General features: G+C 46.2%; 1 protein-coding gene across 1 annotated transcript; it reads left to right on the top strand.

Moving 5' to 3' along the window:
- Positions 1–40,480: 40,480 nt before the first annotated feature.
- On the top strand, positions 40,481–70,150 carry LOC109897433 (kunitz-type U19-barytoxin-Tl1a). Its single transcript, XM_020491924.2, has 6 exons — positions 40,481–40,648; positions 50,554–50,760; positions 66,063–66,239; positions 66,472–66,516; positions 68,680–68,758; positions 69,073–70,150. Exons 1-6 carry the CDS (start codon positions 40,579–40,581, stop codon positions 69,155–69,157), a joined length of 663 nt encoding a protein of 220 aa, XP_020347513.2. The 5' UTR covers positions 40,481–40,578; the 3' UTR covers positions 69,158–70,150.
- Positions 70,151–72,089: the final 1,939 nt, after the last annotated feature.

Raw genomic sequence — 72,089 nt, 5'->3', positions numbered from 1 at the left:
GGGGACTACAGAGGGAACAGGGAGCTGGGAGAGGGGACTACAGAGGGAACAGGCAGCTGGGAGAGGGGACTACAGAGGGAACAGGCAGCTGGGAGAGGGGACTACAGAGGGAACAGGCAGCTGGGAGAGGGGACTACAGAGGGAGCAGGCAGCTGGGAGAGGGGACTACAGAGGGAACAGGGAGCTGGGAGAGGGGACTACAGAGGGAACAGGGAGCTGGGAGAGGACTACAGAGGGAACAGGGAGCTGGGAGAGGGGACTACAGAGGGACATGAGGAGCAGGGAGAGGGGACTACAGAGGGAACAGGGAGCTGGGAGAGGGGACTACAGAGGGAACAGGGAGCTGGGAGAGGGGACTACAGAGGGAACAGGCAGCTGGGAGAGGGGACTACAGAGGGAACAGGCAGCTGGAGAGGGGACTACAGAGGGAACAGGCAGCTGGGAGAGGGGACTACAGAGGGAACAGGGAGCTGGGAGAGGGGACTACAGAGGGAACAGGGAGCTGGGAGAGGGGACTACAGAGGGAACAGGGAGCTGGGAGAGGGGACTACAGAGGGAACAGGGAGCAGGCAGCTGGGAGAGGGGACTACAGAGGGAACAGGGAGCTGGGAGAGGGGACTACAGAGGGAACAGGCAGCTGGGAGAGGGGACTACAGAGGGAACAGGGAGCTGGGAGAGGGGACTACAGAGGGACATGAGGAGCTGGGAGAGGGGACTACAGAGGGAACAGGCAGCAGGGAGAGGGGACTACAGAGGGACATGAGGAGCAGGGAGAGGGGACTACAGAGGGACATGAGGAGCTGGGAGAGGGGACTACAGAGGGAACAGGCAGCTGGGAGAGGGGACTACAGAGGGAACAGGCAGCTGGGAGAGGGGACTACAGAGGGAGCAGGAAGCTGGGAGAGGGGACTACAGAGGGAACAGGGAGCTGGGAGAGGGGACTACAGAGGGAACAGGGAGCTGGGAGAGGGGACTACAGAGGGAACAGGGAGCTGGGAGAGGGGACTACAGAGGGAACAGGCAGCTGGGAGAGGGGACTACAGAGGGAACAGGCAGCTGGGAGAGGGGACTACAGAGGGAACAGGCAGCAGGGAGAGGGGACTACAGAGGGACATGAGGAGCAGGGAGAGGGGACTACAGAGGGACATGAGGAGCAGGGAGAGGGGACTACAGAGGGACATGGGGAGCAGGGAGAGGAGACTACAGAGGGAACAGGCAGCTGGGAGAGGGGACAACAGAGGGAACAGGCAGCTGGGAGAGGGGACTACAGAGGGACATGAGGAGCAGGGAGAGGGGACTACAGAGGGAACAGGCAGCTGGGAGAGGGGACTACAGAGGGAACAGGCAGCTGGGAGAGGGGACTACAGAGGGACATGAGGAGCAGGGAGAGGGGACTACAGAGGGACATGGGGAGCAGGCAGCTGGGAGAGGGGACTACAGAGGGACATGGGGAGCAGGGAGAGGGGACTACAGAGGGACATGGGGAGCAGGCAGCTGGGAGAGGGGACTACAGAGGGACATGGGGAGCAGGGAGAGGGGAGAGGGGACTACAGAGGGACATGGGGAGCAGGGAGCTGGGAGAGGGGACTACAGAGGGAACAGGGAAATGGGTGAGGGGACTACAGAGGGACATGAGGAGCAGACAGCTGGGAGAGGGGACTACAGAGGGACATGAGGAGCAGGGAGCTGGGAGAGGGGACTACGGAGGGACATGAGGTGGGAGGGTTCATCACGGTTTGACTGTAAGTGAAGATGAAATCCACCAGGCTGCATTAAAGACCCCATCGTCTGGGTTAACCACCAGGCTGCATTAAAGACCCCATCGTCTGGGTTAACCACCAGGCTGCATTAAAGACCCCATCGTCTGGGTTAACCACCAGGCTGCATTAAAGACCCCATCGTCTGGGTTAACCACCAGGCTGCATTAAAGACCCCATCGTCTGGGTTAACCACCAGGCTGCATTAAAGACCCCATCGTCTGGGTTAACCTCAACGTGTCATGCCCTAATCTGTTTCACCTGTTCCTGTTATCACCAGGTGTCGCTTATTTTCCCCAGTGTAATTATCCCTGCGTTTCCTGTCCGTCTGTGCCAGTTCGTCAACCAGCATGTTTTTCCCGTTCTCCTTTTGCTATTCTCTTTTTATAGTCTTCCCGGTTTTGACCCCTGCCTTACTCTGGACTACTTTCCCACCTGACTGACCATCCTGCCTGCCCTGACCTTGGTTCTGCCTGCCCTGACCTGGATTCTGCCTGCCCTGACCTTGGTTCTGCCTACCTGACCTTGGTTCTGCCTGTCCTGACCTTGGTTCTGCCTACCTGACCTTGGTTCTGCCTGCCCTGACCTTGGTTCTGCCTGCCCTGACCTGGATTCTGCCTGCCCTGACCTTGGTTCTGCCTGCCCTGACCTTGGTTCTGCCTGCCTGCCCTGACCTTGGTTCTGCCTGCCCTGACCTTGGTTCTGTCTGCCCTGACCTTGGTTCTGCCTGCCTGCCCTGACCTTGGTTCTGCCTGCCTGCCCTGACCTTGGTTCTGCCTGCCCTGACCTTGGTTCTGCCTGCCCTGACCTTGGTTCTGCCTGCCCTGACCTTGGTTCTGCCTGCCCTGACCTTGGTTCTGCCTGCCTGCCCTGACCTTGGTTCTGCCTGCCTGCCCTGACCTTGGTTCTGCCTGCCCTGACCTTGGTTCTGCCTGCCCTGACCTTGGTTCTGCCTGCCCTGACCTTGGTTCTGCCTGCCCTGACCTTGGTTCTGCCTGCCCTGGCCTTGGTTCTGCCTGCCCTGACCTTGGTTCTGCCTGCCCTGACCTTGGTTCTGCCTGCCCTGGCCTTGGTTCTGCCTGCCCTGACCTTGGTTCTGCCTGAACCTGACCTTGGTTCTGTCTGCCCTGACCTTGGTTCTGCCAGCCCTGACCTTGGTTCTGCCTGCCCTGACCTTGGTTCTGCCTGCCCTGACCTTGGTTCTGCCTGCCTGCCCTGACCTTGGTTCTGCCTGCCCTGACCTTGGTTCTGCCTGCCCTGACCTTGGTTCTGCCTGCCTGCCCTGACCTTGGTTCTGCCTGCCCTGACCTTGGTTCTGCCTGCCCTGACCTTGGTTCTGCCTGCCCTGGCCTTGGTTCTGCCTGCCCTGACCTTGGTTCTGCCTGCCCTGACCATGGTTCTGCCTGCCCTGACCTTGGTTCTGCCTGCCCTGACCTTGGTTCTGCCTGCCCTGACCTTGGTTCTGCCTGCCCTGACCTTGGTTCTGCCAGCCCTGACCTTGGTTCTGCCTGCCCTGACCTTGGTTCTGCCTGCCCTGACCTTGGTTCTGCCTGCCCTGACCTTGGTTCTGCCTGCCCTGACCTTGGTTCTGCCTGCCCTGACCTTTTTGAGTCTCCGGTATACGAGTTAAAGGCGACCAGCAAACTGCTTGACCTGCGTCAAAACTCCCGTCCCTTCCCTGTCTATATGACAGTGCCATTGATCTTCTCCCAGGCACTAGACCACCTCAGGGTTGGTTGTATTCTCTGTCTGAACCAGAGACCAAAGCTATGGAGGAGAACATAGAGGAGACTCTGGCCACTGGGGCCATCCGTCCGTCTGCATCTCCTGCAGGTTCAGGGTTTTGCTTTGTGGAGAAGGACAAGACCCTGCACCCGTGCATTGACTACCAGGAACTTAACGATATCACTGTCAAAAACCGTTACCCCCCTACCTCTCCTCAGCGTTTGAACCTCTCCAAGGGGCAACCATATTTTCCAAGTTGGACCTTCAAAATGCCTAGCACCTGGTTCGGATACGCAAGGGGGATGAGTGGAAGACAGCCTTCATTATGAGTACCAGGTCATGCCATTTGGACTCGCCTCCACCCCTACTGTCTTCCAGGCATCGGTCAATGATGTGCTTGCTAAACCGGTTTGTGTTCGTCTATCTGTCTATCTACATCCTGTTTTTTCCCCCGATCCGCCAGAGAACATCAATGTCAAACAGGTCCTTCAGCACCTCAGGTCCTTCAGCACCTCAGGTCCTTCAGCACCTCCTGGAGAACTAACTGTTTGTGAAAGCTGAGAAGTGTGAGTTCCACCGCTCTACTAACACCTTTCTGGGATATGTCATTGCTGAGGGCAATGTTCAGATGGATCCTGGAAAGGTGAAAGCAGTGGTGGATTGGCCTCAACTAATGTCCGTTGTGCAGTTGCAACGGTTTCTTGGTTTTGCAAACTTCTACCACCGTTTCATTCGGGATTACAGCACCCTGGCGTCCCTCCTCTCTGCACTCACCTCTCATAAGGTACCGTTGAAATGGTCTCCAACTGTCGACAAAGCCTTCATGGACCTGAAGCATCGGTTCACAACAGCACCCATCCTCATCCATCCGGATCCCTCGTGTCAATTTGTGGTGGAAGTGGATGCTTCTGATGTTGGAGTGGGGGCCATCCTGTCCCAGCGATCTGCACAAGACCAAAAGCTTCATCCATGTGCCTTTCTGTCCCATCGTCTCAATCTTGCTGAGAGGAACTACGATGTTGGCAACCGAGAACTCCTGGCAGTGAAGATGGCATTGGAGGAGTGGAGGCACTGGCTGGAAGGAGCAGAACAGCCATTCCTGGTCTGGACCGACCATAGAAACCTGGAACATCTCCGTTCAACCAAGCACCACAACTCAAGGCAGGCCCGGTGGGCCCTCCTGTTTACCAGATTCAACTTAACCATTTCCTACCGTCCTGGGTCTAAAAATGTGAAGCCTGATGCTCTCTCCCGCCTATACAGTTCCACTGCCTCTACCTCTGAAACCATTCTCCCTACCTCATGCTTTGCTGCCACTATGGATTGGGGTATTGAGAACCTGGTTCGCGAGGAGCAACGCTCCCAACCTGGACCTGAAGGGGGCCCGGCTAACCGGCTGTTTGTCTCTAACCCAGTCCAGCCCCGGGTCCTGGAATGGGCTCATTCCTCCAGGCTGACCTGTCATCCAGGGTCCCGACGTACACTAGCCTTCCTTTGACAACGTTTCTGGTGGCCCACAATGGTCCCTGATGTCTCTGCCTTCGTCACTGCATGCACTCTGTGTGCTCAAAACAAGACTCCATGACAAGCTCCTTCTGGCCTCGTGCAGTCACTACCGTTTCCTCATCGTCACCTGGTCTCATATATCTCTGGACTCCCTCCGTCTGATGGCAACACTGTCATTCTGATGGTAGTCGACCGGTTCTCCAAGACTGCCCATTTCATCCCTCTCCCCAAACTACCTTCTGCCAAGGAGACGGCCCAGCTTATGGTGCAGCATGTCTTCCGGATCCATGGACACCCGGTAGAGATGGTCTCTGATCGGGGTCCTCAGTTCTCGTCTCAGTTCTGGAAGGCATTCTGAACCCTTATTGGGTCATTGGCCAGCCTGTCATCCGGATTCCATCCCCAAACGAATGGTCAGTCGGAGTGAGCCAACCAAGACCTGGAGCCAGGGAGGCTGTCGACGTACCTGGAGAAGAGCCAGGGAGGCTGCCGACGTACCTGGAGAAGAGCCAGGGAGGCTGTCGACGTACCTGGGGAAGAGCCAGGGAGGCTGTCGACGTACCTGGAGAAGAGCCAGGGAGGCTGTCGACGTACCTGGAGAAGAGCCAGGTCGGCTGTCGACGTACCTGGAGAAGAGCCAGGTCGGCTGTCGACGTACCTGGGGAAGAGCCAGGGAGGCTGCCGACGTACCTGGAGAAGAGCCAGGGAGGCTGTCGACGTACCTGGGGAAGAGCCAGGGAGGCTGTCGACGTACCTGGGGAAGAGCCATGGAGGCTGCCGACGTACCTGGAGAAGAGCTCTATTCTCAAGACCAACTCCAGGTATCGTTGACAAGCGGACCGTCACCAGACCCCAGATCCCCGCTACGCATTGGGCAGAGGGTATGGCTTTCCTTACTCTCTACTGATCTGCACTACTTATTAAAGGACACAATGCCTCATCACAACCTGCTCTACTTGTTAAAGAACACAATGCCTCATCACAACCAGCTCTACTTGTTAAAAGACACAATGCCTCATCACAACCTGCTCTACTTATTAAAGAACACAATGCCTCATCACAACCTGCTCTACTTATTAAAGAACACAATACCTCTGCATTGATTTACTTACCAAACATGATTTACAAGTTGAGTTATGAACTTGCGGAGGTATCTAAATTATCTTAACCCTTGTTGACTTATGGGTACAAAATGACCTGCCATTATGCTTAACAGCAGAGAAAACCCCCTAAATGATATTTGTTCAACTTGAAATGTGATGACCTTTCCTAGAGTGACCCCAACATTAGAAAAAGTGAAACATCACCTTTGTTATTAATATTTCCATGAAAGCTGTACACCACCAGGGTACAAAGATTGTCTGTACACCACCAGGGTACAAAGATTGTCTGTACACCACCAGGGTACAACGATTGTCTGTACACCACCAGGGTACAACGATTGTCTGTACACCACCAGGCTACAACGATTGTCTGTACACCACCAGGGTACAACGATTGTCTGTACACCACCAGGGTACAACGATTGTCTGTACACCACCAGGGTACAAAGATTGTCTGTACACCACCAGGCTACAAAGATTGTCTGTACACCACCAGGGTACAAAGATTGTCTGTACACCACCAGGGTACAAAGATTGTCTGTACACCACCAGGCTACAACGATTGTCTGTACACCACCAGGGTACAAAGATTGTCTGTACACCACCAGGCTACAACGATTGTCTGTACACCACCAGGGTACAAAGATTGTCTGTACACCACCAGGCTACAACGATTGTCTGTACACCACCAGGGTACAAAGATTGTCTGTACACCACCAGGCTACAACGATTGTCTGTACACCACCAGGGTACAAAGATTGTCTGTACACCACCAGGCTACAACGATTGTCTGTACACCACCAGGGTACAAAGATTGTCTGTACACCACCAGGGTACAACGATTGTCTGTACACCACCAGGGTACAAAGATTGTCTGTACACCACCAGGCTACAACGATTGTCTGTACACCACCAGGGTACAAAGATTGTCTGTACACCACCAGGCTACAACGATTGTCTGTACACCACCAGGGTACAAAGATTGTCTGTACACCACCAGGCTACAACGATTGTCTGTACACCACCAGGGTACAAAGATTGTCTGTACACCACCAGGCTACAACGATTGTCTGTACACCACCAGGGTACAAAGATTGTCTGTACACCACCAGGGTACAAAGATTGTCTGTACACCACCAGGGTACAACGATTGTCTGTACACCACCAGGGTACAACGATTGTCTGTACACCACCAGGGTACAAAGATTGTCTGTACACCACCAGGGTACAAAGATTGTCTGTACACCACCAGGCTACAACGATTGTCTGTACACCACCAGGGTACAAAGATTGTCTGTACACCACCAGGCTACAAAGATTGTCTGTACACCACCAGGGTACAAAGATTGTCTGTACACCACCAGGGTACAAAGATTGTCTGTACACCACCAGGCTACAACGATTGTCTGTACACCACCAGGGTACAAAGATTGTCTGTACACCACCAGGGTACAACGATTGTCTGTACACCACCAGGATACAAAGATTGTCTGTACACCACCAGGGTACAAAGATTGTCTGTACACCACCAGGGTACAAAGATTGTCTGTACACCACCAGGCTACAACGATTGTCTGTACACCACCAGGGTACAACGATTGTCTGTACACCACCAGGCTACAAAGATTGTCTGTACACCACCAGGGTACAAAGATTGTCTGTACACCACCAGGCTACAACGATTGTCTGTACACCACCAGGGTACAAAGATTGTCTGTACACCACCAGGCTACAAAGATTGTCTGTACACCACCAGGCTACAAAGATTGTCTGTACACCACCAGGGTACAAAGATTGTCTGTACACCACCAGGCTACAACGATTGTCTGTACACCACCAGGGTACAACGATTGTCTGTACACCACCAGGGTACAACGATTGTCTGTACACCACCAGGCTACAAAGATTGTCTGTACACCACCAGGCTACAAAGATTGTCTGTACACCACCAGGCTACAACGATTGTCTGTACACCACCAGGGTACAACGATTGTCTGTACACCACCAGGCTACAAAGATTGTCTGTACACCACCAGGCTACAAAGATTGTCTGTACACCACCAGGCTACAAAGATTGTCTGTACACCACCAGGCTACAACGATTGTCTGTACACCACCAGGCTACAACGATTGTCTGTACACCACCAGGCTACAAAGATTGTCTGTACACCACCAGGCTACAAAGATTGTCTGTACACCACCAGGGTACAAAGATTGTCTGTACACCACCAGGCTACAAAGATTGTCTGTACACCACCAGGGTACAAAGATTGTCTGTACACCACCAGGCTACAACGATTGTCTGTACACCACCAGGCTACAACGATTGTCTGTACACCACCAGGCTACAACGATTGTCTGTACACCACCAGGCTACAACGATTGTCTGTACACCACCAGGCTACAAAGATTGTCTGTACACCACCAGGGTACAAAGATTGTCTGTACACCACCAGGGTACAAAGATTGTCTGTACACCACCAGGCTACAACGATTGTCTGTACACCACCAGGCTACAACGATTGTCTGTACACCACCAGGCTACAACGATTGTCTGTACACCACCAGGCTACAACGATTGTCTGTACACCACCAGGCTACAACGATTGTCTGTACACCACCAGGGTACAAAGATTGTCTGTACACCACCAGGCTACAAAGATTGTCTGTACACCACCAGGGTACAAAGATTGTCTGTACACCACCAGGCTACAAAGATTGTCTGTACACCACCAGGGTACAAAGATTGTCTGTACACCACCAGGCTACAACGATTGTCTGTACACCACCAGGCTACAACGATTGTCTGTACACCACCAGGGTACAAAGATTGTCTGTACACCACCAGGCTACAAAGATTGTCTGTACACCACCAGGGTACAAAGATTGTCTGTACACCACCAGGCTACAAAGATTGTCTGTACACCACCAGGCTACAACGATTGTCTGTACACCACCAGGCTACAACGATTGTCTGTACACCACCAGGCTACAACGATTGTCTGTACACCACCAGGCTACAAAGATTGTCTGTACACCACCAGGCTACAACGATTGTCTGTACACCACCAGGCTACAACGATTGTCTGTACACCACCAGGCTACAACGATTGTCTGTACACCACCAGGGTACAAAGATTGTCTGTACACCACCAGGCTACAAAGATTGTCTGTACACCACCAGGCTACAACGATTGTCTGTACACCACCAGGCTACAAAGATTGTCTGTACACCACCAGGCTACAACGATTGTCTGTACACCACCAGGCTACAAAGATTGTCTGTACACCACCAGGCTACAACGATTGTCTGTACACCACCAGGCTACAAAGATTGTCTGTACACCACCAGGCTACAAAGATTGTCTGTACACCACCAGGCTACAACGATTGTCTGTACACCACCAGGCTACAAAGATTGTCTGTACACCACCAGGCTACAACGATTGTCTGTACACCACCAGGCTACAAAGATTGTCTGTACACCACCAGGCTACAAAGATTGTCTGTACACCACCAGGCTAGAAAGATTGTCTGTACACCACCAGGCTACAACGATTGTCTGTACACCACCAGGCTAGAAAGATTGTCTGTACACCACCAGGCTACAAAGATTGTCTGTACACCACCAGGCTACAAAGATTGTCTGTACACCACCAGGCTACAAAGATTGTCTGTACACCACCAGGCTACAAAGATTGTCTGTACACCACCAGGCTACAAAGATTGTCTGTACACCACCAGGCTACAAAGATTGTCTGTACACCACCAGGCTACAAAGATTGTCTGTACACCACCAGGCTACAAAGATTGTCTGTACACCACCAGGCTACAAAGATTGTCTGTACACCACCAGGCTACAAAGATTGTCTGTACACCACCAGGCTACAAAGATTGTCTGTACACCACCAGGCTACAAAGATTGTCTGTACACCACCAGGCTACAACGATTGTCTGTACACCACCAGGCTACAACGATTGTCTGTACACCACCAGGCTACAAAGATTGTCTGTACACCACCAGGCTACAAAGATTGTCTGTACACCACCAGGCTACAACGATTGTCTGTACACCACCAGGCTACAACGATTGTCTGTACACCACCAGGCTACAAAGATTGTCTGTACACCACCAGGCTACAAAGATTGTCTGTACACCACCAGGGTACAACGATTGTCTGTACACCACCAGGGTACAACGATTGTCTGTACACCACCAGGCTACAACGATTGTCTGTACACCACCAGGGAACAACGATTGTCTGTACACCACCAGGGTACAAAGATTGTCTGTACACCACCAGGGTACAAAGATTGTCTGTACACCACCAGGGTACAAAGATTGTCTGTACACCACCAGGCTACAAAGATTGTCTGTACACCACCAGGGTACAAAGATTGTCTGTACACCACCAGGGTACAAAGATTGTCTGTACACCACCAGGGTACAAAGATTGTCTGTACACCACCAGGGTACAAAGATTGTCTGTACACCACCAGGGTACAACGATTGTCTGTACACCACCAGGCTACAAAGATTGTCTGTACACCACCAGGGTACAACGATTGTCTGTACACCACCAGGCTACAAAGATTGTCTGTACACCACCAGGCTACAACGATTGTCTGTACACCACCAGGGTACAAAGATTGTCTGTACACCACCAGGGTACAAAGATTGTCTGTACACCACCAGGGTACAAAGATTGTCTGTACACCACCAGGGTACAAAGATTGTCTGTACACCACCAGGGTACAAAGATTGTCTGTACACCACCAGGGTACAAAGATTGTCTGTACACCACCAGGGTACAAAGATTGTCTGTACACCACCAGGCTACAACGATTGTCTGTACACCACCAGGCTACAACGATTGTCTGTACACCACCAGGGTACAAAGATTGTCTGTACACCACCAGGCTACAAAGATTGTCTGTACACCACCAGGCTACAACGATTGTCTGTACACCACCAGGGTACAAAGATTGTCTGTACACCACCAGGGTACAAAGATTGTCTGTACACCACCAGGCTACAAAGATTGTCTGTACACCACCAGGCTACAAAGATTGTCTGTACACCACCAGGCTACAAAGATTGTCTGTACACCACCAGGCTACAAAGATTGTCTGTACACCACCAGGCTACAACGATTGTCTGTACACCACCAGGGTACAAAGATTGTCTGTACACCACCAGGGTACAAAGATTGTCTGTACACCACCAGGGTACAAAGATTGTCTGTACACCACCAGGGTACAACGATTGTCTGTACACCACCAGGGTACAAAGATTGTCTGTACACCACCAGGGTACAAAGATTGTCTGTACACCACCAGGGTACAAAGATTGTCTGTACACCACCAGGGTACAAAGATTGTCTGTACACCACCAGGGTACAAAGATTGTCTGTACACCACCAGGGTACAAAGATTGTCTGTACACCACCAGGGTACAAAGATTGTCTGTACACCACCAGGGTACAAAGATTGTCTGTACACCACCAGGGTACAACGATTGTCTGTACACCACCAGGGTACAAAGATTGTCTGTACACCACCAGGCTACAAAGATTGTCTGTACACCACCAGGGTACAAAGATTGTCTGTACACCACCAGGGTACAAAGATTGTCTGTACACCACCAGGGTACAAAGATTGTCTGTACACCACCAGGGTACAAAGATTGTCTGTACACCACCAGGGTACAAAGATTGTCTGTACACCACCAGGGTACAAAGATTGTCTGTACACCACCAGGGTACAAAGATTGTCTGTACACCACCAGGGTACAAAGATTGTCTGTACACCACCAGGCTACAACGATTGTCTGTACACCACCAGGGTACAAAGATTGTCTGTACACCACCAGGGTACAACGATTGTCTGTACACCACCAGGGTACAACGATTGTCTGTACACCACCAGGCTACAACGATTGTCTGTACACCACCAGGGTACAAAGATTGTCTGTACACCACCAGGCTACAAAGATTGTCTGTACACCACCAGGGTACAACGATTGTCTGTACACCACCAGGCTACAAAGATTGTCTGTACACCACCAGGGTACAACGATTGTCTGTACACCACCAGGGTACAACGATTGTCTGTACACCACCAGGCTACAAAGATTGTCTGTACACCACCAGGGTACAACGATTGTCTGTACACCACCAGGCTACAAAGATTGTCTGTACACCACCAGGGTACAAAGATTGTCTGTACACCACCAGGGTACAACGATTGTCTGTACACCACCAGGCTACAAAGATTGTCTGTACACCACCAGGGTACAACGATTGTCTGTACACCACCAGGGTACAACGATTGTCTGTACACCACCAGGCTACAAAGATTGTCTGTACACCACCAGGGTACAACGATTGTCTGTACACCACCAGGCTACAAAGATTGTCTGTACACCACCAGGCTACAAAGATTGTCTGTACACCACCAGGGTACAACGATTGTCTGTACACCACCAGGCTACAAAGATTGTCTGTACACCACCAGGGTACAAAGATTGTCTGTACACCACCAGGGTACAAAGATTGTCTGTACACCACCAGGGTACAAAGATTGTCTGTACACCACCAGGGTACAAAGATTGTCTGTACACCACCAGGGTACAAAGATTGTCTGTACACCACCAGGGTACAACGATTGTCTGTACACCACCAGGGTACAAAGATTGTCTGTACACCACCAGGGTACAACGATTGTCTGTACACCACCAGGCTACAAAGATTGTCTGTACACCACCAGGGTACAACGATTGTCTGTACACCACCAGGGTACAAAGATTGTCTGTACACCACCAGGGTACAAAGATTGTCTGTACACCACCAGGCTACAAAGATTGTCTGTACACCACCAGGGTACAAAGATTGTCTGTACACCACCAGGGTACAAAGATTGTCTGTACACCACCAGGCTACAAAGATTGTCTGTACACCACCAGGCTACAAAGATTGTCTGTACACCACCAGGGTACAACGATTGTCTGTACACCACCAGGGTACAAAGATTGTCTGTACACCACCAGGGTACAACGATTGTCTGTACACCACCAGGGTACAAAGATTGTCTGTACACCACCAGGCTACAACGATTGTCTGTACACCACCAGGGTACAACGATTGTCTGTACACCACCAGGCTACAACGATTGTCTGTACACCACCAGGCTACAACGATTGTCTGTACACCACCAGGGTACAACGATTGTCTGTACACCACCAGGCTACAACGATTGTCTGTACACCACCAGGGTACAACGATTGTCTGTACACCACCAGGCTACAACGATTGTCTGTACACCACCAGGGTACAACGATTGTCTGTACACCACCAGGCTACAAAGATTGTCTGTACACCACCAGGGTACAACGATTGTCTGTACACCACCAGGGTACAACGATTGTCTGTACACCACCAGGCTACAAAGATTGTCTGTACACCACCAGGGTACAACGATTGTCTGTACACCACCAGGGTACAACGATTGTCTGTACACCACCAGGCTACAACGATTGTCTGTACACCACCAGGCTACAACGATTGTCTGTACACCACCAGGCTACAACGATTGTCTGTACACCACCAGGCTACAACGATTGTCTGTACACCACCAGGGTACAACGATTGTCTGTACACCACCAGGCTACAACGATTGTCTGTACACCACCAGGGTACAAAGATTGTCTGTACACCACCAGGCTACAACGATTGTCTGTACACCACCAGGCTACAACGATTGTCTGTACACCACCAGGGTACAACGATTGTCTGTACACCACCAGGCTACAAAGATTGTCTGTACACCACCAGGGTACAACGATTGTCTGTACACCACCAGGGTACAACGATTGTCTGTACACCACCAGGCTACAAAGATTGTCTGTACACCACCAGGGTACAACGATTGTCTGTACACCACCAGGCTACAAAGATTGTCTGTACACCACCAGGGTACAAAGATTGTCTGTACACCACCAGGGTACAACGATTGTCTGTACACCACCAGGCTACAAAGATTGTCTGTACACCACCAGGGTACAACGATTGTCTGTACACCACCAGGGTACAACGATTGTCTGTACACCACCAGGCTACAAAGATTGTCTGTACACCACCAGGGTACAACGATTGTCTGTACACCACCAGGCTACAAAGATTGTCTGTACACCACCAGGCTACAAAGATTGTCTGTACACCACCAGGGTACAACGATTGTCTGTACACCACCAGGCTACAAAGATTGTCTGTACACCACCAGGGTACAAAGATTGTCTGTACACCACCAGGGTACAAAGATTGTCTGTACACCACCAGGGTACAAAGATTGTCTGTACACCACCAGGGTACAAAGATTGTCTGTACACCACCAGGGTACAAAGATTGTCTGTACACCACCAGGGTACAACGATTGTCTGTACACCACCAGGGTACAAAGATTGTCTGTACACCACCAGGGTACAACGATTGTCTGTACACCACCAGGCTACAAAGATTGTCTGTACACCACCAGGGTACAACGATTGTCTGTACACCACCAGGGTACAAAGATTGTCTGTACACCACCAGGGTACAAAGATTGTCTGTACACCACCAGGCTACAAAGATTGTCTGTACACCACCAGGGTACAAAGATTGTCTGTACACCACCAGGGTACAAAGATTGTCTGTACACCACCAGGCTACAAAGATTGTCTGTACACCACCAGGCTACAAAGATTGTCTGTACACCACCAGGGTACAACGATTGTCTGTACACCACCAGGGTACAAAGATTGTCTGTACACCACCAGGGTACAACGATTGTCTGTACACCACCAGGGTACAAAGATTGTCTGTACACCACCAGGCTACAACGATTGTCTGTACACCACCAGGGTACAACGATTGTCTGTACACCACCAGGCTACAACGATTGTCTGTACACCACCAGGCTACAACGATTGTCTGTACACCACCAGGGTACAACGATTGTCTGTACACCACCAGGCTACAACGATTGTCTGTACACCACCAGGGTACAACGATTGTCTGTACACCACCAGGCTACAACGATTGTCTGTACACCACCAGGGTACAACGATTGTCTGTACACCACCAGGCTACAAAGATTGTCTGTACACCACCAGGGTACAACGATTGTCTGTACACCACCAGGGTACAACGATTGTCTGTACACCACCAGGCTACAAAGATTGTCTGTACACCACCAGGGTACAACGATTGTCTGTACACCACCAGGGTACAACGATTGTCTGTACACCACCAGGCTACAACGATTGTCTGTACACCACCAGGCTACAACGATTGTCTGTACACCACCAGGCTACAACGATTGTCTGTACACCACCAGGCTACAACGATTGTCTGTACACCACCAGGGTACAACGATTGTCTGTACACCACCAGGCTACAACGATTGTCTGTACACCACCAGGGTACAAAGATTGTCTGTACACCACCAGGCTACAACGATTGTCTGTACACCACCAGGCTACAACGATTGTCTGTACACCACCAGGCTACAAAGATTGTCTGTACACCACCAGGCTACAACGATTGTCTGTACACCACCAGGCTACAAAGATTGTCTGTACACCACCAGGCTACAACGATTGTCTGTACACCACCAGGCTACAACGATTGTCTGTACACCACCAGGCTACAAAGATTGTCTGTACACCACCAGGGTACAACGATTGTCTGTACACCACCAGGGTACAAAGATTGTCTGTACACCACCAGGGTACAACGATTGTCTGTACACCACCAGGCTACAAAGATTGTCTGTACACCACCAGGCTACAACGATTGTCTGTACACCACCAGGGTACAAAGATTGTCTGTACACCACCAGGGTACAACGATTGTCTGTACACCACCAGGGTACAAAGATTGTCTGTACACCACCAGGGTACAACGATTGTCTGTACACCACCAGGCTACAAAGATTGTCTGTACACCACCAGGGTACAAAGATTGTCTGTACACCACCAGGCTACAAAGATTGTCTGTACACCACCAGGGTACAAAGATTGTCTGTACACCACCAGGGTACAAAGATTGTCTGTACACCACCAGGGTACAACGATTGTCTGTACACCACCAGGGTACAAAGATTGTCTGTACACCACCAGGCTACAAAGATTGTCTGTACACCACCAGGGTACAACGATTGTCTGTACACCACCAGGGTACAAAGATTGTCTGTACACCACCAGGCTACAAAGATTGTCTGTACACCACCAGGGTACAACGATTGTCTGTACACCACCAGGGTACAAAGATTGTCTGTACACCACCAGGCTACAAAGATTGTCTGTACACCACCAGGGCACAACGATTGTCTGTACACCACCAGGGTACAACGATTGTCTGTACACCACCAGGGTACAACGATTGTCTGTACACCACCAGGGTACAAAGATTGTCTGTACACCACCAGGGTACAAAGATTGTCTGTACACCACCAGGGTACAAAGATTGTCTGTGCACCACCAGGGTACAACGATTGTCTGTACACCACCAGGCTACAAAGATTGTCTGTACACCACCAGGGTACAACGATTGTCTGTACACCACCAGGCTACAAAGATTGTCTGTACACCACCAGGGTACAAAGATTGTCTGTACACCACCAGGGTACAACGATTGTCTGTACACCACCAGGCTACAAAGATTGTCTGTACACCACCAGGCTACAAAGATTGTCTGTACACCACCAGGCTACAAAGATTGTCTGTACACCACCAGGGTACAACGATTGTCTGTACACCACCAGGCTACAAAGATTGTCTGTACACCACCAGGGTACAACGATTGTCTGTACACCACCAGGCTACAAAGATTGTCTGTACACCACCAGGGTACAACGATTGTCTGTACACCACCAGGCTACAAAGATTGTCTGTACACCACCAGGGTACAAAGATTGTCTGTACACCACCAGGGTACAACGATTGTCTGTACACCACCAGGGTACAAAGATTGTCTGTACACCACCAGGGTACAACGATTGTCTGTACACCACCAGGGTACAACGATTGTCTGTACACCACCAGGCTACAAAGATTGTCTGTACACCACCAGGGTACAAAGATTGTCTGTACACCACCAGGGTACAAAGATTGTCTCTACACCACCAGGGTACAACGATTGTCTGTACACCACCAGGCTACAAAGATTGTCTGTACACCACCAGGGTACAAAGATTGTCTGTACACCACCAGGGTACAACGATTGTCTGTACACCACCAGGGTACAACGATTGTCTGTACACCACCAGGGTACAACGATTGTCTGTACACCACCAGGCTACAAAGATTGTCTGTACACCACCAGGGTACAACGATTGTCTGTACACCACCAGGGTACAAAGATTGTCTGTACACCACCAGGGTACAACGATTGTCTGTACACCACCAGGGTACAACGATTGTCTGTACACCACCAGGCTACAAAGATTGTCTGTACACCACCAGGCTACAAAGATTGTCTGTACACCACCAGGGTACAACGATTGTCTGTACACCACCAGGCTACAAAGATTGTCTGTACACCACCAGGGTACAACGATTGTCTGTACACCACCAGGCTACAAAGATTGTCTGTACACCACCAGGGTACAAAGATTGTCTGTACACCACCAGGGTACAACGATTGTCTGTACACCACCAGGGTACAAAGAGTGTCTGTACACCACCAGGGTACAACGATTGTCTGTACACCACCAGGCTACAAAGATTGTCTGTACACCACCAGGGTACAACGATTGTCTGTACACCACCAGGCTACAACGATTGTCTGTACACCACCAGGGTACAACGATTGTCTGTACACCACCAGGCTACAACGATTGTCTGTACACCACCAGGCTACAACGATTGTCTGTACACCACCAGGGTACAACGATTGTCTGTACACCACCAGGCTACAACGATTGTCTGTACACCACCAGGCTACAAAGATTGTCTGTACACCACCAGGGTACAACGATTGTCTGTACACCACCAGGCTACAACGATTGTCTGTACACCACCAGGCTACAAAGATTGTTTGTACACCACCAGGGTACAACGATTGTCTGTACACCACCAGGCTACAACGATTGTCTGTACACCACCAGGCTACAACGATTGTCTGTACACCACCAGGGTACAACGATTGTCTGTACACCACCAGGGTACAACGATTGTCTGTACACCACCAGGCTACAACGATTGTCTGTACACCACCAGGCTACAACGATTGTCTGTACACCACCAGGCTACAACGATTGTCTGTACACCACCAGGCTACAACGATTGTCTGTACACCACCAGGGTACAACGATTGTCTGTACACCACCAGGCTACAACGATTGTCTGTACACCACCAGGCTACAACGATTGTCTGTACACCACCAGGCTACAACGATTGTCTGTACACCACCAGGCTACAACGATTGTCTGTACACCACCAGGCTACAACGATTGTCTGTACACCACCAGGCTACAACGATTGTCTGTACACCACCAGGGTACAAAGATTGTCTGTACACCACCAGGGTACAACGATTGTCTGTACACCACCAGGGTACAAAGATTGTCTGTACACCACCAGGGTACAACGATTGTCTGTACACCACCAGGCTACAACGATTGTCTGTACACCACCAGGCTACAAAGATTGTCTGTACACCACCAGGGTACAACGATTGTCTGTACACCACCAGGCTACAACGATTGTCTGTACACCACCAGGCTACAACGATTGTCTGTACACCACCAGGGTACAACGATTGTCTGTACACCACCAGGCTACAACGATTGTCTGTACACCACCAGGCTACAACGATTGTCTGTACACCACCAGGCTACAACGATTGTCTGTACACCACCAGGCTACAACGATTGTCTGTACACCACCAGGGTACAACGATTGTCTGTACACCACCAGGCTACAACGATTGTCTGTACACCACCAGGCTACAACGATTGTCTGTACACCACCAGGGTACAACGATTGTCTGTACACCACCAGGCTACAACGATTGTCTGTACACCACCAGGCTACAACGATTGTCTGTACACCACCAGGCTACAAAGATTGTCTGTACACCACCAGGCTACAAAGATTGTCTGTACACCACCAGGCTACAACGATTGTCTGTACACCACCAGGCTACAACGATTGTCTGTACACCACCAGGCTACAAAGATTGTCTGTACACCACCAGGCTACAACGATTGTCTGTACACCACCAGGCTACAACGATTGTCTGTACACCACCAGGCTACAAAGATTGTCTGTACACCACCAGGCTACAAAGATTGTCTGTACACCACCAGGCTACAAAGATTGTCTGTACACCACCAGGGTACAACGATTGTCTGTACACCACCAGGGTACAACGATTGTCTGTACACCACCAGGGTACAACGATTGTCTGTACACCACCAGGCTACAAAGATTGTCTGTACACCACCAGGCTACAAAGATTGTCTGTACACCACCAGGCTACAAAGATTGTCTGTACACCACCAGGCTACAACGATTGTCTGTACACCACCAGGCTACAACGATTGTCTGTACACCACCAGGCTACAACGATTGTCTGTACACCACCAGGCTACAACGATTGTCTGTACACCACAGGCTACAACGATGTCTGTACACCACCAGGCTACAACGATTGTCTGTACACCACCAGGCTACAACGATTGTCTGTACACCACCAGGGTACATTGGCTAGATTGTCTGTACACCACCAGGGTACATTGGCTAGATTGTCTGTACACCACCAGGCTACATTGGCTAGATTGTCTGTACACCACCAGGCTACATTGGCTAGATTGTCTGTACACCACCAGGCTACATTGGCTAGATTGTCTGTACACCACCAGGGTCTTCGGGTCATTTTTGACCCAGCAGTTATAAAATCATTTACACACACACACACACACACACACACACACACACACACACACACACACACACACACACACACACACACACACACACACACACACATAAAATTCATGAAAGCATTTTATACTAATGGGGAATGCAGTCAGAGGCTATAAAGATGCTGCAGATGACAGTCCCCCGGTTCTCTCTTTGCTGAAGCCATGAGGGCACGCTTCAGTGCCCAACAGGTCATATATCTGATTTCTTCAGATGTCCAGGAGGAACAAGAGAACAATTATTTAGAAGAAGAGGAAGTATCTGAAGAAGAAGATGGGGAAGAATATAACCCAGAGCACTATGCATCATCTTCAGATGAAAAAGAAATCCCCCGAGCTGAAAGAGAGACAATTTTTTGTCAAAGAACAGCAAAATAGCATGGTGCTTGTCACCATATGACAACCAGGGCAGGATGGCAGCACAAAATGTCTTAAGTATGACCCCAGGGCCCACAAGGCATGCAGTCAACATGTCATAAGGATGACCCCAGGGCCCACAAAACATGCAGTTGCCCAGGACATCGCCTCAACATTCTACATGTCCATCACACCAGCCATCGAAAAAATCATCCTGGAGATGACAAATTTGGAGGGTTTCTGTAAATATGGAGACAACTGGAAAATAATGGATGAGATTGACCTGCGTGCCTACATAGGGCTGCTAATCTGAGCGGGTGTGTATTGGCCCCGAGGCGAGGCTACATAGGGCTGCTAATCTTAGCGGGTGTGTATAGGCCCCGAGGCGAGGCTACATAGGGCTGCTAATCTGAGCGGGTGTGTATAGGTCCCGAGGCGAGGCTACATAGGGCTGCTAATCTGAGCGGGTGTGTATAGGTCCCGAGGCGAGGCTACATAGGGCTGCTAATCTGAGCGGTGTGTATAGGTCCCGAGGCGAGGCTACATAGGGCTGCTAATCTTAGCGGGTGTGTATAGGTCCCGAGGCGAGGCTACATAGGGCTGCTAATCTTAGAGGGTGTGTATAGGTCCCGAGGCAAGGCTACATAGGGCTGCTAATCTTAGCGGGTGTGTATAGGTCCCGAGGCGAGGCTACATAGGGCTGCTAATCTTAGCGGGTGTGTATAGGTCCCGAGGCAAGGCTACATAGGGCTGCTAATCTGAGCGGTGTGTATAGGTCCCGAGGCAAGGCTACATAGGGCTGCTAATCTTAGCGGGTGTGTATAGGTCCCGAGGAGAGGCTACATAGGGCTGCTAATCTTAGCGGTGTGTATAGGTCCCGAGGCGAGGCTACATGTAGTCTCTGGGATGCAGAGAGTGGAAGGGCCATTTTTCACGATGCCACTGAATGTCTTTCACACTGTTTGTGTTTTGTAGTTGAATTCCTCATTGTATATATAGTTCAAGACTGTTATTGTTTCCCTCCAATAAAATACATTTAAAACGACTTTCTGCACATTTCTGCCACTTTCTTAGGCTATACAAACGCCATCTCTGGCTAAAAGAAAATATGTTTCCACCTATGCAGTACATTTATCAATAATAATAATAATAAACCTCTACTTTAGTAAAGAAAACAACTATTGACAGGTGTGTTGTAGTAAAAACGAGTGTTGTCCACTGATTAAATGCAGTCTTTCTGCACTGTGAAGAGGGGAAATCCAGACATTCACAACGTTTGTGATGAATGACAGGTTTTTTCTTCAAGCAAAATACATTTGGGGTTTAAAATTAATTCATTAAATTATTTAAAACTCAATTAAGCTGCTTTATTTTAGGGGTTTAGTGAAGGCGGGTCTTTTTTTTTACCCTTGGGACAAGTGGAGTATACAGAATGTTAAGACTACACAATATCCACTGCTAATCTGGAAGATGAGTTGAGTTATGAACTGCTGCGGAGGTATCTAAGTTATCTCCATGTCCACTGCTAATCTAAATTATCTCCATGTCCACTGCTAATCTAAGTTATCTCCATGTCCACTGCTAATCTAAATTATCTCCATGTCCACTGCTAATCTGAGTTATCTCCATGTCCACTGCTAATCTAAGTTATCTCCATGTCCACTGCTAATCTGAGTTATCTCCATGTCCACTGCTAATCTAAGTTATCTCCATGTCCACTGCTAATCTGAGTTATCTCCATGTCCACTGCTAATCTAAGTTATCTCCATGTCCACTGCTAATCTGGAAGATGAGTTGAGTTATGAACTGCTGCGGAGGTATCTAAATGATCTCCATGTCCACTGCTAATCTGGAAGGGTCACCTGTGACTACAGGGTGGGGGACTAACACATTCCCACATTTCAGATATAATTTATCGAAATGAATTAGCATTACATTACAACACCACCCTGTTGCAAATGTTTCTCTCAGGAAGTTAGAATAGGAAGTGTTTTTCCTGGGTGCCACTGTCTGACAGTCAGTTGATTGGTGAATAGAATTAACAGACAGACAGCAGACAGGTCTCTCATTTAAAATGAATTAAAAGAACCTCACTGCCTGCTGATCGGACATAGTTGTATAAACTTGGTTATAAAGATAGCTGCACCCTGTCGTTAATGTTTCTCTTAGGAAGTGTTTTTCCGTGTTGGTTTTACAGGGTGTGATAACAGTCAGCAAAAAAAATCTGACAGAAATACACACAGACAGACAGAAAGACAGACAGGCGGTGTCTCTGTCATTAATGAGCTGTCACTGGGTGGGGGACAAACACATTTCATACCAAATCCATCTAAATATAAATCAGGCGTAAGTAATGAATTAACAGGATGGTCCAGCTACCCACAGACCTCCATAAAACCACAATCATTTCCTCCATTCACTATAAACAGTAGACCTCAAAATACAGAACAGAAATATGAACTCATTGCCATAACAAATCTGGGTTTATTCCAGAGATATAAACTCATTGCCATAACAAATCTGGGTTTATTCCAGAAATATAAACTAATTTCCATAACAGATCTGGGTTTATTCCAGAGAATAATGACAAAGTACTGTCGTAACATGTATATGTAACAAAACAGCTGTAAGTACTGTGGTAAAATGTATATGTATGATCCTTAGAGCAGCAGATATATTAATAATGATATGTAGATCAGCAGATATATTAATAATGATATGTAGATCAGTAGATATATTAATAATGATATGTAGATCAGTAGATATATTAATAATGATATGTAGATCAGTAGATATATTAATAATGATATGTAGATCAGTAGATATATTAATAATGTAGATCAGTAGATATATTAATAATGTAGATCAGCAGATATATTAATAATGATATGTGGATCGGTAGATATATTAATAATGATATGTAGATCAGCAGATATATTAATAATGATATGTAGATCAGTAGATATATTAATAATGATATGTAGATCAGTAGATATATTAATAATGTAGATCAGCAGATATATTAATAATGATATGTAGATCAGTAGATATATTAATAATGATATGTAGATCAGTAGATATATCAATAATGATATGTAGATCAGCAGATATATTAATAATGTAGATCAGCAGATATATTAATAATGTAGATCAGCAGATATATTAATAATGTAGATCAGCAGATTAATAATGTAGCTCAGCAGATTAATAATGTAGATCAGCAGATTAATAATGTAGATCAGCAGATATATTAATAATGTAGATCAGCAGATTAATAATGTAGATCAGCAGATTAATAATGTAGATCAGCAGATTAATAATGTAGATCAGCAGATTAATAATGTAGATCAGCAGATTAATAATGTAGATCAGCAGATTAATAATGTAGTCCAGCAGATTAATAATGTAGTCCAGCAGATTAATAATGTAGATCAGCAGATTAATAATGTAGATCAGCAGATTAATAATGTAGATCAGCAGATTAATAATGTAGATCAGCAGATTAATAATGTAGATCAGCAGATTAATAATGTAGATCAGCAGATTAATAATGTAGATCAGCAGATTAATAATGTAGATCAGCAGATTAATAATGTAGATCAGCAGATTAATAATGTAGATCAGCAGATTAATAATGTAGATCAGCAGATTAATAATGTAGATCAGCAGATTAATAATGTAGATCAGCAGATATATTAATAATGTTGGTCAGCAGATTAATAATGTAGATCAGCAGATTAATAATGTAGATCAGCAGATTAATAATGTAGATCAGCAGATTAATAATGTAGATCAGCAGATATATTAATAATGTAGATCAGCAGATTAATAATGTAGATCAGCAGATTAATAATGTAGATCAGCAGATTAATAATGTAGATCAGCAGATTAATAATGTAGATCAGCAGATTAATAATGTAGATCAGCAGATATATTAATAATGTTGGTCAGCAGATTAATAATGTAGATCAGCAGATATATTAATAATGTAGATCAGCAGATATATTAATAATGTAGATCAGCAGATTAATAATGTAGATCAGCAGATTAATAATGTAGATCAGTAGGTTAATAATGTAGATCAGCAGATTAATAATGTAGATCAGCAGATTAATAATGTAGATCAGTAGGTATATCAGAGTGATCTCAATAATCCAGAAAATAAACTATACTTGAAATCTACCAGTCCTCCGTCCTTAACACAATAGAAAGGTCAAATGTTTAATTATCAAAATGTTGAAAGCGCGTGGAGGACGGAGAGAAACTAAATGGGGGAGTTTGAGACCATGTGGGGGAGAGTGATGCGGACGCTGGGGGAAGGGGAGGGGCTACCTAGTCAGTTGCACAGCTGACTAACCCAACCCTTCTGAATCAGAGAGGTGCGGGGGGGGGGGGGGGGGGGGGGGGGGGGCTAGTCCACGGCATCAGCGCTCGGGGAGCAGTTCCTGGGGCTAACTGCCTTGCTCAAGGGTGAGAACATGTGGGTCTCAGTAGACAGTGGTAACAGTGTAAACAGTGGTAACAGTGTAAACAGTGGTAACAGTGTAAACAGTGGTAACAGTGTAAACAGTGGTAACAGTGTATTTTTAGGCAGGGAGGCACCCAATAATCAACAACTCCATCAGGCTATGTCACCAGGACCACAGTCTGAGACAGGTCCATTAGGCTATGTCACCAGAACCACAGTCTGAGACAGGTCCATTAGGCTATGTCACCAGAACCACAGTCTGAGACAGGTCCATTAGGCTATGTCACCAGAACCACAGTCTGAGACAGGTCCATTAGGCTATGTCACTAGGACCACAGTCTGAGACAGGTCCATTAGGCTATGTGACCAGGACCACAGTCTGAGACAGGTCCATCCGGCTATGTCACCAGGACCACAGTCTGAGACAGGTCCATTAGGCTATGTCACCAGGACCACAGTCTGAGACAGGTCCATTAGGCTATGTCACCAGGACCACAGTCTGAGACAGGTCCATTAGGCTATGTCACCAGGACCACAGTCTGAGACAGGTCCATTAGGCTATGTCACCAGGACCACAGTCTGAGACAGGTCCATTAGGCTATGTCACCAGGACCAGAGTCTGAGACAGGTCCATTAGGCTATGTCACCAGGACCACAGTCTGAGACAGGTCCATTAGGCTATGTCACCAGGACCAGAGTCTGAGACAGGTCCATTAGGCTATGTGACCAGGACCAGAGTCTGAGACAGGTGAAGCAGACAGTCAAAACAATAATCTAGTCTAGTACACTGTAAAAAACATCACAATCATCTTGCAGCTGGTTGCCTTTCAATTGCTTCAATACTTTTGCTCCTCTAATAGAGGGACAACATACAAAAAGTACTGTAATTTATAAACAGTTCACCCGTTATGGATACAAATTGGCAACATGAAAGGCAACATGAATTTGTAATTTTACTCAACGACTTTTTCAAATTCAGCTCACTTCGAGCTAACTTTGTTGAGAGAACAAACATTTACTCATTAGCTCAATTTCGTGTCCTTCTGAAGTCTACCCAACTCACAGGATAACGCATATTAATCAATGGTTAAGGTGGCATTTTTACAGTGAAGGCAAATATGAATTTTGTATTTTGACTCGTGTTTTTATGCTTTCAGCGCACTAACCACATTTACATCCAAAGTATATATTTTAAATCACGACAGCTTGTGATGGAAACTTTCGGTACAATTTTATAAACGCCGACAGATAATGCATTTTTCTTCATAATGGTTGTCAAGGTTGTGCGCTACTGGTAAGGAGTCGGGCGCAGGAGAGCAGAGAGTTGTGATCAGGCGCACTTTATTTGGCAGAAGCACAAAAGACAGACACAACTGCGGCAAAAAAAATCCCCAGCCAATGGCAAAAGTGAATAAGCGCGAAAACACTCACAATAATGCAAATGTATGGCAATAAACATACGGGTCAAAACACGATACCCGGGGAAACAACCAGTCTGGCGCGTAACACTAAACACAATACCCGGGGACCAACCAGTCTGGCGCGTAACACTAAACACATTACAAAACAATTCCACACAAAGACATGGGGGGGGGGACAGAGTTGTGCGTGTAATAACCATCATACTGAAGTAAACTTGGAGTTGTGTTGCGTGGTCCTCCCACTACGACTCGGGAAACTATATAGTTTATTAGGCCACAGATGAAATAAGTGATGATGAACTTCACAGGATGGTGAAAGTGCCTGGTGATGAGCTTGATGCTGCTCCCCAATAACTATCAGGGGTTTTATTCTGGTGACATGATGATCGATGCTTGACTGCTGTTTGACAAATACAAATAATGTTGCTCTTATCCATAATACATCTTCATTTAGACTGACACATCTCTCATAAACTATACATTATAATGTTAATTATATCTCATAAACTATACATTATAATGTTGCTCTTATCCATAATACATCTTCATTTAGACTGACACATCTCTCATAAACTATACATTATAATGTTAATTATATCTCATAAACTATACATTATAATGTTGCTCTTATCCATAATACATCTTCATTTAGACTGACACATCTCTCATAAACTATACATTATAATGTGGATTATATCTCATAAACTATACAATATAATGTGGATAATATCTCATAAACTATACATTATAATGTTGCTCTTATCCATATTACATCTTCATTTAGACTGACACATCTCTCATAAACTATACATTATAATGTTGCTCTTATCCATATTACATCTTCATTTAGACTGACCTACCTGTACTTCATCTGGGAGCTGCTGGCTAGAGACCACATGTCAAGACCAGAGTAGGTACATTTGGCTAGAGACCACATGTCAAGACCAGAGTAGGTACATTTGGCTAGAGACCACATGTCAAGACCAGAGTAGGTACATTTGGCTAGAGACCACATGTCAAGACCAGAGTAGGTACATTTGGCTAGAGACCACATGTCAAGACCAGAGTAGGTACATTTCCTACTTAACACAACAGTTTTTGTGACAAAACTATTGATAGAGTTGAAAATGCAATTAAAATACTTTAACCTTTACATTTTTATTTGGTACATGAAAACGTGATAAAGTCAAATGTGGGTGCATTACATCATCACGCACTGATATTTATCTGCATTAAGTCCGTTTGGTGGAAAATCAGCACTGGTGGGAAAATGTGTCTATTTTATTTATGCACATTTTAGAATATTTGCATGACAATCTGTCGCCATGGAAACCTCGCTACTGAGGGCAAAGTTTGTTGTAACATCACCATGTTCTCTCTACATTCCCATGCTATCTCTACCACCACCATGTTATCTCTACATTCCCATGCTATCTCTACATTCCCATGCTATCTCTACCACCACCATGTTATCTCTACATTCCCATGTTATCTCTACATCCCCATGTTATCTCTACATCCCCATGTTATCTCTACATCCCCATATTATCTCTACATCACCATGTTATCTCTACATTCCCATGCTATCTCTACCACCACCATGTTATCTCTACATTCCCATGCTATCTCTACCACCACCATGTTATCTCTACATTCCCATGCTATCTCTACCACCACCATGTTATCTCTACATCCCCATGTTATCTCTACATCCCCATGTTATCTCTACATCCCCATATTATCTCTACATCACCATGTTATCTCTACATTCCCATGCTATCTCTACATCCCCATGTTATCTCTACACCACCATATTATCTCTACATTCCCATGTTATCTCTACATTCCCATGTTATCTCTACATCCCCATGTTATCTCTACATCACCATGTTATCTCTACATTCCCATGCTATCTCTACATCCCCATGTTATCTCTACACCACCATATTATCTCTACATTCCCATGTTATCTCTACATTCCCATGTTATCTCTACATTCCCATGTTATCTCTACATTCCCATGTTATCTCTACATCACCATGTTATCTCTACATTCCCATATTATCTCTACATTCCCATGTTATCTTCAGACCTCTCTACATCACACAGTTATTAGCCATAAATAAATAATCCACTTACCAGTGTATGCCCATTTAGCACCTGAAACAGAAACAGAAAAATTTACATAATTATAATATTTATTTCTTCATCGTTATATGATGAGATATTCGTCTGATCTGATGTAACTTCCAAAATAATGGAAACACTTGAGTAAATGACGGTTCTGGCGGCTCTGTTATGGTGTAGGGTGCATTTTCCTGACATGGTTTAGGTCTACTCAACCCCTTAGAGGGCAAGGTAAACAGCCATTCTGAGGGATCAACTCCTATGGTGAATCATTTATATCCTGATGGGAGAGGCATCTTCCAGGATGACAAGGCCCCCATCCACAGCACGTGACTGGTCACTGAATGCTTTGATGAGCATGAGAACTATGTAAACCAACCCAATTGAACGCTTATGGGAGATTCTGGAGCGGCACCTGGGAAAGCATTTTCCACCAACATCAACAAAACACCAAATTATGGATTTTCTTGTGGAAAAATGGAGTCGCAATCCTCCAATAGAGACAGCATCAAGGTCATGGGTTCAATTCCCACAGGGATCACAGATTACTACAAAAAATGTATGAATCCCACTAAACAATACTGAAGACTGAAGGATACGTAAGAATACTGAAGGCTATTAAAGGATGTTGAAAGCTACTGAAAAATACTGAAGGCTACTGAAGGCTGCTGAAGGCTACTGAAGGCTGCTGAAGGATGCTGAAGGCTACTGAAGGCTACTGAAGGATGCTGAAGGCTACTGAAGGCTACTGACGACTACTGAAGGATGCTGACGGATACTGGAGGCTGCTGAAGGATGCTGAAGGATGCTGAAGGCTACTGAATGATGCTGAAGGCTACTGAAGGATGCTGAAGGCTACTGAAGGAGGCTGAAGGCTGCTGAAGGCTACTGAAGGCTGCTGAAGGCTACTGAAGGCTGCTGAAGCAGGCTGAAGGATACTGAAGGATGCTGAAGTCTACTGAAGGAGGCTGAAGGCTACTGAAGGAGGCTGAAGGCTGCTGAAGGCTACTGAAGGATGCTGAAGGCTACTGACGGCTGCTGCAGGCTACTGAAGGCTACTGAAGGCTGCTGAAGCAGGCTGAAGGATACTGAAGGATGCTGAATTATGCTGAAGGCTATTGAAGGCTACTGGAGGCTACTGAATGCTACTGGAGGCTACTGAATGCTACTGGAGGCTACTGAAGGATGCTGATGGCTACTGGAGGCTACTGAAGGATGCTGAAGGATGCTGAAGGCTACTGAATGATGCTGAAGGCTACTGAAGGATGCTGAAGGCTACTGAAGGAGGCTGAAGGCTGCTGAAGGCTACTGAAGGCTGCTGAAGGCTACTGAAGGATGCTGAAGGATACTGAAGGATGCTGAAGACTACTGAAGGCTACTGGAGGCTACTGAATGCTACTGGAGGCTACTGAAGGATGCTGACGGCTACTGGAGGCTACTGAAGGATGCTGAAGGATGCTGAAGGCTACTGAATGATGCTGAAGGCTACTGAAGGATGCTGAAGGCTACTGAATGCTACTGGAGGCTACTGAAGGATGCTGAAGGATGCTGAAGGCTCCTGAAGGATGCTGAAGGCTACTGAAGGATGCTGAAGGATACTGAAGGATGCTGGAGGATACTGAAGGATGCTGAAGGATGCTGAAGGCTACTGAAGGCTACTGAAGGATGCTGAAGGATGCTGAAGGCTACTGAAGGAGGCTGAATGATGCTGAAGGTTACTGAAGGAGGTTGAAGGCTACTGAAGGATGCTGAAGACTATTGAATGCTACTGGAGGCTACTGAAGGATGCTGAAGGATGCTGAAGGATACTGAAGGATGCTGAAGGATACTGAAGGATGCTGAAGGCTACTGAAGGAGGCTGAAGGCTACTGAAGGCTGCTGAAGGCTACTGAAGGAGGCTGAAGGCTACTGAAGGAGGCTGAAGGCTACTGAAGGCTGCTGAAGGCTACTGAATGATGCTGAAGGCTACTGAAGGCTACTGAAGCAGGCTGAAGGCTACCGGAGGATGCTGAAGGTTACTGAATGCTACTGGAGGATGCTAAATGATGCTGAATGATGCTGAAGGCTACTGAAGGCTACTGGAGGCTACTGTGGTTTGGATAAAAGTGTCTGCCTGCTGAATTATTCCAAGACAAAGTTCTTTCCATTGGATAAAACCTGTTTTTTCCCATTGGCTAAAACGTACTGCCCCTATCTTCCCATTGGCTAAAACCTATTGCTCTGGTCTTCCCACTGGCTAAAACCTACTGCTCTGGTCTTCCCATTGGCTAAAACCTGCTGCTCTGGTCTTCCCATTGGCTAAAACCTGCTGCTCTGGTCTTCCCATTGGCTAAAACCTGCTGCTCTGGTCTTCCCATTGGCTAAAACCTGCTGCTCTGGTCTTCCCATTGGCTAAAACCTGCTGCTCTGGTCTTCCCATTGGCTAAAACCTGCTGCTCTGGTCTTCCCATTGGCTAAGACCTACTGCTCTGGTCTTCCCATTGGCTAAAACCTGCTGCTCTGGTCTTCCCATTGGCTTAAACCTCCTGCTCTGGTCTTCCCATTGGCTAAAACCTGCTGCTCTGGGCCGTACCGGTCAGTTTCAGTACCAAGCAGACCAACTGACTCAAACACTAGCCTATTATCATCTGAAATGACGGACCCAAACAGAGTAACTACTGTATCATCAGCTGAACAGGATTCAACATGCTCAAAGATTAAATGATAGGAATTACACCTGCCTTCAGGCACCTCAGCTCACCTACATCTCTCACCATCTGTTTCCATCAGTACTGTGCCATGCGAATAAGGGAGTGAAAGACAATGCCACATAACTGCTATTGATTATTCATAGTTTATCAATATCTCAATTTAAGATAAATACTTTCTGATTATAACCACTCAAACCGAAGTTCATAGTGTTTTTTAGATGAAGGTACAATCTGACATCATGAAACATTGATATATTTCTTGTGATCCTATAGGTTAACAGAGTCAATCAGGTGCATCTTTCCTATTTGTTTTACACATGAATGCATTTGATAACAACAACAATACTAATACAATACTACGGCCGTAGCCGTGTTACACTGCATATGAGCTGCATAAAAGTTCCTCATCAGAGTTGGACCAATTTAATCAAGTCTACAACATCCTAAAAACGTTAAAGTTCAGGTTTATCATCTTTTTATTTTTACCATGCAGTCCGGACAACAGAGTCCCCACAGCAATCAGAAGAGACGAGAGGTTATTCTTACCATGCAGTCCGGACAACAGAGTCCCCACAGCAATCAGAAGAGACGAGAGGTTATTCTTACCATGCAGTCCGGACAACAGAGTCCCCACAGCAATCAGAAGAGACGAGAGGTTATGTGTATGGGTCTGCATCGTTGTGTCTCTACACAGGTGCACTTCAGAAGAACACCACAGGAACAATCGTGGAGCAGACGCTTGAGATGCACCGACTTTTATGGAAGTCCGTCGGCTTCGTTATAGCGCCCCGCCATGACGTCAGAGCCACAGCAACATCGTCGCCGTGCCCCCGTCCCTCGTCCCCTGTGACAGGTCAGAATCAGCAACGACCGCAACTGGTAATCATGCACACTCAACACTTTGCGCAATGTGGAAAACGTCAGCAAAATCTGAAGACACACTAGCCATTACAGGACGTCAGAATCATAGCGCAGATGCATTGAGATTTCTCCAACGTGCAGAGGACACGTCTACGGGTGGAATTATGGAGATGTGGGGCTCTCCAAGTTGTCACGAGAATTCCAGCGCTTCAGAATTCCAGAAACTCCCACAGCATACAGAACAGTGGCATGACATACAGGCTATGCACCTCTCTCAAACTATGATGCACTTCAGTATTGTATTGTAATACTAGTCGTTGAATAGCGTACCATATGCACTCAAATTAAGATTTAATTATGGATAATTCTGTTTAAATATATTAAATTAATTATTGTACAAATATATATATATTTTCTGGGACGATAGTCTCCACTTACGTACGTCCCTGTTTGACTCTGTCTTGGTACCCCGTTTGATGACCAGAATCATGTAGCCTAACACACTAACAGCTGGGCTCTACTGACATGTCTGAAGGGATTCTCCGTCACTATGGCCTGATGACCAGAATCATGTAGCCTAACACACTAACAGCTGGGCTCAAACTATCTGACCCCAACCAGATCGGACACCAACCATATCGGACCCCAACGAGATCGGACCCCAACCAGATCGGCCCCCAACCAGCTCTGACCCCAACCACCTCTGACTCAAACCTTCTCTGACCCCAACCCGAACTGACCCCAACCATATCTGACCCCAACCACTTCTGGCCCCAACCACTTCTGGCCCCAACCATCTCTGACCCCAACCTTCTCTGACCCCAACCACTTCTGACCCCAGCCATATGGGGTCGAAAATCAAATCAAGAGTCGGCTTTCTATTCCGCAACAAAGCCTCCTTCACTCACGCCGCCAAGCTTACCCTAGTAAAACTGACTATCCTACCGATCCTCGACTTCGGCGATGTCATCTACAAAATGGCTTCCAACACTCTACTCAGCAAACTGGATGCAGTCTATCACAGTGCCATCCGTTTTGTCACTAAAGCACCTTATACCACCCACCACTGCGACTTGTATGCTCTAGTCGGCTGGCCCTCGCTACATATTCGTCGCCAGACCCACTGGCTCCAGGTCATCTACAAGTCCATGCTAGGTAAAGCTCCGCCTTATCTCAGCTCACTGGTCACGATGGCAACACCCATCCGTAGCACGCGCTCCAGCAGGTGTATCTCACTGATCATCCCTAAAGCCAACACCTCATTTGGCCGCCTTTCGTTCCAGTACTCTGCTGCCTGTGACTGGAACGAATTGCAAAAATCGCTGAAGTTGGAAACTTTTATCTCCCTCACCAACTTCAAACATCAGCTATCTGAGCAGCTAACCGATCGCTGCAGCTGTACATAGTCTATTGGTAAATAGCCCACCCTTTTCACCTACCTCATCCCCATACTGTTTTTATTTATTTACTTTTCTGCTCTTTTGCACACCAATATCTCTACCTGTACATGACCATCTGATCATTCATCACTCCAGTGTTAATCTGCAAAATTGTAATTATCTGCCTACCTCCTCATGCCTTTTGCACACATTGTATATAGACCCCCCCTTTGTTTTCTACTGTGTTATTGACTTGTTAATTGTTTACTCCATGTGTAACTCTTTGTTGTCTGCTCACACTGCTATGCTTTATCTTGGCCAGGTCGCAGTTGCAAATGAGAACTTGTTCTCAACTAGCCTACCTGGTTAAATAAAGGTGAAATAAAAAAATTAATTAAAAAAAATATCTGCCCCCAATCATCTCTAACCCCAACCTACTCTGGCCCCAACCATATCTGACCCCAACCCTCTCTGGCCCCAACCATCTCTGACCCCAATCAACTCTGACCCCAACCTACTCTGACCCCAACCATATCTGACCCCAACCATATCTGACCCCAACCATCTCTGGCCCCAACCATATCTGACCCCAATCATCTCTGACCCCAACCTACTCTGACCCCAACCATATCTGACCCCAACCACCTCTGGCCCCAACCATCTCTGACCCCAATCATCTCTGACCCCAACCATATCTGACCCCAACCATATCTGACCCCAACCATCTCTGACCCCAATCATCTCTGACCCCAACCATATCTGACCCCAACCATATCTGACCCCAACCACATCTGACCCCAACCATATCTGACCCCAACCTTTTCTGACCCCAACCATATCTGCCCCCAATCATCTCTGACCCCAACCACATCTGACTCCAACCTTCTCTGACCCCAACCCTATCTGACCCCAACCATATCTGCCCCCAACCAGCTCTGACCCCAACCATCTATGACCCCAACCAACTCTGACCCCAATCAAATCTGACCCCAACCAGCTCTTTAAAAAAAATATATAATTTTATTTCACCTTTATTTAACCAGGTAGGCTAGTTGAGAACAAGTTCTCATTTACAACTGCGACCTGGCCAAGATAAAGCAAAGAAGTGCGACACAAACAACAACACAGAGTTACACATGGAATAAACAAACGTACAGTCAATAACACAATAGAAAAAGTCTAGATACAATGTGAGCAAATGAGGTAAGATATGGGAGGTAAGGCAATAAATAGGCCATAGTGGCAAAATAATTACAGTATAGCAATTAAACACTGGAGTGACAGATGTGCAGAAGATGAATGTGCAAGTAGAGATACTGGGGTGCAAAGGAGCAAAATAAATAAAATAAATAACGGTATGGGGATGAGGTAGTTGGATGGGCTATTTACAGATGAGCTGCTCGGAAAGCTGCTCTGACAGCTGGTGCTTAAAGCTAGTGAGGGAGATATGAGTCTCCAACTTCAATGACTTTGCAATTCGTTCCAGTCATTGGCAGCAGAGAACTGGAAGGAAAGGCGACCAAAGAGGAGTTGGCTTTGGGGGTGACCAGCGAAATATACCTGCTGGAGCGCGTGCTACAGGTGGGTGTTGCTATGGTGACCCACTACGGGTGGGTGCTGCTCTTACCCCAACCATCTCTGACCCCAAATGTATCTGACCCCAACCATCTCTGACCCCAACCAACTCTGACCCCAAATGTATCTGACCCCAACCATATCTGCCCCCAATCATATCTGACCCCAACCATCTCTGACCCCAACCAACTCTGACCCCAACCATATCTAACCCCAACCATATCTGACCCCAACCATATCTGCCCCCAATCATCTCTGACCCCAACCCACATTTTACCCCAACCACATCTGACCCCAACCAACTCTGACCCCAACCACCTGTGATCACAAACCATTAATACTATACTCTATTGACATTTGTTTCCAGTTATACGTCTGCCCAATAATAGGGTTAAGGATATGATGTCATTTGTTTCCAGTTGTACGTCTGCCCAACAATAGGGTTAAGGATATGATGTCATTTGTTTCCAGTTGTACGTCTGCCCAACAATAGGGTTAAATTAAGGATATGATGTAATTTGTATGAAGTTCGGGTAACACTTTAATGGAAGTGTACACACACAAGGAATTCTTAATTTAACACATTAATAACCCCTACTAGCACATGAGAATTTAATCATTCTTATGTCAACAACTACAAGTCTAGGTAGTTTGAGAGTGTTGATTCATCAACTCTAGGTCGTTTGAGAGTGTTGATTCATTAAGTCTAGGTAGTTTGAGAGTGTTGATGAATCAACTCTAGGTCGTTTATGAGAGTGTTGATTCATCAACTCTAGGTCGTTTATGAGAGTGTTGATTCATCAACTCTAGGTCGTTTATGAGAGTGTTGATTCATCAACTCCAGGTCGTTTGAGAGTGTTGATGAATCAACTCTAGGTCGTTTATGAGAGTGTTGATTCATCAACTCTAGGTCGTTTATGAGAGTGTTGATTCATCAAGTCTAGGTTGTTTATAAGAGTGTTGATTCATCAACTCTAGGTCGTTTATGAGAGTGTTGATTCATCAACTCTAGGTCGTTTATGAGAGTGTTGATTCATCAACTCTAGGTCGTTTATGAGAGTGTTGATTCATCAACTCTAGGTCGTTTATGAGAGTGTTGATTCATCAACTCTAGGTCGTTTATGAGAGTGTTGATTCATCAACTCTAGGTCGTTTATGAGAGTGTTGATTCATCAACTCTAAGTCGTTTATGAGAGTGTTGATTCATCAACTCTAGGTTGTTTATAAAAGTGTTGATTCATCAACTCTAGGTCGTTTATGAGAGTGTTGATTCATCAACTCTAGGTCGTTTATGAGAGAGTTGCAGGTTCATTGCATAGCGTATGTCCAGTGTCCTGGATAAGAGGAGACTTATTCCAGTTTGGTCCTGAAGGCATTATTATGGTGTCTTCCTGACAGTCTGAAGGCATTATTATGGTGTCTTCCTGACAGTCTGAAGGCATTATTATGGTGTCTTCCTGACAGTCTGAAGGCATTATTATGGTGTCTTCCTGACAGTCTGAAGGCATTATTATGGTGTCTTCCTGACAGTCTGAAGGCATTATTATGGTGTCTTCCTGACAGTCTGAAGGCATTATTATGGTGTCTTCCTGACAGTCTGAAGGCATTATTGTGGTGTCTTCCTGACAGTCTGAAGGCATTATTATGGTGTCTTCCTGACAGTCTGTAGGCATTATTATGGTGTCTTCCTGACAGTCTGTTTGTAGCCTGTTTCCAGATCCTGTTTGTAGCCTGTTCCCTGATCCTGTTTGTAGCCTGTTCCCAGATCTGTTTGTAGCCTGTTCCCAGATCCTGTTTGTAGCCTGTTCCCAGAACTGTTTGTAGCCTGTTCCCAGATCCTGTTTGTAGCCTGTTCCCAGAACTGTAGCCAACTCCTATGGCTGTCACTCCCCTCCTCAAGAAACCAACACTCGACTCATCTGACATCTAAAACTGTAATCCGGTATCCTTCTTTCTTTTCTTTCCAAAACATTTGAGCGTTCTGTCTCTGACTAACTCTCTTGCTATCTCTCTCATAACAATCTTCTGGACCTTAACCAGTCAGGCTTCAAGACGGGTCACTCAACCGAGACTGCTCTCCTCTGTGTCACAGAGGCTCTCCGCACTGCCAAAGCTGAGTCTCTCTGCTCTGTTCTCATCCTCCTAGATCTATCCGCTGCCTTCAACACTGTGAACTGTCAGATCCTCCTGTCCACCCTCTCAGGGCTGGGTCTCAGACTCGATCAGATCCTCCTGTCCACCCTCTCAGGGCTGGGTCTCAGACTCCATCAGATCCTCCTGTCCACCCTCTCAGGGCTGGGTCTCAGACTCCATCAGATCCTCCTGTCCACCCTCTCAGGGCTGGGTCTCAGACTCCATCAGATCCTCCTGTCCACCCTCTCAGGGCTGGGTCTCAGGCCCTGCACACTCTTGGATTGCATCCTCCCTAGCATGACACTCCTACCAGGTGATTTGTGTCTGCACCACGTACTCTCACTACTGGTGTCCCCCACGGCTCGGTTCTAGTCCCTCTCCTCTATTCTCTATAGACCAAGTCACTGGTCATATCCTCACATGGTCTCTCCTATCACTGCTATGCGGATGACACTCAACTACTTTCTCCTTACCCCCTTCTGACACCCAGGTGGCGACACACATCTCTGCGTGCCTGGCAGATATCTCAGCTTGGATGTCGGCCCACCACCTCAACAACACTGAGCTGCTCTTCCTCCCGGGGAAGGCCTGTCCACTCCAAGACCTCTCCATCATGGTTTCGAAACTCCATGGTGTCCCCCTCCCAGAGTGAAAAGAACCTAACCCTGGACAACTTCTTGTCGTTCTCTACAAACATCAAAGCAGTGACCCACTCCTGCAGGTTCATGCTCTACAACATCCGTAGAGTACGACCCTACCTCATACAGGAAGCGGCACAGGTCCTAACCCAGGCACTTGTCATCTCTCGTCTGGACTACTGCAACTCTCTCTCGTCTGGGCTCCCTGCTTGTGCCATCAAACCCCTGCAACTTATCCAGAACTCTGTAGCCCGCCTGGTGTTCAACCTTCCCAAGTTCTCTCATGTCACCCCGCTCTTCCAGACACTCCACGAGCTTCTAGTTTAACCTCGCATCCACTACACAGTGGTGGAAAAATAACCCAAGTAAAAGTCACCCAGTAAAATACGACTTGGGTAAATTCAGAAAGTGTTAGGTTTTAAATATACCAAAGTATCAAAAGTAAATGTAATTGCTAAAATATAAGTAAGTATCAAAAGTTAAAGTATAAATCGTTCCACATCATTTACAAATGAAGCCTTTGTGTTTTGTGAGTCTGCCAGATCCGAGGCAGTATAGATGACCAGTTCTGTTGATGTGTGTGAATTGGACCGTTTTCCGGTCCTGCTAAGAATTCAAAATTTAACGAGTACTTTTATGTGCCAGAGAAAATGTTATCAGTAAAAAGTACATTATTTTCTTTAGGAATGTAGTGATGTAAAAGTAAAAGTTGTCAAAAATATAAATAGTAAAGTACTTAAGTAGTACTTTAAAGTATTTTTACTTAAGTACTTTACAACTTCCTAAGTTCTCCCATATCACCCCGCTCTTCAACACACTCCACTGGCTTCCAGCTCGTATCTTCTACAAGACCATGGTACTTACCTACAGAACAGCAAGAGGAACTGCCCCTCCCTACCTTCAGGCTGTGCTCCAACCCTACACCCCAACCTGAGCACTTTGTTCTGGCACCTCTGGTCTCTTGGCCCTCCCACCCCTACGGGAGGCAGCTCCCACTCAGCCCAGTCCAAGCTCTTCTCTGTCCTGGCACCTCAAGGGTGGAACCAGCTTCCCCCTGATGCTAGGACAGCAGAGTCCATCTTCCCCCTGATGCTAGGACAGTAGAGTCCCTGTCCATCTTCCCCCTGATGCTAGGACAGTAGAGTCCCTGTCCATCTTCCCCCTGATGCTAGGACAGCAGAGTCCCTGGCCATCTTCCCCCTGATGCTAGGACAGCAGAGTCCCTGTCCATCTTCCCCCTGATGCTAGGACAGTAGAGTCCCTGTCCATCTTCCCCCTGATGCTAGGACAGCAGAGTCCCTGTCCATCTTCCCCCTGATGCTAGGACAGCAGAGTCCCTGTCCATCTTCCCCCTGATGCTAGGACAGCAGAGTCCCTGTCCATCTTCCCCCTGATGCTAGGACAGCAGAGTCCCTGTCCATCTTCCCCCTGATGCTAGGCCAGCAGAGTCCCTGTCCATCTTCCCCCTGATGCTAGGACAGTAGAGTCCATCTTGCAAAAACATCTGAAACCCTACCTCTTCAAAGAGTATTTTAAATAATCCCACCCCTCTTTTCCCCTTACTAACTCTGACTTTGCTGATAGCTACTTTGAGGAAAAATTTGAGGACTATGAATGTGATATGTGGCTGTCCCACCTGCTGTCCGTACTGAATATGACTGGTCCACCTAGCTATCTGAAGATGAATGTACTGACTATGACTGGTTCACCTAGCTATCTGAAGATGAATGTACTGACTATGACTGATCCACCTAGCTATCTGAAGATGAATGTACTGACTATGACTGGTTCACCTAGCTCTCTGAAGATGAATGTACTGACTATGACTGGTCCACCTAGCTATCTGGAGATGAATGTACTGACTATGACTGGTCCACCTAGCTATCTGGAGATGAATGTACTGACTATGACTGGTCCACCTAGCTATCTAAAGATGAATGTACTGATTATGACTGGTCCACCTAGCTATCTGAAGATGAATGTACTGTCCACCTAGCTATCTGAAGATGAATGTACTGACTATGACTGGTCCACCTAGCTATCTGAAGATGAATGTACTGACTATGACTGATCCACCTAGCTACCTGGAGAGATGAATGCACTGACTATGACTGATCCACCTAGCTATCTGAAGATGAATGTACTGACTATGACTGGTCCACCTAGCTATCTGAAGATGAATGTACTATGACTGTGATATGTGGTTGTCCCACCTAGCTATCTGAAGATGAATGTACTGACTATGACTGATGCACCTAGCTATCTGAAGATGAATGTACTGACTATGACTGGTCCACCTAGCTATCTGGAGATGAATGTACTGACTATGACTGGTCCACCTAGCTATCTGAAGATGAATGTACTGACTAAGACTCTGATATGTGGTTGTTTCACCTAGCTATCTGGAGATGAATGTACTGACTGACTGGTCCACCTAGCTATCTGAAGATGAATGTACTGACTATGACTGGTCCACCTAGCTATCTGAAGATGAATGTACTGACTATGACTGGTCCACCTAGCTATCTGAAGATGAATGTACTGACTATGACTGGTCCACCTAGCTATCTGAAGATGAATGAACTGACTGTAAGTCTCTCTGGATAAGACTGATAACATATTACTGCGACATAAACAGCACCAACAGATCTGGGACCAGGCTACATATCCTTATTGCACTTCCTGTTGGGGCGCAGCCCTGGTATCAGTGATGAGTACGAAGGTCAGCGGAGATGATGTGTAAACATCCCCCTCCCATCGCAGTTTACAACCGCCACTCATTCTGCTGGAGACTACAACCGTCACTCATTCTGCTGGAGACTACATCCGTCACTCATTCTGCTGGAGACTGGAGAGAACACACACAGACAGCACCATGAAACAACTGGTCATATTTGGGGCTTTAGTTTTTGCTCCATTCTACATGGTTCACAGCGAAGTACCAGGTAAGTTCAATCATTTAGTATGTCTGTGTGCATATACCTCAGTCACCGTCGTGTCAGTATCAGGTAGGTTCTGTTCTGTTTGTACATCTAAAATAGAGTTTGATTGTAAGACTTTAATAAATCAGTTGTCTGCTAAAGGGGTCTTAAAACTGTTCTCTTACCGCTTCATTGTAGAATCAGACGTTAGTTGGGAGTTTTACTCCTCTTCCATTTGAAAGAAGGGAGGCTTGTCTTTGCCTCACATCCAGTTTGGGCGGGAGAGAAATTTGATTCAATATAAAAAACATTAAATATTTTACACATTATTTATGAATTTAATCAATGAATTAAGTTACTCATGTGCTATTTTCAATATGTTACCCATTGTAATATTCTGCAGTTAGGGGAACACTGTATGGAACTGAGAGTACAAAGGTTCTCATTCAAATCGTTTATGATCCCTGAGAGTATCACTCTGACAACATGGCGGTTTCACTGACAGGCGAAGGTTTCACTGACAGTTGAAGGTTTCACTTTAGATCAAGACCTAATAAGACAGACCTTTTGGGCCCTCACCAGTTGGACTCTCACCAGTTGGACTCTCACCAGTTGGGCCCTCACCAGTTGGGCCCTCACCAGTTGGTCTCTCACCAGTTGGACTCTCACCAGTTGGGCCCTCACCAGTTGGGCCCTCACCAGTTGGACTCTCACCAGTTGGGCCCTCACCAGTTGGGCCCTCACCAGTTGGGCCCTCACCAGTTGGTCTCTCACCAGTTGGACTCTCACCAGTTGTACTCTCACCAGTTGGGCCCTCACCAGTTGGACTCTCACCAGTTGTACTCTCACCAGTTGGGCCCTCACCAGTTGGGCCCTCACCAGTTGGTCTCTCACCAGTTGGGCCCTCACCAGTTGGTCTCTCCCCAGCTGGGCCCTCACCAGTTGGTCCCTCACCAGTTGGGCTCTCACCAGTTGGGCCCTCACCAGTTGGTCTCTCACCAGTTGGACCCTCACCAGTTGGTCCCTCACCAGTTGGACTCTCACCAGTTGGGCCCTCACCAGTTGGGCCCTCACCAGTTGGTCTCTCACCAGTTGGACTCTCACCAGTTGGGCCCTCACCAGTTGGGCCCTCACCAGTTGGACTCTCACCAGTTGGACTCTCACCAGTTGGGCCCTCACCAGTTGGGCCCTCACCAGTTGGTCTCTCACCAGTTGGACTCTCACCAGTTGGACTCTCACCAGTTGGGCCCTCACCAGTTGGGCCCTCACCAGTTGGTCTCTCACCAGTTGGGCCCTCACCAGTTGGTCTCTCCCAAGCTGGGCCCTCACCAGTTGGTCCCTCACCAGTTGGGCTCTCACCAGTTGGGCCCTCACCAGTTGGGCTCTCACCAGTTGGGCCCTCACCAGTTGGTCTCTCACCAGTTGGTCCCTCACCAGTTGGTCCCTCACCAGTTGGACTCTCACCAGTTGGGCCCTCACCAGTTGGGCCCTCACCAGTTGGTCTCTCACCAGTTGGACTCTCACCAGTTGGGCCCTCACCAGTTGGGCCCTCACCAGTTGGACTCTCACCAGTTGGACTCTCACCAGTTGGGCCCTCACCAGTTGGGCCCTCACCAGTTGGTCTCTCACCAGTTGGACTCTCACCAGTTGGACTCTCACCAGTTGGGCCCTCACCAGTTGGGCCCTCACCAGTTGGTCTCTCACCAGTTGGGCCCTCACCAGTTGGTCTCTCCCCAGCTGGGCCCTCACCAGTTGGTCCCTCACCAGTTGGGCTCTCACCAGTTGGGCCCTCACCAGTTGGTCTCTCACCAGTTGGTCCCTCACCAGTTGGTCCCTCACCAGTTGGGCTCTCACCAGTTGGGCCCTCACCAGTTGGTCTCTCACCAGTTGGTCTCTCACCAGTTGGACTCTCACCAGTTGGGCCCTCACCAGTTGGTCTCTCACCAGTTGGGCCCTCACCAGTTGGTCTCTCACCAGTTGGTCTCTCACCAATTGGTCTCTCCCCAGCTGGGCCCTCACCAGTTGGTCCCTCACCAGTTGGTCTCTCACCAGTTGGTCTCTCACCAGTTGGTCCCTCACCAGTTGGTCCCTCACCAGTTGGGCTCTCACCAGTTGGGCCCTCACCAGTTGGTCTCTCACCAGTTGGGCCCTCACCAGTTGGTCTCGCACCAGTTGGTCTCTCACCAATTGGTCTCTCACCAGTTGGGCCCTCACCAGTTGGGCCCTCACCAGTTGGGCCCTCACCAGTTGGTCTCTCACCAGCTGTGCCCTCACCAGTTGGTCTCTCACCAGTTGGGCCCTCACCAGTTGGTCTCTCACCAGCTGTGCCCTCACCAGTTGGTCTCTCACCAGTTGGGCTCTCACCAGTTGGTCTCTCACCAGTTGGGCCCTCACCAGTTGGTCTCTCATCAGTTGGTCTCTCACCAGCTGTGCCCTCACCAGTTGGTCTCTCACCAGTTGGGCTCTCACCAGTTGGGCCCTCACCAGTTGGGCCCTCACCAGTTGGTCTCTCACCAGCTGTGCCCTCACCAGTTGGTCTCTCACCAGTTGGGCCCTCACCAGTTGGTCTCTCACCAGCTGTGCCCTCACCAGTTGGTCTCTCACCAGTTGGGCTCTCACCAGTTGGTCTCTCACCAGTTGGGCCCTCACCAGTTGGGCCCTCACCAGTTGGTCTCTCACCAGTTGGGCTCTCACCAGTTGGTCTCTCACCAGTTGGGCCCTCACCAGCTGGGCCCTCACCAGTTTGCATCCCTGAATAATACAGACAGAGTAGCTTGTCTTAGACATACAGTATAGCCACAATGTTTTGTTGTGTATAAGACAAGCTATACGACATTAGTCCAGATATGTTTTTAGGAGAAGCTTATCCAGCCGTAGCAGTAGCATGGGGAGCAGGAACTGCAACACCACTGCAGTGCTGCTCTGGTCCTAAACCTAGTGTTATGGTGTCTGTAACCTAGTGCCACGGTGTACATCTGAGAGTCTGCGATGAAAGGTGGTGGCTCTGATGAAAGGAGGTGGTTTGTTTTGGAAGTCGTTGTCCTGCAGTTAAGGAGTGAGTGTTTACAGAAAATGTTAATTCCTGTATTTGAGATGTTTTATGACCCTATAAGGCTTCTGTTGTGGTGCCTGGCAGATCCAAACACTGCACATTTTGTATGGAAGACATGCAACAATTACATCAGTACAGGAAATCACTGTCAAACAGATACTATAAGAACAATCATTGTAATAATAGCGATATATTGAGCAATAGTATATTCCAAGAATGGCCTCAAAAACCTCAATCTAGCCCAGCCTGGGAACCCAGCGAATTGTTACAGACCTCAAAGGACAACTCCGCCATTTTGAATATTTGGGTTATTATTATGACGTATTTAGTGATGTCACGTTGTTCTATTTACAGTTCTGTTGACCGGTTGGAAAACGCTTCTCTGTGACGTTTTCAAGTAGTCTCCCAGAGATGACTAATGCAAGTAGGAGCCCAGAGATGACGAATGCAAGTAGGATCCCAGAGATGACTAATGCAAGTAGGATCCCAGAGATTACTAATTCAAGTAGAATCCCAGAGATGACTAATTAAAGTAGGATCCCAGAGATGACTAATGCAAGTAGGATCCCAGAGATGACTAATGCAAGTAGGATCCCAGAAATGACTAATGCCAGTAGGATTCCAGAGATGACTAATGCAAGTAGGATCCAGAGACGACTTATAGCTAGTGGATGACGAGGGGAGGGTTGGACTGTGGCTAGTGGATGAGGAGGGGAGGGTTGTGGCTAGTGGATGAGGAGGGAGGATTGGACTGTGACTAGTGGATGAGGAGGGGAGGGTTGGACTGTGGCTAGTGGATGAAGAGGGGAGGGTTGACTGTGGCTAGTGGATGAGGAGGGGAGGGCTGGACTGTGGCTAGTGGATGAGGAGGGGAGGGTTGGACTTTGATTAGTGGATGAGGAGGGGAGGGTTGTGGCTAGTGGATGAGGAGGGGAGGGTTGGACTGTGACTAGTGGATGAGGAGGGGAGGGTTGTGGCTAGTGGATGAGGAGAGGAGGGTTGTGGGTAGTGGATGAGGAGGGGAGGGTTGGACAGTGACTAGTAAATAAGGAGTGGAGGGTTGTGCCTAGTGGATGAGGAGCGGAGGGTTGGACTGTGGCTAGTGGATGAGGAGGGGAGGGTTGACTGTGGCTAGTGGATGAGGAGGGGAGGTTGTGGCTAGTGGATGATGAGGGGAGGGTTGGACTGTGACTAGTAAATGAGGAGGGGAGGGTTGTGGCTAGTGCATGAGGAGGGGAGGGTTGGACTGTGGCTAGTGGATGAGGAGGGGAGGGTTGGACTGTGGCTAGTGGATGAGGAGGGGAGGGTTGGACTGTGACTGGTAAATGAGGAGGGGAGGGTTGTGGCTAGTGGATGAGGAGGTGAGGGTTGGACAGTGACTAGTGGATGAGGAGGGGAGGGTTGACTGTGGCTAGTGGATGAGGAGGAGACGGTTGTGGCTAGTGGATGAGGATGGGAGGGTTGGACTGTGGCTAGTGGATGAGGAGGGGAGGGCTGGACTGTTGCTAGTGGATGAGGAGGGGAGGGTTGGATTGTGGCTAGTGGATGAGGATGGGAGGGTTGGAATTTGGCTAGTGGATAAGGAGGGGAGGGTTGGATTGTGGCTAGTGGATGAGGAGGGGAGGGTTGGACTGTGGCTAGTGGATGAAGAAGGGAGGGTTGGACTGTGGCTAGTGGATGAGGAGGGGAGGGTTGGACTGTGGCTAGTGGATGAGGAGGGGAGGTGAGGGTTGTGGCTAGTGAATGAGGAGGGGAGGGTTGGACTGTCATTAGTGGATAAGGAGGGGAGGGTTGGACTGTGGCTAGTGGATGAGGAGGTGCGATTGGACTGTGATTAGTGTATGAGGAGGGGAGGGTTGGACTGTGACTAGTGGATGAGGAGGGGGGTTGGACTGATTCATGGATGAGGAGGGGAGGGTTGGACTGTGGCTAATGGATAAGGAGGGGAGGGTTGGACTTTGATTAGTGGATGAGGATGGGAGGGTTGGACTTTGGCTAGTGGATGAGGAGGGGACGGCTGGACTGTGGCTAGTGGACGGGGAGGGGAGGGTTGGACTGTGATTAGTGGATGAGGAGGGGAAGGTTGGACTGTGGCTAGTGGATGAGGAGGGGAGGGTTGGACTGTGGCTAGTGTATGAGGAGAGGATGGTTGGATTGTGGCTAGTGGATGAGGAGGGGAGGGTTGGACTGTGGCTAGTGGATGAGGAGGGGAGGGTTGTGGCTTGTGGATGAGGAGGGGAGAGTTGGACTGTGGCTAGTGGATGAAGAGGGGACGGCTGGACTGTGGCTAGTGGACGAGGAGGGGAGGGTTGGACTGTGATTAGTGGATGAGGAGGGGAGAATTGGACTGTGGCTAGTGGATGAGGAGAGGATGGTTGGATTGTGGCTAGTGGATGAGGAGGGGAGGGTTGGACTGTGGCTAGTGGATGAGGAGGGGAGGGTTGTGGCTAGTGGATGAGGAGGGGAGAGTTGGACTGTGGCTAGTGGATGAGGAGGGAAGGGTTGGACTGTGGCTAGTGGATGAGGAGGGGAGGGTTGGACTGTTGCTAGTGGATGAGGAGGGGAGGGTTGTGGCTAGTGGATGAGGAGGGGAGGGTACGTCTGTGGTTTGTGGATAAGGAGGGGAGGGTTGGACTGTGGCTAGCGGATGAGGATGGGAGGGTTGGACTGTGGCTAGTGGATGAGGAGGGGACGGCTGAACTGTGGCTAGTGGACGAGGAGGGAAGGTTGGACTGTGGCTAGTGGATGAGGAGGGAAGGGTTGGACTGTGGCTTTTTTTTAAACAGGGTTAAATATGATGTTGTAGTAAAGCTGCAGTCCACAGGGGGGCACTGTGTCACTGTCAGAATTTTCAGTATGTGCTTCAGTCTGAAAACTTGGCATCATTCTGCCCTGCTGGCTTCAGGACCAGCCAGTCAAACACAGCCACCCTCAAGAAGGTGGAGGTTTGGCACATACTTACTAAGTAATCCCACATTTGGGATTATACTAAATAATCCCACATTTGTAACATTTCTGAACACTCATATCGAAAAAAATGTTGTCACCAATAACAACTCTGCCTCGCCCCTAATGTAATAGGAAGCTCTCCTTGCATATCTGAGGGGGGAAATCATATCCTTTAGTTCAGGTGCTGGTCAAATGTATAAGGCTCAAATAGATTCATTGGAGAAAGAAATGATAGATCTGTAAAATGAACATAGTATAACGTTTGACAACTCAACTCTATAAAAATGAGACTCAAAGTGATTGGAATATAACACCCTGAAGACCCATAAAGCGGAAAACGCTCTTAGGAGAACAAAAACAAAACTACTACGAACATGGACATCAAGCAAGGAAGTTGCTAGCTTGGCAGATAAGGAGAGAGGAAGCTAGTAGAGTTATTGGCTCTACTAGCTGCCCAACGACACAGTTGTTCACAGTCCTGAGGAAATGTATCTAGTCTTTAGGGACTTTAATGAGACAGTGTACAAGTCTGAAGGGGATGCCCCTGCCACAATGCAATAGTTTTTAAACAAACGCAATCTACAAATGTTAACTGATGAGGATAGAGAGCACTTGGAAAAAGAGATTACATCTGAGGAAATTAGGGATTCCGTTGTCAACACTGCTGGGGAAAATCACCAGGGTTAGACGGATTCCCTATTGAATTCTAACGATCCAAAACTAATTCAGCCTCTTTGCAGTATGTTTAATTATGCCATAGAGGCAGAAAAGCTCCCAGACACACTTGAACAGGCACTGATCATAGTTTTGTTCCAACCTGGGAAAGATCCTCTGCTTTATGGGTCGTATAGACTACTATCTTTATTGAACACTTCATATAAGATTCTTGGAAAACTCATTGCTCTTAGACTGGATAAGGTTCTTCCAGACTTGGCTGATATGGACCAAACAGGCTTTTGTAAGAAACCGCTCATCTCCTGATAATATCAGAAGATTATTTAATATTATGCATTATGTGGAGAATGACCAAGAACCTGCAGTGGAGGCTTCATTAGATGCGGAAAAAGCTTTTGACCGCATAGAATGTTTGAAGTTTTCCAGAGGATGAATATTGGACCTAAGTATGTTGGTCTGATTAGATTGCTGTACAGATTGCTGTACATTTCCTCACAGTTTTCCCTATCACGTGGCACAAGGCAGGGTTGTCCCGCTAGTCCTCTCCTTTCTTCTTTGGCTATAGAGCCACTGGCAGCTTTTAGATCTCATCTCATCCAATCATAGTGTTCGTATAGGTGGGCATGAACATCTTGTCTCGCTATATGCCGATGACATTTTGCTTTACCTCACTAAACCAGAAATGTCACTCCGGGCATTAGTTCACATCCTGAAAGAACATGGGACCTTTTCAGAATATAAAATACACCTATTGAAGAGTACAATTATGCCTTTTAACAGGGCAGCTATGCAGAACCCAATCTTAGACCAGCCGTTTTCTTGGAGACCTTAGAAAATGACATATCTTGGATTGCAAATTCCTTATGAAATTATTAAAACATATCAACTGAACTATACTCTACTTCTCAAAAAGGTTGGGGTAGAATTGGATAGATGGCAGGAGTATTGCTGAGTGATGACATTGGCTGCGTTTCAAACTCATGAAAGACACACCCTCATCCACTTACCCTCGCCTTATGCCCTTGGGGAATCCCCACGGCCATCTTTGTCGTCGGTCCAAATGGTTAGCCAAGCAAGGGAAGTTGGTAACGTAAACCCCTCAGCCCTCCTTTTTTGATCGAGTTTGCGAGTGTACAATTATGTTCACTCCGGGGCCTGAAGCGCCCCATAATTCAATTCGCAATTATTGTACATCCGCTCAGAAAAGTCAGCCAAAACTTAAAACCAACTACTAATGCGCACGACGGCTCAAACACGTATCATAAAAGTCCTTATGTTTTTGTTTGGTTAGCTTTGAAAACGTTAACTTGCGCACATAACTTTCCCTGACATCACACTTATACATTGTAATTTTGGACATACCTGATGTAGGAGGATGGCTAACACGTCTGCGTTATCTTCTAGCCAAGATATGAAATGCATCATAATTGACTGTAAAGCATTTAAAGGCAACCACAACAGTTCCATGACGACTCACAACACAACCGTGGGATGAACGAGTGACACATTTCCGACCAAGAACGGTCCATTTAAAATGTATTAATTCTTCCCTCGCCCCTCGTCCCTCGTCCCCTCGTCCCTCGTCCCTCGTCCCTCGTCCCTCGACCCTCGGCCCTCGTACCTCGACCCTCGCCCTGCAAGCGTCAACTCGTCAGACGTCATGATACATCATCAGAAGTGTCCACTTCATTTGAGGGGAGAGGGTGTGTGTTTTAACGATTTGTAATGCAACCATTGGTATCTAACTGGTGCTGTAGGGGTGGGGTGAGGGAACAGCCAATCCCGTCCCAGATGCCACTGGTCCCGGCCTAATGACGCCACTGGTTCCAGGCCTAATGATGCCACAGGTTCCAGGCCTAATGATGCCACAGGTTCCGGGCCTAAGGATTCCACAGGTTCCAGGCCTAAGGATGACACTGATTCCAGGCCTAATGATGCCACTGGTCCCAGGCCTAAGGATGCCACTGGTCCCAGGCCTAATGATGCCACTGGTCCCAGGCCTAATGATGCCACTGGTCCCAGGCCTAATGACACCACTGGTCCCGGGCCTAATGACGTCACTGGCCTGGGCCTAATGACACCACTGATCCTGGGCCTAATGACGCCACTGGTCCCGGGCCTAATGACGCCACTGGTCCTGGGCCTAATGATGCCACTGATTCCAGGCCTAATGACACCACTGGTCCCGGGCCTAATGACGTCACTGGCCTGGGCCTAATGACACCACTGATCCTGGGCCTAATGACGCCACTGGTTCCGGGCCTAATGATGCCACTGGTTCCAGGCCTAAGGATGACACTGATTCCAGGCCTAATGACGCCACTGGTCCCAGGCCTAATGATGCCACTGGTCCCAGGCCTAATGACGCCACTGGTCTCTGGCCTAATGACACCACTGGTCTCGGGCCTAATGATGCCACTGGTTCCAGGCCTAATGACGCCACTGGTCCCCGGCCTAATGATGCCACTGGTTCCGGGCCTAATGATGCCACTGGTTCCGGGCCTAATGATGCCACCAGTTCCGGGCCTAATGATGCCACTGGTTCCAGGACTAATGATGCCACTGGTTCCGGGCCTAATGATGCCACTGGTTCCGGGCCTAATGATGCCCCTGGTTCCGGGCCTAATGATGCCACTAGTTCCGGGCCTAATGATGCCACTGGTTCCCGGGCCTAATGATGCCACTGGTCCCGGGCCTAATGATGCCACTCGCCAACAGCATTCTCGTCTTCTAACCCCCATCCCCTCCCTCCCTCCCTCTCCTCTCCTCTCCTCTCCTCTCCTCTCCTCTCCTCTCCTCTCCTCTCCTCTCCTCTCCTCTCCTCTCCTCTCCTCTCCTCTCCTCTCCTCTCCTCTCCTCTCCTCTCCACTCCCTCCCTCCCTCCCTCCTCTCCTCTCCTCTCCTCTCCTCTCCTCTCCTCTCCTCTCCTCTCCTCTCCTCTCCTCTCCTCTCCTCTCCTCTCCCCTCCCTCCCTCCCTCCCTCCTCTCCTCTCCTCTCCTCTCCTCTCCTCTCCTCTCCTCTCCTCTCCTCTCCTCTCCTCTCCTCTCCTCTCCTCTCCTCTCCCTCCCTCCCTCCCTCCCTCCCTCCCTCCCTCCCTCCCTCCTCTCCTCTCCTCTCCTCTCCTCTCCTCTCCTCTCACTCCCTCCCTGCCTGCCTCCCTCCCTCCCTCCCTCCTCTCCTCTCCTCTCCTCTCCTCTCCCCTCCCTCCTCTCCCTCCCTCCCTCCCTCCCTCCTCTCCTTTCCTCTCCACAGAACACTGTTTACTACCACAGGATGTGGGTACAGCTCCAGCCTCAACAGCAGAGGACTTCCAGATCATGCTGTATTATGACGCAGCTAAAGACCTGTGCTACCCCTTCAAGTACCTGGGGGAGGGTGGCAACGCGAACCGCTTCACCCTGGAGAGGCTCTGTATGAGGAACTGTTCTGCCAAGGCAGAAGAGATCTATCCCGTGGATGGTGAGATAGCACACATTTAATCATTAATATAGGTAGTATACCAGAACCAGTCCAGACCCTGTCCTCTAATATAGGTAGTATACCAGAACCAGACCCTGTCCTCTAATATAGGTAATATACCAGAACCAGTCCAGACCCTGTCCTCTAATATAGGTAGAATACCAGAACCAGTCCAGTCCCTGTCCTCTAATATAGGTAATATACCAGAACCAGTCCCTGTCCTCTAATATAGGTAGTATACCAGAACCAGTCCAGACCCTGTCCTCTAATATAGGTAGTATACCAGAACCAGTCCAGACCCTGTCCTCTAATATAGGTAGTATACCAGAACCAGTCCAGACCCTGTCCTCTAATATAGGTAGTATACCAGAACCAGTCCAGACCCTGTCCTCTAATATAGGTAATATACCAGAACCAGTCCAGACCCTGTCCTCTAATATAGGTAGTATACCAGAACCAGTCCAGACCATGTCCTCTAATATAGGTAGTATACCAGAACCAGTCCCTGTCCTCTAATATAGGTAGTATACCAGAACCAGTCCAGACCCTGTCCTCTAATATAGGTAGTATACCAGAACCAGTCCCTGTCCTCTAATATAGGTAGTATACCAGAACCAGAACCAGACCCTGTCCTCTAATATAGGTAGTATACCAGAACCAGACCCTGTCCTCTAATATAGGTAGTATACCAGAACCAGACCCTGTCCTCTAATATAGGTAGTATACCAGAACCAGTCCCTGTCCTCTAATATAGGTAGTATACCAGAACCAGTCCAGTCCCTGTCCTCTAATATAGATAGTATACCAGAACCAGTCCCTGTCCTCTAATATAGGTAGTATACCAGAACCAGTCCAGACCCTGTCCTCTAATATAGGTAGTATACCAGAACCAGTCCAGTCCCTGTCCTCTAATATAGGTAGTATACCAGAACCAGTCCAGACCCTGTCCTCTAATATAGGTAGTATACCAGAACCAGTCCAGTCCATGTCCTCTAATATAGGTAATATACCAGAACCAGTCCAGACCCTGTCCTCTAATATAGGTAGTATACCAGAACCAGACCCTGTCCTCTAATATAGGTAGTATACCAGAACCAGTCCAGACCCTGTCCTCTAATATAGGTAGTATACCAGAACCAGTCCCTGTCCTCTAATATAGGTAGTATACCAGAACCAGTCCAGTCCCTGTCCTCTAATATAGATAGTATACCAGAACCAGTCCAGACCCTGTCCTCTAATATAGGTAGTATACCAGAACCAGTCCCTGTCCTCTAATATAGGTAGTATACCAGAACCAGTCCAGTCCCTGTCCTCTAATATAGGTAGTATACCAGAACCAGTCCCTGTCCTCTAATATAGGTAGTATACCAGAACCAGTCCCTGTCCTCTAATATAGATAGTATACCAGAACCAGTCCCTGTCCTCTAATATAGGTAGTATACCAGAACCAGACCCTGTCCTCTAATATAGGTAGTATACCAGAACCAGACCCTGTCCTCTAATATAGGTAGTATACCAGAACCAGTCCCTGTCCTCTAATATAGGTAGTATACCAGAACCAGTCCCTGTCCTCTAATATAGATAGTATACCAGAACCAGTCCAGACCCTGTCCTCTAATATAGGTAGTATACCAGAACCAGTCCAGACCCTGTCCTCTAATATAGGTAGTATACCAGAACCAGTCCAGACCCTGTCCTCTAATATAGGTAGTATACCAGAACCAGACCCTGTCCTCTAATATAGGTAGTATACCAGAACCAGTCCAGACCCTGTCCTCTAATATAGGTAGTATACCAGAACCAGTCCAGACCCTGTCCTCTAATATAGATAGTATACCAGAACCAGTCCAGACCCTGTCCTCTAATATAGGTAGTATACCAGAACCAGTCCAGACCCTGTCCTCTAATATAGGTAGTATACCAGAACCAGTCCAGACCCTGTCCTCTAATATAGATAGTATACCAGAACCAGTCCAGTCCCTGTCCTCTAATATAGGTAGTATACCAGAACCAGTCCAGTCCCTGTCCTCTAATATAGGTAGTATACCAGAACCAGTCCCTGTCCTCTAATATAGATAGTATACCAGAACCAGTCCAGACCCTGTCCTCTAATATAGGTAGTATACCAGAACCAGTCCCTGTCCTCTAATATAGGTAGTATACCAGAACCAGTCCAGTCCCTGTCCTCTAATATAGGTAGTATACCAGAACCAGTCCCTGTCCTCTAATATAGGTAGTATACCAGAACCAGTCCCTGTCCTCTAATATAGATAGTATACCAGAACCAGTCCCTGTCCTCTAATATAGGTAGTATACCAGAACCAGACCCTGTCCTCTAATATAGGTAGTATACCAGAACCAGTCCCTGTCCTCTAATATAGATAGTATACCAGAACCAGTCCAGACCCTGTCCTCTAATATAGGTAGTATACCAGAACCAGTCCAGACCCTGTCCTCTAATATAGGTAGTATACCAGAACCAGTCCAGACCCTGTCCTCTAATATAGGTAGTATACCAGAACCAGACCCTGTCCTCTAATATAGGTAGTATACCAGAACCAGTCCAGACCCTGTCCTCTAATATAGGTAGTATACCAGAACCAGTCCAGACCCTGTCCTCTAATATAGATAGTATACCAGAACCAGTCCAGACCCTGTCCTCTAATATAGGTAGTATACCAGAACCAGTCCAGTCCCTGTCCTCTAATATAGGTAGTATACCAGAACCAGTCCAGACCCTGTCCTCTAATATAGGTAGTATACCAGAACCAGTCCAGACCCTGTCCTCTAATATAGGTAGTATACCAGAACCAGACCCTGTCCTCTAATATAGATAGTATACCAGAACCAGTCCAGACCCTGTCCTCTAATATAGGTAGTATACCAGAACCAGTCCAGACCCTGTCCTCTAATATAGGTAGTATACCAGAACCAGTCCAGACCCTGTCCTCTAATATAGGTAGTATACCAGAACCAGTCCAGACCCTGTCCTCTAATATAGGTAGTATACCAGAACCAGTCCAGACCCTGTCCTCTAATATAGGTAGTATACCAGAACCAGACCCTGTCCTCTAATATAGATAGTATACCAGAACCAGTCCAGACCCTGTCCTCTAATATAGGTAGTATACCAGAACCAGTCCCTGTCCTCTAATATAGGTAGTATACCAGAACCAGACCCTGTCCTCTAATATAGGTAGTATACCAGAACCAGTCCAGACCCTGTCCTCTAATATAGATAGTATACCAGAACCAGACCCTGTCCTCTAATATAGGTAGTATACCAGAACCAGTCCAGACCCTGTCCTCTAATATAGGTAGTATACCAGAACCAGTCCAGTCCCTGTCCTCTAATATAGGTAGTATACCAGAACCAGACCCTGTCCTCTAATATAGGTAGTATACCAGAACCAGTCCAGTCCCTGTCCTCTAATATAGGTAGTATACCAGAACCAGTCCAGACCCTGTCCTCTAATATAGATAGTATACCAGAACCAGTCCAGACCCTGTCCTCTAATATAGGTAGTATACCAGAACCAGTCCCTGTCCTCTAATATAGGTAATATACCAGAACCAGTCCAGACCCTGTCCTCTAATATAGGTAGTATACCAGAACCAGTCCAGTCCCTGTCCTCTAATATAGATAGTATACCAGAACCAGTCCAGACCCTGTCCTCTAATATAGGTAATATACCAGAACCAGTCCAGTCCCTGTCCTCTAATATAGGTAGTATACCAGAACCAGTCCAGACCCTGTCCTCTAATATAGGTAGTATACCAGAACCAGTCCCTGTCCTCTAATATAGATAGTATACCAGAACCAGTCCAGTCCCTGTCCTCTAATATAGGTAGTATACCAGAACCAGTCCAGACCCTGTCCTCTAATATAGATAGTATACCAGAACCAGTCCAGTCCCTGTCCTCTAATATAGGTAGTATACCAGAACCAGTCCCTGTCCTCTAATATAGGTAGTATACCAGAACCAGTCCCTGTCCTCTAATATAGATAGTATACCAGAACCAGTCCCTGTCCTCTAATATAGGTAGTATACCAGAACCAGTCCCTGTCCTCTAATATAGGTAGTATACCAGAACCAGTCCAGTCCCTGTCCTCTAATATAGGTAGTATACCAGAACCAGTCCAGTCCCTGTCCTCTAATATAGGTAGTATACCAGAACCAGACCCTGTCCTCTAATATAGGTAGTATACCAGAACCAGTCCAGACCCTGTCCTCTAATATAGGTAGTATACCAGAACCAGTCCAGTCCCTGTCCTCTAATATAGGTAGTATACCAGAACCAGACCCTGTCCTCTAATATAGGTAGTATACCAGAACCAGTCCCTGTCCTCTAATATAGATAGTATACCAGAACCAGTCCAGACCCTGTCCTCTAATATAGGTAGTATACCAGAACCAGTCCCTGTCCTCTAATATAGGTAGTATACCAGAACCAGTCCAGTCCCTGTCCTCTAATATAGGTAGTATACCAGAACCAGTCCCTGTCCTCTAATATAGATAGTATACCAGAACCAGTCCCTGTCCTCTAATATAGGTAGTATACCAGAACCAGTCCAGACCCTGTCCTCTAATATAGGTAGTATACCAGAACCAGTCCCTGTCCTCTAATATAGATAGTATACCAGAACCAGTCCCTGTCCTCTAATATAGGTAGTATACCAGAACCAGTCCCTGTCCTCTAATATAGGTAGTATACCAGAACCAGTCCCTGTCCTCTAATATAGGTAGTATACCAGAACCAGTCCAGACCCTGTCCTCTAATATAGGTAGTATACCAGAACCAGTCCCTGTCCTCTAATATAGGTAGTATACCAGAACCAGACCCTGTCCTCTAATATAGGTAGTATACCAGAACCAGTCCAGTCCCTGTCCTCTAATATAGGTAGTATACCAGAACCAGTCCAGTCCCTGTCCTCTAATATAGGTAGTATACCAGAACCAGTCCAGACCCTGTCCTCTAATATAGGTAGTATACCAGAACCAGACCCTGTCCTCTAATATAGATAGTATACCAGAACCAGTCCAGACCCTGTCCTCTAATATAGGTAGTATACCAGAACCAGTCCCTGTCCTCTAATATAGGTAGTATACCAGAACCAGTCCAGACCCTGTCCTCTAATATAGGTAATATACCAGAACCAGTCCAGACCCTGTCCTCTAATATAGGTAGTATACCAGAACCAGTCCAGTCCCTGTCCTCTAATATAGGTAGTATACCATACCAGAACCAGTCCCTGTCCTCTAATATAGGTAGTATACCAGAACCAGTCCAGACCCTGTCCTCTAATATAGGTAGTATACCAGAACCAGTCCAGTCCCTGTCCTCTAATATAGGTAGTATACCAGAACCAGTCCCTGTCCTCTAATATAGGTAGTATACCAGAACCAGTCCAGACCCTGTCCTCTAATATAGGTAGTATACCAGAACCAGTCCAGACCCTGTCCTCTAATATAGGTAATATACCAGAACCAGTCCAGACCCTGTCCTCTAATATAGGTAGTATACCAGAACCAGTCCAGTCCCTGTCCTCTAATATAGGTAGTATACCATACCAGAACCAGTCCCTGTCCTCTAATATAGGTAGTATACCAGAACCAGTCCAGACCCTGTCCTCTAATATAGGTAGTATACCAGAACCAGTCCAGACCCTGTCCTCTAATATAGGTAGTATACCAGAACCAGACCCTGTCCTCTAATATAGATAGTATACCAGAACCAGTCCAGACCCTGTCCTCTAATATAGGTAGTATACCAGAACCAGTCCAGACCCTGTCCTCTAATATAGGTAATATACCAGAACCAGACCCTGTCCTCTAATATAGGTAGTATACCAGAACCAGTCCAGACCCTGTCCTCTAATATAGGTAGTATACCAGAACCAGTCCAGTCCCTGTCCTCTAATATAGGTAGTATACCAGAACCAGTCCCTGTCCTCTAATATAGGTAGTATACCAGAACCAGTCCAGACCCTGTCCTCTAATATAGGTAGTATACCAGAACCAGTCCCTGTCCTCTAATATAGGTAGTATACCAGAACCAGACCCTGTCCTCTAATATAGGTAATATACCAGAACCAGTCCCTGTCCTCTAATATAGGTAGTATACCAGAACCAGTCCCTGTCCTCTAATATAGATAGTATACCAGAACCAGTCCCTGTCCTCTAATATAGGTAGTATACCAGAACCAGTCCCTGTCCTCTAATATAGGTAGTATACCAGAACCAGTCCCTGTCCTCTAATATAGGTAGTATACCAGAACCAGTCCCTGTCCTCTAATATAGGTAGTATACCAGAACCAGTCCCTGTCCTCTAATATAGGTAGTATACCAGAACCAGTCCCTGTCCTCTAATATAGGTAGTATACCAGAACCAGACCCTGTCCTCTAATATAGGTAGTATACCAGAACCAGACCCTGTCCTCTAATATAGGTAGTATACCAGAACCAGTCCAGTCCCTGTCCTCTAATATAGGTAGTATACCAGAACCAGTCCCTGTCCTCTAATATAGGTAGTATACCAGAACCAGTCCAGTCCCTGTCCTCTAATATAGGTAGTATACCAGAACCAGTCCCTGTCCTCTAATATAGGTAGTATACCAGAACCAGTCCAGACCCTGTCCTCTAATATAGGTAGTATACCAGAACCAGACCCTGTCCTCTAATATAGGTAGTATACCAGAACCAGTCCAGACCCTGTCCTCTAATATAGGTAGTATACCAGAACCAGTCCAGACCCTGTCCTCTAATATAGGTAGTATACCAGAACCAGTCCCTGTCCTCTAATATAGGTAGTATACCAGAACCAGTCCAGTCCCTGTCCTCTAATATAGGTAGTATACCAGAACCAGTCCAGACCCTGTCCTCTAATATAGGTAGTATACCAGAACCAGACCCTGTCCTCTAATATAGGTAGTATACCAGAACCAGTCCAGACCCTGTCCTCTAATATAGGTAGTATACCAGAACCAGTCCCTGTCCTCTAATATAGGTAGTATACCAGAACCAGTCCAGTCCCTGTCCTCTAATATAGATAGTATACCAGAACCAGTCCAGACCCTGTCCTCTAATATAGATAGTATACCAGAACCAGTCCAGACCCTGTCCTCTAATATAGGTAGTATACCAGAACCAGTCCAGACCCTGTCCTCTAATATAGGTAGTATACCAGAACCAGACCCTGTCCTCTAATATAGGTAGTATACCAGAACCAGTCCAGACCCTGTCCTCTAATATAGGTAGTATACCAGAACCAGTCCAGACCCTGTCCTCTAATATAGGTAGTATACCAGAACCAGTCCAGACCCTGTCCTCTAATATAGGTAGTATACCAGAACCAGTCCAGTCCCTGTCCTCTAATATAGGTAGTATACCAGAACCAGTCCAGACCCTGTCCTCTAATATAGGTAGTATACCAGAACCAGTCCAGTCCCTGTCCTCTAATATAGGTAGTATACCAGTACCAGTCCAGACCCTGTCCTCTAATATAGGTAGTATACCAGAACCAGTCCAGTCCCTGTCCTCTAATATAGGTAATATACCAGAACCAGTCCAGACCCTGTCCTCTAATATAGGTAGTATACCAGAACCAGACCCTGTCCTCTAATATAGGTAGTATACCAGAACCAGTCCAGACCCTGTCCTCTAATATAGGTAGTATACCAGAACCAGTCCCTGTCCTCTAATATAGGTAGTATACCAGAACCAGTCCAGTCCCTGTCCTCTAATATAGATAGTATACCAGAACCAGTCCAGACCCTGTCCTCTAATATAGGTAGTATACCAGAACCAGTCCAGACCCTGTCCTCTAATATAGGTAGTATACCAGAACCAGTCCAGACCCTGTCCTCTAATATAGGTAGTATACCAGAACCAGTCCAGACCCTGTCCTCTAATATAGATAGTATACCAGAACCAGTCCAGACCCTGTCCTCTAATATAGGTAGTATACCAGAACCAGTCCCTGTCCTCTAATATAGGTAGTATACCAGAACCAGTCCAGTCCCTGTCCTCTAATATAGGTAGTATACCAGAACCAGTCCCTGTCCTCTAATATAGGTAGTATACCAGAACCAGTCCCTGTCCTCTAATATAGATAGTATACCAGAACCAGACCCTGTCCTCTAATATAGGTAGTATACCAGAACCAGACCCTGTCCTCTAATATAGATAGTATACCAGAACCAGTCCCTGTCCTCTAATATAGGTAGTATACCAGAACCAGTCCAGACCCTGTCCTCTAATATAGGTAGTATACCAGAACCAGTCCCTGTCCTCTAATATAGGTAGTATACCAGAACCAGTCCCTGTCCTCTAATATAGGTAGTATACCAGAACCAGTCCCTGTCCTCTAATATAGGTAGTATACCAGAACCAGACCCTGTCCTCTAATATAGGTAGTATACCAGAACCAGTCCAGACCCTGTCCTCTAATATAGGTAGTATACCAGAACCAGTCCAGACCCTGTCCTCTAATATAGATAGTATACCAGAACCAGTCCAGACCCTGTCCTCTAATATAGGTAGTATACCAGAACCAGTCCAGACCCTGTCCTCTAATATAGGTAATATACCAGAACCAGTCCAGTCCCTGTCCTCTAATATAGGTAGTATACCAGAACCAGTCCCTGTCCTCTAATATAGGTAGTATACCAGAACCAGTCCCTGTCCTCTAATATAGGTAGTATACCAGAACCAGTCCAGTCCCTGTCCTCTAATATAGATAGTATACCAGAACCAGTCCAGACCCTGTCCTCTAATATAGATAGTATACCAGAACCAGTCCAGACCCTGTCCTCTAATATAGGTAGTATACCAGAACCAGTCCAGTCCCTGTCCTCTAATATAGGTAGTATACCAGAACCAGTCCAGACCCTGTCCTCTAATATAGGTAGTATACCAGAACCAGACCCTGTCCTCTAATATAGATAGTATACCAGAACCAGTCCAGACCCTGTCCTCTAATATAGGTAGTATACCAGAACCAGTCCCTGTCCTCTAATATAGGTAGTATACCAGAACCAGTCCAGACCCTGTCCTCTAATATAGGTAATATACCAGAACCAGTCCAGACCCTGTCCTCTAATATAGGTAGTATACCAGAACCAGTCCAGTCCCTGTCCTCTAATATAGGTAGTATACCATACCAGAACCAGTCCCTGTCCTCTAATATAGGTAGTATACCAGAACCAGTCCAGACCCTGTCCTCTAATATAGGTAGTATACCAGAACCAGTCCAGTCCCTGTCCTCTAATATAGGTAGTATACCAGAACCAGTCCCTGTCCTCTAATATAGGTAGTATACCAGAACCAGTCCAGACCCTGTCCTCTAATATTGGTAATATACCAGAACCAGTCCAGACCCTGTCCTCTAATATAGGTAGTATACCAGAACCAGTCCAGTCCCTGTCCTCTAATATAGGTAGTATACCATACCAGAACCAGTCCCTGTCCTCTAATATAGGTAGTATACCAGAACCAGTCCAGACCCTGTCCTCTAATATAGGTAGTATACCAGAACCAGTCCAGACCCTGTCCTCTAATATAGGTAGTATACCAGAACCAGACCCTGTCCTCTAATATAGATAGTATACCAGAACCAGTCCAGACCCTGTCCTCTAATATAGGTAGTATACCAGAACCAGTCCAGACCCTGTCCTCTAATATAGGTAATATACCAGAACCAGACCCTGTCCTCTAATATAGGTAGTATACCAGAACCAGTCCAGACCCTGTCCTCTAATATAGGTAGTATACCAGAACCAGTCCAGTCCCTGTCCTCTAATATAGGTAGTATACCAGAACCAGTCCCTGTCCTCTAATATAGGTAGTATACCAGAACCAGTCCAGACCCTGTCCTCTAATATAGGTAGTATACCAGAACCAGTCCCTGTCCTCTAATATAGGTAGTATACCAGAACCAGACCCTGTCCTCTAATATAGGTAATATACCAGAACCAGTCCCTGTCCTCTAATATAGGTAGTATACCAGAACCAGTCCCTGTCCTCTAATATAGATAGTATACCAGAACCAGTCCCTGTCCTCTAATATAGGTAGTATACCAGAACCAGTCCCTGTCCTCTAATATAGGTAGTATACCAGAACCAGTCCCTGTCCTCTAATATAGGTAATATACCAGAACCAGTCCCTGTCCTCTAATATAGGTAGTATACCAGAACCAGTCCAGACCCTGTCCTCTAATATAGGTAGTATACCAGAACCAGTCCAGACCCTGTCCTCTAATATAGGTAGTATACCAGAACCAGACCCTGTCCTCTAATATAGATAGTATACCAGAACCAGTCCAGACCCTGTCCTCTAATATAGGTAGTATACCAGAACCAGTCCAGACCCTGTCCTCTAATATAGGTAATATACCAGAACCAGACCCTGTCCTCTAATATAGGTAGTATACCAGAACCAGTCCAGACCCTGTCCTCTAATATAGGTAGTATACCAGAACCAGTCCAGTCCCTGTCCTCTAATATAGGTAGTATACCAGAACCAGTCCCTGTCCTCTAATATAGGTAGTATACCAGAACCAGTCCAGACCCTGTCCTCTAATATAGGTAGTATACCAGAACCAGTCCCTGTCCTCTAATATAGGTAGTATACCAGAACCAGACCCTGTCCTCTAATATAGGTAATATACCAGAACCAGTCCCTGTCCTCTAATATAGGTAGTATACCAGAACCAGTCCCTGTCCTCTAATATAGATAGTATACCAGAACCAGTCCCTGTCCTCTAATATAGGTAGTATACCAGAACCAGTCCCTGTCCTCTAATATAGGTAGTATACCAGAACCAGTCCCTGTCCTCTAATATAGGTAGTATACCAGAACCAGTCCCTGTCCTCTAATATAGGTAGTATACCAGAACCAGTCCCTGTCCTCTAATATAGGTAGTATACCAGAACCAGTCCCTGTCCTCTAATATAGGTAGTATACCAGAACCAGACCCTGTCCTCTAATATAGGTAGTATACCAGAACCAGACCCTGTCCTCTAATATAGGTAGTATACCAGAACCAGTCCAGTCCCTGTCCTCTAATATAGGTAGTATACCAGAACCAGTCCCTGTCCTCTAATATAGGTAGTATACCAGAACCAGTCCAGTCCCTGTCCTCTAATATAGGTAGTATACCAGAACCAGTCCCTGTCCTCTAATATAGGTAGTATACCAGAACCAGTCCAGACCCTGTCCTCTAATATAGGTAGTATACCAGAACCAGACCCTGTCCTCTAATATAGGTAGTATACCAGAACCAGTCCAGACCCTGTCCTCTAATATAGGTAGTATACCAGAACCAGTCCAGACCCTGTCCTCTAATATAGGTAGTATACCAGAACCAGTCCCTGTCCTCTAATATAGATAGTATACCAGAACCAGTCCCTGTCCTCTAATATAGGTAGTATACCAGAACCAGTCCAGACCCTGTCCTCTAATATAGGTAGTATACCAGAACCAGTCCCTGTCCTCTAATATAGATAGTATACCAGAACCAGTCCCTGTCCTCTAATATAGGTAGTATACCAGAACCAGTCCCTGTCCTCTAATATAGGTAGTATACCAGAACCAGACCCTGTCCTCTAATATAGGTAGTATACCAGAACCAGTCCCTGTCCTCTAATATAGGTAGTATACCAGAACCAGTCCAGTCCCTGTCCTCTAATATAGGTAGTATACCAGAACCAGTCCCTGTCCTCTAATAGAGGTAGTATACCAGAACCAGTCCAGTCCCTGTCCTCTAATATAGGTAGTATACCAGAACCAGTCCCTGTCCTCTAATATAGATAGTATACCAGAACCAGTCCAGACCCTGTCCTCTAATATAGGTAGTATACCAGAACCAGTCCAGACCCTGTCCTCTAATATAGGTAGTATACCAGAACCAGTCCCTGTCCTCTAATATAGGTAGTATACCAGAACCAGTCCCTGTCCTCTAATAAAGGTAGTATACCAGAACCAGTCCCTGTCCTCTAATATAGGTAGTATACCAGAACCAGTCCAGACCCTGTCCTCTAATATAGGTAGTATACCAGAACCAGACCCTGTCCTCTAATATAGGTAGTATACCAGAACCAGACCCTGTCCTCTAATATAGGTAGTATACCAGAACCAGTCCAGACCCTGTCCTCTAATATAGGTAGTATACCAGAACCAGTCCAGACCCTGTCCTCTAATATAGGTAGTATACCAGAACCAGACCCTGTCCTCTAATATAGGTAGTATACCAGAACCAGTCCAGACCCTGTCCTCTAATATAGGTAGTATACCAGAACCAGTCCCTGTCCTCTAATATAGGTAGTATACCAGAACCAGTCCAGTCCCTGTCCTCTAATATAGATAGTATACCAGAACCAGTCCAGACCCTGTCCTCTAATATAGGTAGTATACCAGAACCAGTCCAGACCCTGTCCTCTAATATAGGTAGTATACCAGAACCAGACCCTGTCCTCTAATATAGGTAGTATACCAGAACCAGTCCAGACCCTGTCCTCTAATATAGGTAGTATACCAGAACCAGTCCAGACCCTGTCCTCTAATATAGGTAGTATACCAGAACCAGTCCAGACCCTGTCCTCTAATATAGGTAGTATACCAGAACCAGTCCAGTCCCTGTCCTCTAATATAGGTAGTATACCAGAACCAGTCCAGACCCTGTCCTCTAATATAGGTAGTATACCAGAACCAGTCCAGTCCCTGTCCTCTAATATAGGTAGTATACCAGAACCAGTCCAGACCCTGTCCTCTAATATAGGTAGTATACCAGAACCAGTCCAGTCCCTGTCCTCTAATATAGGTAATATACCAGAACCAGTCCAGACCCTGTCCTCTAATATAGGTAGTATACCAGAACCAGACCCTGTCCTCTAATATAGGTAGTATACCAGAACCAGTCCAGACCCTGTCCTCTAATATAGGTAGTATACCAGAACCAGTCCCTGTCCTCTAATATAGGTAGTATACCAGAACCAGTCCAGTCCCTGTCCTCTAATATAGATAGTATACCAGAACCAGTCCCTGTCCTCTAATATAGGTAGTATACCAGAACCAGTCCAGACCCTGTCCTCTAATATAGGTAGTATACCAGAACCAGTCCAGTCCCTGTCCTCTAATATAGGTAGTATACCAGAACCAGTCCCTGTCCTCTAATATAGGTAATATACCAGAACCAGTCCAGACCCTGTCCTCTAATATAGATAGTATACCAGAACCAGTCCAGACCCTGTCCTCTAATATAGGTAGTATACCAGAACCAGTCCAGACCCTGTCCTCTAATATAGGTAGTATACCAGAACCAGTCCAGACCCTGTCCTCTAATATAGGTAGTATACCAGAACCAGTCCCTGTCCTCTAATATAGATAGTATACCAGAACCAGTCCCTGTCCTCTAATATAGGTAGTATACCAGAACCAGTCCAGACCCTGTCCTCTAATATAGGTAGTATACCAGAACCAGTCCAGTCCCTGTCCTCTAATATAGATAGTATACCAGAACCAGTCCAGTCCCTGTCCTCTAATATAGGTAGTATACCAGAACCAGTCCCTGTCCTCTAATATAGGTAGTATACCAGAACCAGTCCCTGTCCTCTAATATAGGTAGTATACCAGAACCAGACCCTGTCCTCTAATATAGATAGTATACCAGAACCAGACCCTGTCCTCTAATATAGGTAGTATACCAGAACCAGTCCAGACCCTGTCCTCTAATATAGGTAGTATACCAGAACCAGTCCCTGTCCTCTAATATAGGTAGTATACCAGAACCAGTCCAGACCCTGTCCTCTAATATAGGTAGTATACCAGAACCAGTCCCTGTCCTCTAATATAGGTAGTATACCAGAACCAGTCCCTGTCCTCTAATATAGGTAGTATACCAGAACCAGTCCCTGTCCTCTAATATAGGTAGTATACCAGAACCAGTCCAGACCCTGTCCTCTAATATAGATAGTATACCAGAACCAGTCCAGACCCTGTCCTCTAATATAGGTAGTATACCAGAACCAGTCCAGACCCTGTCCTCTAATATAGGTAATATACCAGAACCAGTCCAGTCCCTGTCCTCTAATATAGGTAGTATACCATACCAGAACCAGTCCCTGTCCTCTAATATAGGTAGTATACCAGAACCAGTCCAGACCCTGTCCTCTAATATAGGTAGTATACCAGAACCAGTCCAGTCCCTGTCCTCTAATATAGGTAGTATACCAGAACCAGTCCAGACCCTGTCCTCTAATATAGGTAGTATACCAGAACCAGTCCAGTCCCTGTCCTCTAATATAGGTAGTATACCAGAACCAGTCCAGACCCTGTCCTCTAATATAGGTAGTATACCAGAACCAGTCCCTGTCCTCTAATATAGGTAATATACCAGAACCAGTCCCTGTCCTCTAATATAGGTAGTATACCAGAACCAGAGCCATAAACAATGACTTATTTTGGCATGGCCATAAACAATGACTTATTTTGGCATGGCCATAAACAAGGACTTATTTTGGCATGGCCATAAACAAGGACTTATTTTGGCATGGCCATAAACAAGGACTTATTTTGGCATGGCCATAAACAAGGACTTTGGAGTAACAGTTTTACAGAGGAAGAGGTTTTTATTGTCCCTGCTATGACTATATTTGGTAGTGGGTGAGTGTTTGTGTGTGAGAGAGAGAGAGAGAGAGAGAGAGAGAGAGAGAGAGAGAGAGAGAGAGAGAGAGAGAGAGACAGAGAGAGACAGAGAGAGAGGTTTACCATCTAAATGTGAGGCAGAGGTCATCCATAGTGTCTGAAATGAGAAGAGTAACTCATTCAAAACCTACTGCTGATTTCAGGGTTTACACCAGGACTCCCCAATATGCTTCCCACCATCTAAATTGGCCCCCTAAGTTTTCTGAGCAAATGTAATGTTAAGGACTATCAAATCACCAAGAAATTCCCAAGTATTCCCAAACATAAAAAGATTTGCAGTGTACAAATGATTTATAACTGTGTTCAGGCCCCCGACCATCTCCTCAAGGTAAATTGGCCTACGGCTGAATTTAGTTGACGATCCCTGGCTAACAGTATCTAAGCACTAACGCAACTGTGTACTCATGTGCAGCAGGACATTTACCTTCGTTGCAATGTGCCGCCATGTGGCAAAACATAGTAACAACACCCAGAAGGACAACTTTGTTCATGGGTTGAATCTACACCGGAATCACAACACTGAAGTGTTTTTTGTGTGTGATTAATGCTTTGTCTCTCTCCCTACCCCAACCCCAACCCTTGTCCTTCCCCCTGTACAGAGTCTAAAGCCTGCCACTTCAAGAAGGCTCTGGGTGAATGCTTCGGCACCTACCTGCGTTATTTCTACGACCCCATCCATGAGAAGTGTAAGAAGTTTCACTGGACTGGCTGTGTGGGGAACGGAAACAGGTTCATCGACCATCAGGCCTGCAACGCCACCTGTGCTGGGATTCATGGTGAGATGACATAAAATGACATAACATAAAACGTCAAATAACACAGCATAAACAAATCAATCGTGAATCATGAAATATCCTAGTTTAGAGGTTCTACAAATATTTTTGTCGTTTTCAATGCCACATGACACTGAAAAAGCACATGAATGAAATGTTGAATAATTAAATTATACTATATTCATAATAATCTGACATAATAATCTGATTTAATAATCTGATGTTTTGTCATCAGATGAAGGTAGTGAGGATGAGGAGGATGAGCCCGATACTCCTATTGGTGAGTAGAGATACAGGTCTATATACTCCTATTGGTGAGTAGAGATACAGGTCTATATACTCCTATTGGTGAGTAGAGATACAGGTCTATATACTCCTATTGGTGAGTAGAGATACAGGTCTATATACTCCTATTGGTGAGTAGAGATACAGGTCTATATACTCCTATTGGTGGGTAGAGATACAGGTCTATATACTCCTATTGGTGAGTAGAGATACAGGTCAATATACTCCTATTGGTGGGTAGAGATACAGGTCTATATACTCCTATTGGTGGGTAGAGATACAGGTCTATATACTCCTATTGGTGAGTAGAGATACAGGTCTATATACTCCTATTGGTGAGTTGAGAGATTCACTACATGACCAAAGGTATGTGGACACCTGCTCGTCGAACATCTCATTCCAAAATCATGGGCATTAATATGGAGTTGGTCCCCCCTTTGCTGCTATAACAGCCTCAACTCTTCTGGGAAGGCGTTCCACTAGATGTTGGAACATTGCTGCTATAACAGCCTCCACTCTTCTGGGAAGGCTTTCCACTAGATGTTGGAACATTGCTGCTATAACAGCCTCCACTCTTCTGGGAAGGCTTTCCACTAGATGTTGGAACATTGCTGCGGAGACTTGCTTCCATTCAGCCACAAAAGTATTAGTGAGGTCGGGCACTGATGTAGGGCCGATTAGGCCTGGCTTGCAGGTGGCATTCCAATTCATCCCAAAAGGTGTTCGTTGGGTTGAAGTCAGGGCTCTGTACAGGCCAGTCAAGTTCTTCCACACCAATCTCAACAAACCATTTCTGTATGGACCTCGCTTTGTGCTCGGGGGCATTGTCATACTGAAACAGGCAAGGGCCTTCCCCAAACTGTTACCAAAAAGTTGAAAGCACAGAACCGTCTTGAATGTCATTGTATGCTGTAGCGTTAAGATTTCCCTTCACTGGAACAAAGGGGCCTATCCCGAACCATGAAAAACAGCCGCACACAATTTTCCTCCTCCACCAAACTTTACAGTTGGCACTATGCATTGGTGCAGGCAGTGTTCTCCTGGCATCCGCCGAACCCAGATTTGTCCGTCAGACTGCTAGAATGTGAAGCGTGATTCATAACTCCAGAGAAGGTGTTTCCACTGTTCCAGAGTCCAATGGTGGCAATCTTTACACCACTCCAGCCAACGCTTGGCATTGCGCATGGTGACCTTTGGCTTGTGTGTGGCTGCTCAGCTATGGAAACCAATTTCATGAAGCTCCCGACAATCAGTTATTGTGCTGATGTTGTTTCCAGAGGTAGTTTGGAACTCAGTGGTGAGTGTTGCAACCGAGGACAGACGATTTTTACGTGCTTCAGCACTCGATGGTTCTGTTAGATTGTGTGGTCTACCACTCCACGACTGAGCCGTTGTTACTCCAAGACGTTTCCACTTCACAATAACAGCACTTACAGTTGACCAGGGCAGCTCTAGCAGGACAAACTGACTTGTTGGAAAGGTGGCATCCTATGACAGTGCCACGTTGAAAGACACTGAGCTCTTGTGATAAAGTACAGTGCAGTACACTGTTAATCATTACTGGTGATGTAGTACATTACAGTACACTGTTAATCATTACTGGTGATATAGTACTTTACAGTACACTGTTAATCATTACTGGTGATGTAGTACATTACAGTACACTGTTAATCATTACTGGTGATGTAGTACATTACAGTACACTGTTAATCATTACTGGTGATGTAGTACATTACAGTACACTGTTAATCATTACTGGTGATGTAGTACATTACAGTACACTGTTAATCATTACTGGTGATATAGTACATTACAGTACACTGTTAATCATTACTGGTGATATAGTACATTACAGTACACTGTTAATCATTACTGGTGATGTAGTACATTACAGTAAACTGTTAATCATTACTGGTGATGTAGTACATTAAAGTAGAGTGTTCAGTATTTGTTGATACAGTACAGTACACTGTGTTATTCAATTTTATACACCGGTCAGCAACGGCTGAGGCTGAAATAGCCAAATCCACTAATTTGAATACTTTTGAATACTTTTGTCTATATGGTATAGGACTATTCAACAGTTTTGATATTTATTTAATTAGTTAACTGATGTTGTTGTTAAAAAAAAAAACTCACGTTATTCTGCTTCCTGCAGCCCTGATTCTGGGAGTGGTGTTGGGGATCACGGGAGGAATCATTATTGGAGTCGTTATTTTCTTGGTGATACAGAGCAAGTAAGTACACTGTTCATTATTCTCTGGTGATACAGTACACTGTTCATTATTCTCTGGTGATACAGTACACTGTTCATTATTCTCTGGTGATACAGTACACTGTTCATTATTCTCTGGTGATACAGTACACTGTTCATTATTCTCTGATACAGTACACTGTTCATTATTCTCTGGTGATACAGTACACTGTTCATTATTCTCTTTAATTAAAAATATAATTAAAATTAAAATAATTTTTACAGAATGATTTTTTTGTTGTAATTTGTCTTAATTATACTACAAATAACTAACTGCTCTTTTATATCAAATATCAGTAAGAATCACAAACGTGCACCAAAGAAAGTGAAAGAAGCCAAGATGGAGACACCACTGCAACAGGAGCCAATTGAGATGGCATAGAGAAGAGAACACAGGAATGACTGGAAACACCATAGAAATGAGAATGACTAGAGCGCATGATCCCATTCAAGTCCACTTTCCATTTTAAGTGTACCTAGGCCAGTCATTGTATTTCTAGGGGAAACACCAGGCAGGGCCCTCACCTGAATGGCCCCTCTCAGGTTGATTTAATAGAGGAATGTAGATCTACAACAAACAACCCTACAATGTAATGTCATGTTTCCATCATGTGTTGTTATCAGATTATTCACAAATCCTTGTTCCTGGGTTGGAGGAGTGGACAATGAGAGAGTCATATGGTATCTGCCTTCTCCTTCACTAATGCAGGCAGGGCTATTTTCCTCATGGTTATGTTTAAAATGACTCTCAATTATCTTACAACATGTATAAGGCTTTCTGCACTCTCGTCTTTTACAATATGACTTCTGTGTTTATTTCAGGTATATTTGGTAGCTGCTCACATCACCTCCACGGGGCACTATTGTTTATTAATTAGATTATGCCATTGTGTGCTTTTACTGAACTCCTCAGTGGGCAAACAGGGTTCTTCTGATATTCCCTTAGTACTTCATGTGGAATGTGTGTTTTATTTTACGTGCTTCATTCTGTTTATGTTTGGTCTGTATCAACATTCACATTGGTTTTGTTCCAACTACTGAGAAGGAACCAAAACACTGTTTAAAAATATATGTGTATTATGGGACAGGTTTTACCCACAGAAATAGAATGAATAGAACTGTCATCCCCATTCAAGTAAATTGTGCCATTATGGGACTGAGATGATGTCATCCTCCTGGACTGGCAGCCATTTTGAGTGTACCCATAAGGAGCAAAGCAGGAAGTAAAAGCAGGAAGTTAAAAAAAGCAGGAAGTAAATAAAAGCAGCGAGTCAATCTGTGCTGTGATGTTGTTGTTGTGAAATTCCATATACATTTTGAAGGATACATATTCAAATGTGTTACAAAAATAAATGAATACAGATAAACACAAAAATGAAAGATGTGCATAACTTAAAGGGGAATGGAGCTGTGTTCAAATACTGAATACTACCTGCACTAACCATACTATTTGTGATGTAAATGTAGTATGCTTATTGTTCATAGTATGGATACTCATAGCTGTCAAAGATTGTGTGACACCTTCATATGATGGTATTCCAGTGAAATTTAGGCATAACCATTACAAAGGATCAGAAGTCTAGATGACTTACTGCATTTGAACCCTCTTATTAAAAAAACAGAAGAAGCTAAATCAATGGCTACAGAGGGACTTGTCTTTAAAAGGTAGAGTCCTAATAACCAAGGCTGAAGGTATCTCTAGACTAACATATGGTGCTCAATCTTCATATCTTGAGAGTAAAATTAGCAAGGAGATAGACCAGATGCTTTTAAACTTTCTGTGGCGAAACCGTACCCATTACATTAGGAAAACTGTTGTAATGAACACTTATGAGAATGGTGGACTGAATTTTCTGGACTTTACTACTTTCAATAATACTTTTAAGATCAGTTGGATAAAACAATTCCTAAGAAGACCCACTTCTATCTGGGATGTTATTCCTCATCATGTCTTCTCTACTTTTGGTGGCCTTAACTTCATGTTGTTTTGCAATTATGACATTGACAAAATTCCAGTGAAACTTTCTACTTTTCATCGGCAGGTTTTCTTGTTATAAACACAATTTTTCTCCACACAGATATTATATATGGAATAATCGGGATATATTGTAACAAAAATACTTTGTTTTTAGAATATTGGTTCTGAAATAATATCCTATTGGTGAGCCAACTGGTAAATGCAGAGGGTCTTTTACTCAGTTATAAGGAATTCTTATCACTTTACAAGGTCCCTGTAACACCTAAAGATTTTGCAATTGTTTTAGATGCCATTCCCTCAGGTGTTGCTATGTTATTCAGGAACGGGTCAAGACCTGACCCTCAGAGCCTACCTTCTATTGACCCTGTTGACCCATCAGTAGGAAAGATTTGTTTCTCTTTTGGTCCATTTAACAACAGAGCGATACTAACCTTGTTTCAGAAGGATGTTGTCATGCCTTATTGGAATGGATTTATTGATAATATCTGTTGGGAAAAAGTTTTGATGTTGCCACACACATACCTACTTGTTAACAAAATTAAGGAAGTTTCCTTTAAAATGGTTTGTAAATATTATCCTGCCAACCACTATATGAAGAAGTTTAAGTAAAACATCAACTCAAATTGCTCCTTTTGTAATGACCACCCAGAAACAGTGTTGCATCTTTTTTGGCATTGTATTCATGTAAGAAATCTGTGATAAGACATCAGTAGATTTATAATTGAACACATTTATAAAGATGTTACACTATTGTGGAGAGATGTACTGTTTGGATTCTTTACATACGATAGAAATAAGCGGAATCATTTTTATGTAATTAATTTCATTATTCTTTTGGCCAAATTTCATAAAGACAAATGTAAATTTACAATAAAAAAACAAACATTTTCTTACCCTACAAAAATAAATTGAACTGTATTTTAAAACAGTTAAATACTCTACTAACAAAAAAAGCTGTTAGAATTATAAGTGTATGTATGTCCCTTAAGGTCCTTGTGTAATTGTAATGTGATATTGTACCCCCTAGCTCGATTGTCCATTGCTTATAATCTATATATACTTGTGTTCCCTCGTGTACTTTCTGTATTGATTTGTTGTTAATTTAAAAAAAATATTATCATAACATTTTTTTTTTAAAGAATGGATACAGTTACTATGCCAAAAGTTCCCAGATGTAGTACTACATTCACCAAAATATGAAGTATACATACAGTGGATGGACACCATTTCTGTGCTTTTAGGGCCCATAATGCAATTCCACGGGAAATGGGCGTGGCTTCACAAACGTTTTCATATTTGAATAAAATGGCGGAGAATATGCAGCTGACGTCCGACG

Source organism: Oncorhynchus kisutch, linkage group LG10 (genome assembly GCF_002021735.2).
Source record: "Oncorhynchus kisutch isolate 150728-3 linkage group LG10, Okis_V2, whole genome shotgun sequence".
Taxonomy (NCBI): Eukaryota; Metazoa; Chordata; class Actinopteri; order Salmoniformes; family Salmonidae; genus Oncorhynchus; species Oncorhynchus kisutch.
The sequence above is the reverse complement of the archived record's forward strand: the minus strand, read 5'-3'. Positions and strand labels throughout refer to the sequence as shown.

Coding starts and splice junctions, on each gene's coding strand:
- LOC109897433 (XM_020491924.2), top strand. CDS start 40,579: ATGAAACAACTGGTCATATTTGGGGCTTTAGTTTTTGCTCCATTCTAC. Junction 50,761..66,062: donor AGAGATCTATCCCGTGGATG/GTGAGATAGCAC, acceptor CCCCCTGTACAG/AGTCTAAAGCCTGCCACTTC. Junction 66,517..68,679: donor TGAGCCCGATACTCCTATTG/GTGAGTAGAGAT, acceptor TGCTTCCTGCAG/CCCTGATTCTGGGAGTGGTG.